The 70,605-nt window shown below is 35.6% G+C and overlaps 5 protein-coding genes and 2 non-coding genes across 32 annotated transcripts; 4 read left to right on the top strand and 3 right to left on the bottom strand.

The window, feature by feature from the left end:
* Positions 1-1,865: 1,865 nt before the first annotated feature.
* On the bottom strand, positions 1,866-1,972 carry LOC120072424. Its single transcript, XR_005480483.1, has one exon. It is a non-coding gene; the product is annotated as a small nucleolar RNA R71 (small nucleolar RNA).
* A 14,034-nt stretch (positions 1,973-16,006) lies between these two features.
* LOC120070675 (CRAL-TRIO domain-containing protein C3H8.02) lies at positions 16,007-20,217 on the top strand. 8 transcript variants are annotated; one of them, XR_005480011.1, is made up of 8 exons: positions 16,007-16,201; positions 16,584-16,736; positions 16,964-17,110; positions 17,465-17,617; positions 18,436-18,558; positions 18,742-18,845; positions 18,993-19,031; positions 19,392-20,217. XR_005480011.1 is itself a non-coding variant. In XM_039022514.1 (8 exons), the coding sequence occupies exons 1-6, from the start codon at positions 16,070-16,072 to the stop codon at positions 18,817-18,819; spliced, it is 786 nt and encodes a 261-aa protein (XP_038878442.1). In that variant the 5' UTR covers positions 16,007-16,069; the 3' UTR covers positions 18,820-18,845; positions 18,993-19,000; positions 19,392-20,217. The 8 variants fall into 8 exon arrangements, 2 of the variants coding, with proteins under 2 accessions (XP_038878442.1, XP_038878441.1); XR_005480009.1 differs by having other exon boundaries at positions 18,742-18,856; XR_005480010.1 differs by having other exon boundaries at positions 18,742-18,856; positions 18,993-19,094.
* Positions 20,218-23,770: 3,553 nt separating this feature from the next.
* LOC120071427 (protein MODIFIER OF SNC1 1) lies at positions 23,771-33,429 on the top strand. Of its 7 annotated transcripts, none has more exons than XR_005480254.1 (11): positions 23,771-24,093; positions 25,400-25,476; positions 26,453-26,533; positions 26,678-26,722; positions 26,884-27,259; positions 27,830-27,932; positions 28,535-28,591; positions 28,762-30,067; positions 30,141-30,399; positions 30,517-32,992; positions 33,136-33,429. XR_005480254.1 is itself a non-coding variant. In XM_039023705.1 (10 exons), the coding sequence occupies exons 2-10, from the start codon at positions 25,445-25,447 to the stop codon at positions 32,902-32,904; spliced, it is 4,647 nt and encodes a 1,548-aa protein (XP_038879633.1). In that variant the 5' UTR covers positions 23,771-24,093; positions 25,400-25,444; the 3' UTR covers positions 32,905-33,429. The 7 variants fall into 7 exon arrangements, 1 of the variants encoding a protein (XP_038879633.1); XR_005480251.1 differs by having other exon boundaries at positions 33,131-33,429; XR_005480253.1 differs by having other exon boundaries at positions 33,104-33,429.
* Positions 33,430-34,860: 1,431 nt separating this feature from the next.
* LOC120071260 lies at positions 34,861-38,415 on the top strand. Of its 4 annotated transcripts, none has more exons than XM_039023423.1 (4): positions 34,861-35,457; positions 36,528-36,658; positions 36,939-37,373; positions 37,646-38,415. In XM_039023423.1, the coding sequence occupies exons 1-4, from the start codon at positions 35,455-35,457 to the stop codon at positions 38,058-38,060; spliced, it is 984 nt and encodes a 327-aa protein (XP_038879351.1). In that variant the 5' UTR covers positions 34,861-35,454; the 3' UTR covers positions 38,061-38,415. The 4 variants fall into 4 exon arrangements, with proteins under 4 accessions (XP_038879351.1, XP_038879349.1, XP_038879348.1 ...); XM_039023421.1 differs by having other exon boundaries at positions 34,862-35,130; XM_039023420.1 differs by having other exon boundaries at positions 34,862-35,130; positions 35,918-36,658.
* An 884-nt stretch (positions 38,416-39,299) lies between these two features.
* LOC120071064 lies at positions 39,300-42,704 on the top strand. Of its 2 annotated transcripts, none has more exons than XM_039023084.1 (5): positions 39,300-39,714; positions 40,226-40,298; positions 40,612-40,998; positions 41,411-41,754; positions 41,960-42,704. In XM_039023084.1, exons 1-5 carry the CDS (start codon positions 39,637-39,639, stop codon positions 42,173-42,175), a joined length of 1,098 nt encoding a protein of 365 aa, XP_038879012.1. In that variant the 5' UTR covers positions 39,300-39,636; the 3' UTR covers positions 42,176-42,704. The 2 variants fall into 2 exon arrangements, with proteins under 2 accessions (XP_038879012.1, XP_038879013.1); XM_039023085.1 differs by having other exon boundaries at positions 39,698-39,714; positions 40,608-40,998.
* A 2,593-nt stretch (positions 42,705-45,297) lies between these two features.
* Positions 45,298-70,150, bottom strand: LOC120071063 (protein MICRORCHIDIA 6-like). Of its 9 annotated transcripts, none has more exons than XM_039023075.1 (25): positions 69,675-70,149; positions 69,501-69,597; positions 69,337-69,402; positions 69,195-69,252; positions 68,600-68,648; positions 62,870-62,947; positions 61,872-62,236; positions 61,603-61,677; positions 61,393-61,427; positions 60,915-60,993; positions 60,674-60,763; positions 60,514-60,589; positions 60,205-60,289; positions 56,895-57,023; positions 48,922-49,020; positions 48,726-48,827; positions 48,498-48,644; positions 47,903-47,995; positions 47,148-47,199; positions 46,959-47,070; positions 46,605-46,817; positions 46,473-46,522; positions 46,047-46,120; positions 45,865-45,907; positions 45,298-45,712 (listed from the first exon to the last, which is right to left on the bottom strand). In XM_039023075.1, the coding sequence occupies exons 7-22, from the start codon at positions 62,233-62,235 to the stop codon at positions 46,486-46,488; spliced, it is 1,788 nt and encodes a 595-aa protein (XP_038879003.1). In that variant the 5' UTR covers position 62,236; positions 62,870-62,947; positions 68,600-68,648; positions 69,195-69,252; positions 69,337-69,402; positions 69,501-69,597; positions 69,675-70,149; the 3' UTR covers positions 45,298-45,712; positions 45,865-45,907; positions 46,047-46,120; positions 46,473-46,485. The 9 variants fall into 9 exon arrangements, with proteins under 9 accessions (XP_038879003.1, XP_038879005.1, XP_038879010.1 ...); XM_039023077.1 differs by lacking the exon at positions 68,600-68,648 and adding an exon at positions 63,431-63,521; XM_039023081.1 differs by lacking the exon at positions 68,600-68,648 and having other exon boundaries at positions 45,302-45,571; positions 45,663-45,712; positions 62,870-63,521.
* On the bottom strand, positions 57,275-57,415 carry LOC120072402. The gene has a single exon (XR_005480462.1). It is a non-coding gene; the product is annotated as a small nucleolar RNA snoR2/U65 (small nucleolar RNA).
* Positions 70,151-70,605: the final 455 nt, after the last annotated feature.

Here is a 70,605-nt window from a genome sequence, read left to right as displayed (position 1 = left end):
CCAAAGGCCACCTTCGTTAAAGGAGTTCCGAGGGGAGTTCCGCTCCAGTTCAACAGTTAGAATTCTGGAGTTCTTTTTCGCCATATACATAGATAGTCGTAGTCCGTAAATTTTATACTTAAAAGGCGAAGGCGAGTGAAGGGAGAAGACGCCGAAAGATCGTCCTAGTTAGATCGGAAGAGTGCCATGAAGCATTGAGAACGGAGAGAAGGCCAACTCTTGTGGAAGCAAGAACATTCTTTTGGACAGAGTAGAGAAAAACAGTGTAACAGCCTTGGGAAGCAAGACATTGCTACCAGGCTCTCTATCCATATTTTTCATTGTCATTCTGTATTCTGATCTTATTTATAAAATGGAATTTGCATCTCTATATCTGTTCACTCTCTTGGCATTATGCATGAGTAACTAAATTGTCGAATGGGTTGAGAAGCACTTAGCTAGCATAACCTGAGATCTTCACTTTATGCGATCATCTTGTATTATGTATGCGTCGTTCGTCCTTTAGAGATGCTCGAGAGAGTGGTCTAAGGATAGAATATAGGCTTGGAAAAGTCAAATTAGGATCTAGGCTTGGGAGAGTCAGATTAGAATCACATAAGCAAGAGATAGAAACTTAGGAATAAGTTCTGTTTGCTATTAACGCATCGCATGCACCCTAGAGATAGGATATGATAGTATGCGGTCACCTTGTATATGGATGCATCATTCATCATTGCATAGACAAGAATAGAGACTTAGGAATAAGTCCTATCGACATCATCGTATACAAGGCATCCATCCTAGAAATAAGAGCTATGGTATTTGTATTGGAAGATTAATTGTTGTTGCGTGTGTGTAGCATGATCGCATAGCTTGAACGCAATCTCATGAAGCGCTAGCTAAATCCCTTCTTGACCCATTCCCTACATACTCATTATAACTTTCGTTGTTATTAACTCTTTTCTCAATTCCACCACATAGACTCTATACCTTAAACAAACATACCAACCAACTCATTGTTTTATTTGTCACGACAAAGAAAATCTAAAATCACCGTCGCATACTGTCTCCATAGTCCCTGTGTTCGACGCTAGGCTTACCAGGAAACTTAGTAGGATTTATACTTGGATTCTGCTAGAAAAAATTGTATGTACAACGCATACGCCACCATCGCAATATACACCATTATTTCATCATATTCACAATGCATCAAGTTTTTGGCACCGTTGCCGGGGACTACAGCAGTACATATTGTGTTAATTGTAACATTTTGATTTTCTTTGCAAACTTTTCATATCTGTGCACTGCCTCTCCTTAGGTAAGGGAAGAAGCGGGTATCGTATGAGCGAAGGAATAATTCCTGAGCCCACCTATGACCCAGAGATTGAAAGAACTTTCCGAAGAAGAAGAAGAAACAGTCGCCAACAACAACAAGAGAAAGATCCCAACATGGCGGAGCAACCAGAAGACAGAGAACCAAATGAAAATAATATCATGGCGAACCCCATTCTCTTGGCGAAAGACCGCTCCGGGACTATGCGTCGCCCAACCTTTATGATTTCTCACCAGGAATCATAAGGCCAGCCTTGGACGGATCGAGGTTCGAGATGAAACTGGTGATGCTGCAGATGATTCAAACTGCTGGATAGTTTGCCGGTAGGCATGATGAGGATCTGCACACTCACCTCCGGAGTTTTATTAAAATCTGCAATACGTTTAAGTTCCCAAACATCTCCGCTGAGGAGGTTCGACTAATGTTGTTCCCATTTTCGTTGTATGACCATGCACGGAAATGGGCTTATTCTTTCGAACCAGGGGAGATTACATCGTGGGAACAGGTAGTTGAAAAGTTCATGAAAAAGTACTTCCCCTTGACAGAGAACGCAAGACGAAGGAAGTTGATCACTAATTTTGAACAAGATATTGACGAATTGCTCAGTGATGCCTAGGTGAGGTTTAAGTGACTGGTGCAAGATTGTCCACACAATAGCTTACCCGATTGTCTCCAAATGAAAATTTTCTACCACGGATTGAACCCTGCATCGCAAACGGTTGCCAATGCAGCAGCAGCTGGAGGTTTGCTCGACAAGACTTATGACGAGGCTAAGAATATACTTAATCGCATTTCGAAGAATCACGAAGACTAGAGAGAAAACGATCAACCAATGAGAATTAAAGATAGCGACGTAAACAATGGGGCCATCGCATCTCTACAAAACCAAATGAATGCGATGATGAATTTAATATAAGGCATCACAATTAATAGCACGGGAACGCATAAAGGGCAGGTCAACACAATCGCTCAAACGACCACGAGTTGTGTCACCTGTGGAGAAGCACATCTGATTGAAGAATGCCCAAGGAATCCGCAGTCAGTATGCTTCATAAAGAGTAATCCTTGCTCTGATACGTACAACCCCGGGTGGAGAAACCACCCCCATTTCTCGTGGAAAAATCAACAACAAAGCTATCAACCTATGGCGCAAAAGGAAGGGCCGCCAAGATTTTTCTCGCGAATAAACGGTCAAACGCAAAATCAAGCCAGTAGTTCGCAGGCGCCGCAATCTTCATCCGAGAGCCTACTGAAGCAATATATTGAGAAAAATGAAACAGTACTCCAAAATCAAGCAACGTCTATCCACAATCTTGAAATTCAGATAGGACATATTGCGGCAAGCTCAAAAGTAGACCACAAGGGGCATTGTCGAGCTCCCTCGCAACTCTGGGGGTGCAGGAAAGGAAAAATGCCTAGTAATCTCCTTGCTGAGCGAAAAAACGACAGCGGAAGAAGGGGAAGAGCCCACCATGAACAACCCGAATGAGGTGAAAACAAGAACCCGTTGACATATGATGCAGAAGAGCCCGTGAAGATGAACCCAGAAGTTGCATCCACCTACAAGCCTCTAGAACACGAGATAGAAAAAGTACAGCCACCATCATTCTCGCAAAGATTGAAAAAGAAACAGAATGATGAAGAAAAGATCGCTACAGTGGCAGTAACGCGAAGGTTAAATACTATGATCCCACCAAAAGTGTGTGACCTAGGAAGCTTCACGATACCCTGCTCAATTGGAGGGGTCTACATTGGTCAAGCACTTTGAGATCTTGGGGCGAGTATAAATTTAATGTCGCTATCAAATCTAAAACAGAATGGGTGGTCGCTCTAGGACGACACATAGGCAAAGCATAAAAATCTAATGGTGCAACCTAATGGAGGAGACCGTAGGATGTGTTGACACACGTCCTTCTCCCACTTACTATAAACAACTTGCCCCATTCACCTTGATGTTGGCCCATGCAAACACTTTTCGAATGGAGCGGTCACCTAAAAAGGACATGAAGCTAAGCTTGAATCTCACGGTGTGAACTCTTAGGGACATGAAAGCTAAAAACAAATTTTCTCCCACTAAAGTGTTCTAGATGGTTTAGGTATATTTGTACTTAGGTATATTCCGACTAATTAAAACAACCTAAGTCTACATATGTATCTAAGTATAACTTTTATACTTGATTTAACCTATGATGTCTATGCGATAAAATTCTTTTAACACCTCACATCGCTCACGCATGCTCATAAAACCAACTTTAACATAACTCAAGAACCGGCTCGATCCCCAAGTAGCAGGTGTCCGTAAACCGTCAACTTACATACCTCCAACCTTAGGCAGGATCTTGCCGGGTGAGTTATCTTGTAACCTTAGTTTTATAATTCATCGACCTATTTTAACTATTAAAATAGGTTTTGGTTGTTAACCCTAGGTAAGCATGCAATTAATGGTTGTAAGAAAATATTGGAGTTCATAAGAAGAACACTGAATGATAGACAATGATAGCTACTATCATTGTCTATCATCATGTATATAGACAATGATATTTACTTTTTTTCTCATTTCTATGTTTTGATCTTTTTTCTCTTCTTTGGTTCTTTTCTTTGTCATCTTCTACTTCAGCTTCTTCTTTATCAATTTCAATATCTTCTTCAACTTCATCTTCTTCCTTTTTTGTTTCAGTTTCAGTGTCTTCTTCAACTTCATCTACCCGCAAGCATATGATAGAAAGTAAGAATCTTAAACAACTTTATATTCAGATAGAATGTGATATTATCAGTGTCTATTCATAATAGATACTGATAGTAGTCTATCTCCGTCTGTCAACTCTTGTATTTTAATAAAAACTAGCTTAAGAAAAGAATCAAATCTAAGACAACCGAGATAAACAGTTGAGATAAATAGTGATAGTCTTTGAACAAAAAATAGCTTAAGAAAGGAATCGAGCCTCAGACAACTCAGATAGACAACTCGTAAAGACAATGATAAAGAATTATCACTATCTATCCTAGATAGACACTGATAGAGGACTATCAGTGTCTGTCTCAAATAGACAGAGATAAACCTTTATCAAAGTCTATCTCAAATAGACATTGATAGTAGTCTATCTCTGTCTATCAACTCTTATATTTGAACAAAAAATAGCTTAAGAAAAGACTAACCTCAAATAACTTTTATATTTTGAGTGTTTAAATAACTTTTATGTTTTGGGTGTTTCCAAATCTACAGTTGCAGTCGGATCCAAATCATCTTGTGTTTAAAGTTGTTGTGTTTGCATCTCAGTTTCTTATAAGAAAACAATTTGTTATCATTTTCTATCTAAGAATCTATTGTTTTCTATCTAAGAAAGTAAGAAACTTTTTTTTAAAAAAAAAAATTAAAAAAAAAACATAATATTAAGATGTCTATGATAAAGGACTATCACTGTCTATCATACATACAAACCTCTTTTTCCCTTTGTCTCTCATTTTGATTCTCTTCTTTTTCAACTTCTTCTACTTCAACTTTTTTTTCTTTTTATAAATTTTAGCATCTTCTTCCTTTTCTGTTTCAGTTTCATCGTCTTCTTCAACTTCATCTACCAGCAAGCATATGCTAGAAAGTAAGAATCTTAAAAAACTCAATATTTAGATAGATTATGATAGAGGGGATATCACTGTCTATCCTAGATAGATAGTCATAGAGGACTATCATTGTTTATCTTAGATCGACAATGATGGAGGACTATCATTGACTATCCAGATAGACAGTGATAAACCTCTATCACAACCTTGTTGGGGTTGATGCCCTAAATCTTGTGGGTTCTGTAGATTGTAATTGTAATGTATGTACAATTTATTTTTTTTAATAAAATATGAGATGTTTTATTTGAAAATTAATAGCATTAACCCACAAAACCAATATACTAACATCCAAACTTATCATCTGTAGCTTAAATATGTATGTAGGAACATGCAGGTAGATCATGTTTAAGTGATAACTTAAATAGTCTGTAGTAGATGGATAAGGTTGAATAATTTATCCTAGTGATACTACAAATACGACCCGCTTTGTAGATCTTACAATTATTGTAAAGTGTCACAAATGATATGATTCTGATAATTCATATAAAGACATGTGAGTGAGAATGTTCTATACAAAGGAGTTTGTATAAGACTTGACCACGAAATGACTAGTCTCATTATATAACACCATTCATAATAGAGACTTACATTTCACCAGGATGACCATAGGTGACATGACCTGAATCCTGAGTGAGTTATGAACTCCTGCCTATGAAGGCGATCCTTTGATTTGTATGCAAGAGAGTGGCCAGATCGCCAACTCAATAAGCCTACTAATTTGGGGATTCGTCTGATTGGGGAGTTAGGAATACAGCTACACAAGGTGACATTCACTCATTCTCCAATGTTAGGGTAAGTAGATAAATTGCTCTCATAAAGGCTAATTTCGAGGCTTGAACAATGTGGTATCTAGCCTCTCTTGGCTCAAGAGGGGTTTGGTCATAGTTGGACTATGACTTATTGTTCATTAGAGGGATCAATAGTACTTAAGGAGTTATATATAATTACATAGGCAAAATTACCATTTTGGCCCAAATGTACTTACGAGAAATTTATAATGGGTCATCGCACTGTTGACTGGTTATATCAATGGACATAAAAATATATCTGTAGCGCGAAAAGTGCAGGTGTTGGTCTTTAATGGAGTGACCGACAATTAATGAATGTTGAGTAATTTAATTAAAGAAGTTTAATTAATTATTCAAATGCCATTGAAGCTTCAATGTATAGGTTCAAATGTCCCCTTGATAGCTCAATTGGGATAATTGGGAACCAAACTAATTTTTGGTTAATTTGAATTGTTCACATTAATTGAGGGAATCAATTATATATAATGTAATTAATTCAAATTAATTATATATGATATAATTAATATAATGTACTTGATGCATTATTATTTAAAGTTTATTTGAGAGAAATTAAATATTTGAATATGATTCAAATATTAATTATGTGAATTGGATTCATATAACTTAATTTAGTATAAATGCTATTATATTAGATACAAGATACAACACATTGATGAGAGAATTAAAAATTATAGGTTATATTGTATTTGATACAATATAAAAACTATAGGTTATGTGTTATATATGATATAATATATAGTTATATATATATATAATAAAGTAGTTATTATATATATATAATATATTTAATTAAAATTTTAATTTTAATTTAACTTTGATTGTAAAATTAAAGGGAGGGAAATAACTTCCTTCCTCTTAATTCTCTCTAAGTCTAATGTGGGAAGTAGGGTAGTCTTTGACGTGATCTTCTTCAACTCAGAAGATTTGATTACAGAGGCTCTGGCTGTGTAGTCTGAAGACAGATCTCCTTACAAAAGAAATTTTTTCCTTTAAAAAAAATCTCTCTCTCTCTTCCAAAAGTTAACACAGAACCTACAAAACTCCTGTGAATCCTAAACCAAAAGAGAATACCTTGGTAATCTTGTGGTGGTGTCCAACAAATTATTTTGTGTTGCTGCGTTTTTTTTTTTTTTTTTTTGGGTGTTTGTATTCATGACTGTTCATGACCGGAGGGAAGGAAATTAATGAAGGTTGTGAATTCTTCAAGGGTACGTATTTTTCCTAATCCTAATTTATTTTTTCTTCTTTTGCATGTTGTAAAGTTTCTGTAATTTGCATAATAATGTTCTGTAAAAATTTTGTTATGTGAAAATTAAAATTAGGAACGATCCCTGCTTCCACAATGGAACTTTACCATTCCTTCAAGCCTATCTCAGATAGACACTAATAGTAGTCTACCAATATCTATTTGAGATTTAAAAAAAAAAAAAAAAAAGGTGATAAAGGACTATCACTTCCTATCCCAAATAGACATTGATAGGCTATTTTTAATGTCTATTCACGATAGACACTACTAGTAGTCTATCTCTGTCTGCCAACTTTTGTGTTTGAACAAAAAGTAGCTTAAGAAAATAACCAAATCTCGTAACTCTTGTGTTGTGGGTGTTTCCAAATCTACAGTGGAATGGGATCGAAATCATCTTGTGTTTGAAGTTGCTATATTTGCATCTCAATTTCCTACAAGAAAACAATTTGTTGTTGTTTTCTATCTAAAATTTTATTTTTTTTCTATCTAAGAAAGTAAGAAACTTAAAAAAACATAATATTAAGATAGCCAGTGATAGAGGACTATCACTGTCTATCAAACATACTAACCTCTATTTCCCTCTGTCTCTCATTTTGAACTTGGATCTACAAGGAAAAGAAACTTTAGTTAGTAAATGTATGGTTACATTTATTTAACTGTAATAAGGAGAGAAAGTAAAAAAACTTAAAAAACATCATATTAAGATAGACAATAGAGGACTATCCTTGTCTATCACAAGACTATCGCTATCTATTTGGGATAGACATTAATAAGATTCTATCATTGTCTAACTTACATGTGTCTTGTTTTCAACTTAAATCTAAAAGGAAATCAATTTTAGTTAATAAATATATGGTTATATTCAAATAAAATAAAATACTATATAACAATGCAAATACTTACCACATATAAATATGTTGTTGCATAATCAACCATTGTATGAATATCATCATTTTCTTTCAACATTCGAAGTAGGATTGGCAAAATTCCCCGTGGGGCCCCGCCCCGATCGGGGCGGGGATGGGGTCAAACCAGAGAATTTTTTCGGGGTAACGTCCGGGGACGGGGCGGGGACGGGAATGGTATCCCCGCCCCGACCCCGACCCCGATTAATCCTCGATCCCGATTTTATATAGTTATATTTGTAATATTTTTAAATATATATTAATAATATATAATAACTTATTTATATGCATGTTTATAATGTATATATAGACTTATAGTGTTATGAGCCCAATATTGAATATCTAAGTTCTAAATTTAAGCCCAAAAGTCAAGCCCACACTTAAAAAATTAAAAGAAAAATGGGAAATCCCCGCGGGGATCTAATAGGGGATTTCCGCGAGAAATTAGTAGGAGAAATCCTCGGCGGAAAACGGGGAATAGGGACCCGCGGGGACCCGTTTCCCTGACGGAGATCCCCGCCCCATCCCCACCTTCAAATGGCGGGGACGGGGGCAGGGATTGGGGGAATTTCCCCACAGAGCCGGGGATGGGGGAAACCCTCCCCCCCAGCCCCCCAGCCCCATTGCCAACCCTAATTCGAAAGCTACAAAAAAAATGGGTTTTTTTTTTTCCACAACTTCTTCATGTTCTTTTTCTTTCTGTTGCTGTTGTTATGGAAGATTTCTAATGGAAGTCTACTATTCAGACTTTCCATAATTGACCTCAATATTCTTATGATTTCTTCTTGACCTTGTTTCAAAAGATTTTTTTCTTCTACTATTTTCTGTTGGTCATTTCTTAGTTTATTAATTTCTCTGATTATTCTGTTTCCTCATCTCTCTTCAATTTATTCATTTTTTTTCTTGGTTCATTTGCCTTTCTTTCTCCCTCTCTTTTTCCCTATCTTTCTCCTCTTCTGTCTCAAGTCCTATGAGATATTTGAAAGTTGATTGAGATTCTTCTTCTATTGGACACAGTGTTGTCATATAAAATTACAAGTAAAACAAATGTTAAATTAATAAAGAAAAAAACTACCACCATTAGTGATAGATAGTGGTAATAGTTTATCATTGTCTGTCAGTGATAGACAGAGATAGAACTCTATCACTGTCTATCTTTAAAGTGATACACAATGAAAATATTCTCATTTAAGGAATTACTTACATATTTTGTTTGAAATTGTTCTCATTTAGAGTCCTCCACTCATCTGACTCCAAGCACTCCCATGTGATGATTCTTGGACCTTTGATTCCAAGTTTCCTTCTAAATCCAACATCTAAATCGGAAAGTTTTGGGATTATATCAAAATCCCAATAGACTAATGCTAATGGGAATCCTTTAAGGTAGACAACATCCTTCTCAGTATATGATGCTCTCTTAAAGAACTGATATGTTAGGTGTAAGACAATCTTCCTCAAGGATAGTTTTTGAAGACTTGTTCATCATCCAAAATGTCTAAATGTTTTAAATTGACATGGTTGTGTTATTGCTTAGGGATTAAAAGAGCTTCTAAGATGTAGAGATTGGCTAATTTAACTTTCAATAAGTTTTCCTCGTTGTGTAGTACTTTGAAAGTTCTCTCTATACCTCTCCTAGTTATATGATCATCGTGAATAAAAAAAGCATTCCTAAGTTCAGATACTTTTCTTTCTCTTAAATCTAATTGAGGGAATTTGAGGCCTTTCAATTCAGTTATTAAACAAAATTCCTTCGATCCAAATTCTGTTATATGACCATTAAGTCGAATGCTAGGACATTCGGCTTCTTTGTATAGTATTGTCTTCTTACTGAGTAGTTGAGGAATTAATTGGGTATTTTTGCCATTTTAAGTGTCCAAATGGGTCATTTAAAACTTGAGGAAAAATTGTTTCATTTAATTTTGTTTTTATCAAATTTGACACCTCTATACTAAAGTAAGCAATAACTCTTAAGTTTCTATTCTCATTTTCCATAATAAATTCATGTTCCATCTATTGAAAATATATATTTAATAATATGTTAGAAACTGAAATTTGAATAACACTAACAACTAGCAATATAACTATTAATGAAATGCCTTGAATCTGTTTGCTGGCACTTCGAACAACTTAGTACGAGGGTTCTCTAACCCTAGAGGCGCTGTTTTGATGTAATTTTGAAAATGTTCTCTCAAATAATATTGTTCTCCCTCTGCCCGTGGACGTAGCTAACACACTGTTAGTGAACCACATATATCTGTGTGTCGATCTTTCCTATCTCTACGTTCCTTTTTGTGTTCTTTAATTGTCGATTTCGCAACAACTATCAAGAAATCATTACATATTATCTATTATCTATTGATAGACATTGATAGTGCTCTATCTCTGTCTATCTTAAATAGACAGTGATAGAAGTCTATCACAGCTTATCTGTGATAGATGGTGATAGATGTCTATGATTGTCTATCACACGATAGACAATTATAGCATATTATCACTGTTTATCCCAGATAGACAGTGATAGTGGTCCATCCTGAAGGAAATCTAACACGAGGATTTCCATGTGCAGCAGAAGGGATCGTTTCAAATTCCATCGAGTGAACACAATCAATTACAGTCTAAGAACGGAAACTCTAAGAACGAAAACTAACAGGTCATGTACAAATAGAAATTACAGCCTGCTTTAAGATGATACATGGGATAGATGATGCATATATTTGAAGAACCATTCTTCACGAATCCCTCGATCAGTCTCCAAGCATCCAAGAATAGCCCTCGAACACAACGAACAAAAATTCTAACAACATGACCACAAACACAACGAATGGCTAATAATTCCTTGAACCCAATCAAGTCTAACTCGATCCACAAACTGAGTGAGGACACCACCATAATGGTTACCTTGGTATTCTCGGTATGAGAATCCAGGAGATGTGGGCACTATATGATCTTGGCTTGAGGAAGAGACTAGAGGTCTAAGATGGAGCAAGTGGGAGATATGGAGTTGTCTATCGTATATACGATGTGCTCGATCGTTTAGTAAACGAAGCCTATCGTATAGACTTAGCCACTCAATCGTGTAGTAATGATCAGTTGAATGACTATCGTATAGTCAAAGCTGCACGATCGTTTAGTCTCTATCAGCTATCGCTTAGTGAATCTCTTTCACATGATAGCTTAACTCCGCGAGTTCTTTCCGAATGAAGTAACTTCTAAATTTAGGAAAATAATTTTCATTTTATCTCATGGTTACCATAAAACCACCAATAACCTCCCACTCAATTAGTTATTAGAGAAAAAGAAATTAGTTATCATATAATTAATATATTATAAATAAATATGATAATCAACTTACCATATTATATTTATAACCTATAGTTTTAATATTTCATCTCATGAAATATATAAACCATATTTCTTTTTCTAATTTATGATACTTAATGTAAATCATATTTACATTAATTCCTCCACTTGATGTATCTCATACATCATACCAATTATATCATATATAATTGAATTTTCTCTTGTTAATTTGAACACTTCAAATCAACCTTAAGAACTAATTCTCAACTTGAACCTATTGAGTTACCAAGGGAACTTTATGGACCTGTAGCTTGAAGCTCCAACTAACTAATTAAACTCTTTAGTCACAGGATCTACCATCCGTTAACTGTCAGACACTCCACTAAAGACCGACAACTGCACTCTTCTCAATTCAGATATATTTTTGTGTTCATATTAACCAATCAACAGTGCGATAACCCTTCACAGATCACTCGTAAGTACAATTGGGCCAACTTATTGTTTTGCCCCTGTAGTTACATATAACTCCTTAAGTACAATTGATTCCTCTAATGAACAATAAGTCATAGTCCTACTAGGTCCTCTCTTCCAAAGAGAGGATGTGGCCACTATGTTCAAGACCCGGAATCAGCCCTTAAGGGAGCAATCTATCTACTTACCCATACTTCAGGGAAGGAGTGAATTCCGTCTTGTGTAACTGAGTTCCTAGCTCCTCAATCAACAAATCCCCAGAAAGGTAGGCTTGCTGAGTTGGTAATCTGGCCACTCTCACCCATAATAATCAAAGAACCGTCCTCATAGGCAGGAGTTCCCAAAACACTCAGGATTAAGATCATGTCACCTATGGTCGTTTTAGTGAGATGTAAGTCTCAATTATCAACAACGTTATATAAAGAGACGAATCATCTCATAGTCCGGTCTTATACAAACTCTTTGTATAGGATACCCCCACTCGCATGTCTTTACATGAACGGTAAGGATCAGACCATCTGTAGTAGTTTACAACACTTGTAAACCTCTACAAAGCGGGCCGCATCTGTAGTGTCACCAAGATAAGGTATCCCTCCTTTATCCTTATACTACAAACCTTTTAGGTTATTACTTAAGGCATGATCCACTTGTATACTCATATACATGCTTAAGTTTACATATAATAACCACAGATCTTTGTTTACTGGATATGAGTAAATGCAAATAAAATAAATCTTATTTTATTAATAACAATATTTACAAACTTCTAGACTCCGGGATAATTAGGACACCAATCCCAACATATCCCATGTTATAGATCAGTTATATCCAGTTAGCATAATGAACAAAAAAATAGAGTACAAGTACAAATACTAGAACAAGTTCCAGATACTATAAAAAGAGTAAAGCAATGACAAGTATATTATATGACAAGTATATTTAAAAAACAATCACAATAACTAAGTACCAAAAACTAGAAAAATAGTCCAACAATAGCAATAACATTATAGAACAAGTATACTTCAACAATTACCACTACTAATGTCTCTCCCAGATAGATTCACACTTTCAAAATCTGAAAACACTATCACTAACATAGAGTGCAAAGCATTAACAAAATCACTATCTACCAACAACAATGATATAACTCTATCACTATCAATCTTAGATAGATATTGATAGTACTCTATCCTTGTGTATCTCAAATAGACAATGATAGAAGACTATCACTGTCTATCCTAGATAGACACTAAAAGTATTTTATCTCTATCTATCTGAATTCGAAGTAGACAAGTATGTATTGATGTTAAAGTTTTTATATAGTTGCTAAAGTTCCTAAGATAGATAGTGATATCACCATGTATCATTAGATAGACTTAGATAGACAACTATTACTAACAAGTACATTATTAAATGCACAACAAACATAATAGAAAACCCATTATTAAATAAGTCAAATAAAAACCTTAAGTACATTATTAAATAGGCTTGGAGTAGTGTTTGTCATCAATTTCACATATTATTTTCCTAATTGTACATCACTCATTTATTGCAACTATGTTCCCCCTCTTCTAAGTTAAATCTTTAAATAATAGAACTCTATCATTCATTGAAGTCACCCATCCTTTAAAAACTCATTTATTGAAGTCTATCACTCATTTATTGAAGTCTATCATTGTTTATCTCATATAGACAATGATAAAACTCTATCACTGTTTATTTGAGATAGACACTGATAGTATTCTATCGCTAATTATTTCATATAGACAATGATATAGTTCTATCATTATCTATCTGAGATAGACAATGATAGAATACTATTAGTGTCTATCTAAGATAGGTAGTGATAGTGCTCTGTATTTGTCTATCTCAATTCGAAATTATCAATCAATAATCAACAACCAATGACATTAACACTATCTTCCAATGACATTAACCAGTGACTAATGACATTAACCAGTGACTAATGACATTATTGATTTTACCTTATTCTTCTCTTTAGATTTTATTTTGTTTCTTCTTGCTTTACTTGTTAATGATTCGACTTTCATTATTTTCTTTCTTTTTTCTTTGCTTCCTTTTGTTGTTGATGATTCGACTTTGACCTTTTTTTTTACCATCTATTTATATAAAAATTAGGTTTAACAAGATTTGATAAGTATGATTAAATGAAAGAGTTGATGAAATGAAAATAGAAGAGAAGGATTATAATCTTGAAGTTGTAACATTGAAGAATCGATTTTTAGGACAATTGTACCAATTGTAGCAGTAGCGATAGTCGTAGCAGGAAGAAGAAGATGAAGAAGAACCACAACAACGAGAGAAAAAGATGAAGAAAAAGAAGGACAAGAAGAAGTAGTAGTAGTGGAAAAAGTCGTTGATGATGATGAAAAAGAAGAAGTTGTTGAGTCGTAGCAGAAACAGGAGGAGAATCATGTTTCTATTGTGCACTGTTCTTAAACAATTTGTTAGAAACGTGGGAAGATGATTAGTCAGGTTGGATCTTATATAAAAAGATAAAAAATAAAATAAAAAATCGGGCGTTTTTGTGTGGGTTGGGATATTTTTGGTATTTCACTGACGTATGGACAGAGCTTTTAGGCAATTTACCTTCATTATTTAATTATTTTGGGCAAATTTTGGGTAGGGTAGACTTTTTGCTATTGTTATAAATATTTTGGCTTTTTTTTAACATTTAAAAAGAGCCCAAAATAATAACCAACGATGATTTCAAATTCAACTTCAAATATTAAAAAAGATAATGGGAACAAGATCTAAATTAAAGAACTTTTTTAAAAACCTAACTCAGGAAGTGAGAGATTGTGAAAAAGTTTTAGTTGCATTTTTCGTAAAATGAGCGGGAATCCAACAAGTGTAAAGTGAGGAAAAAAATTATGCCAAAATTGGAGCAAAATCTTAATTTGGTCATATTTAAGCAAATTCAAAACATGGTCATCTTTCAAAACTGCACCTACGTTTTGCCCATCTACCACAAATTCTTGCTATTCGAATAAAGAGATTGTGAAAAGCCCAAACCCATTAATAGGCCCATTTGTTATTGGTCTTCTTTTTAGAAAACAATAATTATACAAAAAAAAAATTAACATAAAAAATAGGCAAGTTAATTATTAATGGTTAAACCTAATAGTTATCGATAACTACAACTAATTTTATGGTTTATAAATATATTACTGAATACATTTTAAATATTGATTACATTGGAATATAATTTATAAATATATAATCAAACACATGCTTGAAAGTTGAAATATGAAATACAACTATTTTCTTTAACTCCTGAACTAATGTGATATATATAATTTAATTCGTTAAGTAATACTCGTGTTAGAAAAAAAACATAAATAGTCATTTATGAGTCACGTTGGATTGTTTATTATAGTTTGTGGGGTTATAATAATTTGTGTTATGGGTCATACAATTTTAGTATGGAATGATTTTTTTTCCTACTATTTCTTTTATCATACGAGTAATTATATCTTAAATACCCTATTATGTAAATATAAATAAAAGTTTTTGTTCCACCAATTTTAAAAGGCTTGTTGTATAAGTTTTATCATCCGATTTCGAACAAACATTTAATGTATTTATTTGTTTCATAACTCGAGCTAAAGATGATACAACTCGAACTAGTAGAATACAATTGATAATTTTCAGATTTTTTTTTTTTTTTTTTTTACAACGAACCTAAAAAGAAATATTGTCTAGTGAGGGAAAGTCATTTAACCTAAATCTATATATTGATATTGAATTCCCCAACGTAATCAACTGGTTGACCTATAAATTTTTTATTTTTCAGTACAACAACAGTAGAGATGAAGAATCAAACTTTCAATCTTTAGGAAAGAAGACCATGTCAACTATCGTTTAACTAAGCTCACTTTGACGACGACCTATAAATTATGTTATATCTACGAATTATTCTATTTGTATCATTTATTAAATTGGACTTGATTGCTATATTTGTCATTCTTTTTAATTTGTTAGACACCATTTGTTAATTGTTTGATTTTTTTTGTTTTTTTTTTTGAAAATTAAACCTAATATATATTACTTTTACCCCAAGTTTCTTATTTAATTATTTACTTTTACGAATGGTCTAAGAAATCAAACAATCAAGCTAAAATTTAAAAACTAAAAAGAAAAATAGATTTTAAGAAGTTGTTTTTATTTTTTAAATTTAATTAAAAATTTAACCATATAAATCATTATGATAAAGAAGAAAATGAGTTTAATCTTTAAAAATTAAAAACAATGTTATGAAAAAAAGAAAAAAGAAAAAAGGAAAAAACACTTAAATTTCAGTATTCGTGTTTGCCGCAAGTGTTTCATCTCTATATTCACTTACCTGCTTCTTTGTCTACACTTCATCTTCTATCCTGCTTGAAAAATGGCGGTGCGTCTCAGCCTCACTCTACGCCACCCGCTTCTCCCCTCAAGTTATCCAATTCCAGTCAGAGCTACTCAATTCCGCAGATTCGCTGTTCAGAATTGCGTCTCCGACTCCGATCACTCGCGCAAGGTACTAAGCTTTCGCTCATTATCTACCACTTTTAGTTCGCGTTTGGTTCACATTATCTGCCGACATATACCCATTTTCCATGAGCATGCGATGTTGGAGTGTTGTATGTTGCCAAAGTCACTGAATGGGTAAGTCGCGAATCCTTAAAACGGAATATGTGGGATTGAAATTACGCTCTCAAACTTCTTTATGATTTTGTTTCTGTGATTTGTTTGTGTTTACTTTCTGTCAATCGAGCAATACGTGGCCATTATTGTGTTACGGGCAGCTAATTGAAGATCAAGCAGCTTTAAATCTGGTTGATCGCGTTTCCTGTATGTATAAATTTATATGATGATACACTGGATATATAGTTTATGGTTCGTGTTATGAAGTGTTGCAGCTTGTCTTGGAAGTGAAGGAGAAACTCGAAAGAGAACATTCTAATCTTCCTCTAGGTCGGAATGGAAGGGACGATGAAGAGATGATCCTCTGGTTTCTGAAGGACCGAAAGTTTTCTGTTGAAGATGCGGTTGCAAAATTAACGAAAGCTATTGTATACACTTGAAACCCCTCTATTTTTTTTATTTAATTTATAAACATTATGTTCTTGTTCAATTGGCGTCACGAAAACTGAATTTGCTGGAAGAGTTGTTTTTGAAATAAGATTAAGATAAAAGTTTTACATGATTTATATTGAAGTTTTAGTTAATGAGGAATGATAATGTCATAGCATTGGTTAGATAATTATATGCATTTCATTTTCCCTTCTATCTCAAACAGAACTGGCGTCAGGAATTTGGAGTAGATGAACTGTCTGAATATTCAGTAAAAGGAATGGCTGAAACTGGGAAGGCATACATCCACGAGTTTCTTGATGTCAATGACCGGCCAGTACTCATAGTTGTGGCTTCCAAGCATTTACCTGCAGTAAGTTCCCTGGTTACCTATTGATATTTGAAACCTTTTTTTGGTTTGACGTTTGAGTCAATTACCCAATGCCCATTATTATCCACGGGTCATTTTTAGTACAATTGTCTTCCTTTGTAATTGAAGATGCACTCCTTTGTTATTGTAACTTGAAAGCTTATGAGCTGTAACTTGTAACTGTTCATGAATTGATGATGCACCTACTCCTCCATGAATGGTGAAGTTTGACCTTAGGACGTGCACTATGCCCTATGTCCTTCCTCAGTGACACTTTTTCTTATTTTTAATAGTAAAATTATGTTTTCATCTACTCTCTTAACTTGAAATTTGACTTTGATAGTAACTTGACTGCAGGTCCATGATCCTGTTGAGGACGAGAAATTGTGTGTGTTCTATGTAGAGAAGGCACTGAACAAGCTTCCACCTGGAAAAGAAGAAATACTTGGAATAATTGATCTGCGAGGTTTTCGTACTGAGAATGCGGATCTTAGGTTCTTGACATTTTTGGTAATTTTACAAACTGAAATTATCATTTTCAATATATAGTGGGAACTCAGAAACACTGTTTGTAAGTTTGTGCTGTGATTCATTTGTTTACCACTTGGCACGAGCGGAACTATATGATCTGTATGCATTTTACGCTTTTTAACATCACAAGTTTTCTGCTTACTTTACTAGGAAGCAGCCATTTCTATAATGGTTGTTTAGGCAAATCATTGATTTTAAGCATGAAAATTATGTTCCATTTTCCTTTTCCACAAGACAACTAGTTAATAGACTTACCACTTACCAGAGTGCTAGGCTTGCAGCTGCAAGAATGATTCATTTAATAGCTAGCAGTATAACTCATTTCTTAGCGTGAAAAATGGGATTGAGTGGCTAGAGCACTCCTTTGGAATATTTGGTTGGAAAGGAATCTTCTTACTTTTGAAGACTGAGTCTTCCTGTTCTGAAAATTTTTGTAGAAATGTACAGCACACTGCTTTTTGGTGGTGTTATAATTACAGGAACTTTTGTTTTTGTAACTATAGTCTTGAAACACTCTCCTTTAGTATTTTTGTGGGTGGGGTTTCCTCTTCCCCCAGCGCTTAGATGGTTTTCTTCCCCTCTTTTGAATCTACTTATGTTTCTTGTCAAAGAAAAAAAAGGAAGGGAAGAAAAATGGGATTTTCTTTCCCTGTTTTTCTCTCTCCTGAGGGCTCTATGTTTCCGGTTTCTGATTGGTTAGGGGTTTGGATGGGTCAAGAGATTTTTTGCATTTTGATGGCTTCTTTGTCATTTGTTATTTGTTCTTTCTGATCTCTATATGCTCTTTTCCCTGGCAGTTTGATGTGTTCTACTTCTACTATCCAAAACGGCTAGGTCAAGTCCTCTTTGTGGAAGCTCCATCTGTGTTCAGACCATTATGGCAACTTACCAAGCCATTACTAAAATCATATGCCTCTCTGGTACGCACACTTCCATTTCTCAAGTTTGGTTATTCATCTAAAAAGAACTCAATCACGTAAATACTTGGTCTATTAAGTTTTATTAAGCTGTTTGGAATTGTTATTGTCTTCAAGCCCTATCCTACATCCTAAATTTGCTCCAAGTATTTTAATAGTTTCTGTAATTTTTTTTCATTTTTGAAGGTGAGGTTTTGTTCCGTAGATACAATCAGGAAGGAATATTTTACTGAAGCTACACTGCCTGCCATCTTTGAAGACTGAGGAGCGTTATCACTCTCGACCAACAGGTCCAAATTAGGTTGTATTAAGACAGGCGCGTACTGAAAAGATTATAAAATTCCACCTGTTCATATTTTGGGAAATAAAAAAGAAGTCTTTCAAGTACATTTGATATTTACTAACACTTCGCTAATTGTGGAGCTACATTTCTCCAGAGATGAAGGTCAGTTATCGCTAATAAGCCCATGCAACTCGTAAGTTTCTGCGTTCATTATCATTTCTTCACGATCTTCAGAAAGCTGACTGAAAACTCAAATGTGTGTTGGTATCTAAGTTGAGTTGGAGTTTTCATTTTTTATATGTTTATATTTATTTGGTCAAATTACAAACTTGGTCTTTATGGTTGGAAGGAAGTTAATCTTAGTCCTTATGGTTTTAAAAGTTAGAATTTTGTCTCTATGGTTTGATAAAACCTCATCAATAGTTTTTGTGGTTCAATAAAATCCCCATTAATAGTTCTTACAAAATCTTAGGAACTGGAATCCTAACTTTCTCCCAACTACCTGGACCAAATTTACAATTTAACCCATTTATTTTTATTTTGTTGACAACAGGAATTCTGCATATTCAGGTCTACTGCTGGCTGCTTCTACAATATGATGTGGACGCTCTGCTGAAGAAAATATTTCATACGAATAAAAAGGGTAGAATTCAATTTTCCCTCTCAAATTGTATGTGCTGATTCGATACACAATGAGGAATCCAGAGATTTTCAACTATGGGTTCAAACGTGGAGTGTGGAGGTAAGTGATTCCACCTAAAAGAAGTTTAATCACATGAATATTTATTCTTGTTTCATGTTAAATTATCACTAAGCGTATTTTTTTAATGTTTCTAAAATTATAAAAACATAACATTTTGCATAAATTCCTCAAATTATTGAGATCTGTCCATTTGCAATTGTGCAAGGCATCCATCCTTGTTAGGGAATACAAAAATCTCACGTTGACTAGATAAAATAAGTTGGACAAAAATCTTCATTGGTATGATGCTTTTTTTTTGTGAAACTAAAAGTAAAATCAAAAGCTCAAAGTGCATTCTGATTTTTGTTACCTTAAATATGGGCCCCAATCATAAAAATGGCAAAATCGGGATGGATAATTTCCAAAAATACATATAGTATGTAGGATATTAGAGTTAGACTTAGCGTTCATTGATTGATTGTACACATTTAGAAATAATTTTGGGAGGTTCAATTTTAGTGTACAAACATTGTGAAGACATGGGGATCTGTTATCTCTAACACTCATTTTTATGTTTTATGAAGATATATTTGTTTTTGTCCTAAAGGAAATGTGTTTGAATCTCCATCTTCACACCATTCAACTCTAAAAAAAAATTAAAGAGACGGTGGGAATCGCCACGAATTCCCATATTTGACCTCTCTTCCATTTGAGTCAATTGGTACTAAGATTAAAGATTTACCATATTTTTCCTTTTTAGTTTTGTTTATTGTCATTGATCGTGAACTTAAGTCTCAAATAAATACAATTTTGTAGTAGTTAGAGGTCATATGAGCAGGACATCCATCCAAACCAAAAACATCAAATAACAAGAAAACAACAGTATGAAAATAGACTCCCCAGCTTCAGCATTGCTTGTTTTTTAGATAACGCCTAAATGTTCACGGTACAATGGAGTGAAAAGTAACTAAAAAAAATTAACATGAACACAAGGGAAGTTCACGTACTAGAACTCTGGGTAATTGCAATAATATTTTGTTTTGTTTTTGCTTTGTTGTATTATTATTTTTTTTTAAGAAAGACGAGCGAAACATAACAACAACTTAGGTAAAAAACACCTATCAATGTTTAGAAAGGAATCCATTCATGGTGCGTAATCTTCCAGCCAAATTGACGTCAGACTATTTCTTTGAGCATGAGTAACAAATTCGTTCATATTTTGCTATATTCACTCCTTGTGTTGTTTTTTCATTTTGATTTATTGTTCTTAAATACCTTTGTTATTATTCGATTTGCAAACTCATTAGTAATATTAAGTGTGTGAGACCTATCCTTTAATAAAAACTTTAAATTGCCAAAGCGAGCATATGTCAATTGATATAGGAGTGCATTTACAACCAATAAGACTATGGTTCGAATTCTCCTTCCCCTGTTGTACTAAAAAATATTAAATTACAAACTGGTTTAACGAAAATTAAAATTTAGTCATTGTGGCTTTTAAAGTTAGAATGTAGTTTTTTCGGTTCGACAAAACCTCGTAAATGATATATGTGGTTTGATAAAAACCCTCATAAAGTGCCTGAGGGATTATTTATGAAAATTTTATAAAAAATATAGGGCAAATAGATTCATCGACTTTTTCTAAAATAAATGAGATGACACTAAACAATTAAGGGGAATTGAATGTTCTAACAAAAATTCGATAGTTGCCTATGGTTATTAAGTGTATGAACTTGTAATTTTTAATCTAACCATTTTTGTTCATGGAATCGGTAAACAAAGAAAATAGAAAACGTAAATAGTAGAGAATCGACATAACGATTTATGTGATTCACTAATAATTACATTCGTGGGTAGAAAGATAAGTTTATATAACATACATCTTTAAATTTTAGGGTGAAAATTGTAAATAATATAAATATGAATATAACTTTTTAAGTTTTGAAGCATTGTCTCTGAAGCAACGCTATAGCGAGCACGTCAAAATAACATATTCAATATATTCCGTTCAGTTTTCTAGTTGAATTATTCTACCTGAATTTTCTTACAAGCGTGGCCACAAGACACGGATAAAGACGAATAGGTTCTGTTCTATTAGTTCCCACTTTAGTAGAATAAATCACGGGTTGTTGGTGATTGTTCTCAAATTTAACATGATTTTATATTATTATTACAAGTGTCGGTCTAAATACTTGAAGTTACAAAAGACTCTATTAACAAATAGTAAGTTTACAAGTTGAATTTGCAAACACATTTTAATGCATAATGTTTGAGTGTAGTCTTGGCTATATCTGTCTCTTTACGGTCATTTCATTTATTGTATGGTAAAAAATAATAATAATTTAATTTAGAAAAATCAAATTTTTCTTGTTAGATGACAACTTTTGATTAAACAATTCTTAAGCTACACAAATATAGAAGTAGTTCGGATTATACCCAAATATTTTTCTTATTTCAATTGTTTAAGTTATGGTTTTGATACCTAGAGGTCTGAAAATTTTAAATTTTGAACTTCGAAAACGAAAGAAATTGTAAATATAAGCTTATTTTCAAATAATTTGTATGAGTGTGTTCTTTCTGAAATGAGCTTGTGCACGAATTTACAAGTTAGTATGGGCTATCAATTTTTCTTATTCAAATCTGAGCAACATAAAATATAGGTTATTCAACTTTTTTTTAATACAACAATTAGAGGTGAAGAAATTGAATCTCCGACCTCTAGAAATGGGGCATACGCTGAAATCAATGAGCCAAACTTACTTTGACAAACATTACAACATACATTTATTTTTTGAGTCAACCATTACCAAATAGATTACATTTATGCTACTTTAATTCATATATAACTACAAAAATTATTTAATTCATTTGGTGGACCCAAGTTCTCTAAGATATTAATGAGGTCATTAAAATTTAATATTTAATTTTCATATTACAATAGTAATCTATTGTTAACGATTATAAGAATTATTGTGAGTTTGGAGATTCAAATCTTCTAACAAGGATAAATATATTTTAACTATTGAACTATGATGGAGGGAGGTAAATTTGTTTTAACTATCGAGTTAGAATAAAGTTAGTTTGTTAGCAAATGATACAATTCTATCTCATTAGTTAATTTATATACTATTTTAGAACACTAGAAATGATTCATGCATAATGCACGTATTTATGAAATTTGTAGATAGTATATAATTCATTGTCTTATTTAGTACAAAGGTGCAGTGGGAATGTTGATTTTTTTAATTGTGAATCATGCTAATTTATTTTAACTATGTTCTCAATTAGTCACAAATTTTAAGTATATTAAAATGGCTTCTACTACTCGATGATTTATAAAGATATTGATACAATGAAATCTTTTCCTAAGAACAAAATTAATATTATCAAATTGGCAATGAATGCACCAATTCAATGTGTAATATCTTCTACATCTGAATAGTGGTATCTTGTCGACATAAATATACTTATTTGACATAAAATGATAATTTTAATAATATAAAGTGGAAATTTAAAGAACCACCTCCATTCCCCTAATACTTCATCAATCTCCTAAACTTAAGAAATCACATTTTTGTACACATATCGTATATATGCATGAATGAACACACCCATTCGATGTTAACCACCTACCTACAAATAGTTGTGTCCCATCGAGTCAAATTGCACGTCTATTATTCTAACATCTCCAAATGAACATCTACACTCGAAGAGTCGTGTCTCAAATATTGAAGGGTCTCCATGGTCACCTAAAACTCATATAATTACTTTTTTTTGTACCTGGATTGATATGAATGGATGCACCGATTCAAAATGTGTAAGTACCGACATCTCAAACAGTTGTGTCCCATCATACACATTGATACATAAGGTAGATTTGCTTTTCAAAAATTGACAAACAAATTAGTCATTTACTAAAAGTATAAGGATAATTATATAGATTATATATGTAATATTATTGGTGGGACATTGGGATTTAAACCTATAAACATATACTATTAACGAGTATTTTTTTTTTAAAAAAAACAATCATGGAGATTCGTTTTCACGATCATAAAATAAAAGAAACAAAAAATCTTACATGGTGACATTAACATTATCTGAAAGAAAACCGTGAATTACCGAAATAGGAGGATAATTTTTTTTTCACATTTTTATCATTTCATGAATTGGTAAAGATAAATTATATACATAAAAATTATTGATAAAGATAAATTATACGTATGATTAATATTTCTAATATTATCAATTAATCACAGGCACTGCAAAGGCAAAACAAAAACTCGTCGTCCATCCTCGAACTCCTCTGCTCTCTTCCCTTTCCGCCCGTTCATTCCATATATTATTATTGCTCCGATCGCAGGCCCATCACTCTGGACTTCTTGTTTTTCATTTGCCGAGATCTCCTCGCCGGAACCCTCATCGCGATCTTCCACCGATTCTGAGGTTCCGATTGCTTGTTTTCTTTCCCCCTCCGTTTCTCTCTTCCATTTCTGAAATATCGACCAGCTACTTCCGCCCCCATTTCTTCTCTAGGTTTTGCACGGAGCATTTGAACCCTATTTCATCTCAGGCAAGTTGTTCTCTGCAAATTTCATCATTAAATCGTCTACCAAATTTCGCGCGTTTGATTTTTGGGAAAAGGGAAAACTAGCGAGGCATAAGAAATAGATGAAGTATGGATGATAATGGAAAATTTTCATATTTGTATGTTTGGCTATTTGCCCTATCCTGGATTCTAATCACGTTTAATTAGTTAGCAAACTACTCGAGGCACTAGGGGTTTACATAGTTGTTTGAAGGGTCGGAGCCGGACTAGTATAGTTTCTATTACTTCGTATCTATCTGTTGAATTTTCTCCATCATTTATTTATTGTTTTGCACTTGTGTAGCCATAATTACATATATATTCTTTTCCATTCCATTTTGAGTTCACCGGAATGTTTGAATCGCGACGGTGAGATAGGTTTTGAACCGTCGTCAATAGAGCCGTGGGTGGGACTGACTCCTATGGGAACCGGGACATATGTAGTTTTAGACTGCAACAATGAATATAATTGGGGCAAAGAGAAGCTTCCAAATTTTTTATGTCTTGGAGAATAGGATTTTAACCAATCTATAGCTTAGAGCAATTGCTTGATTATGAAGAATGAGCTGGTTGCCCTGTTTTTCATTTATGTTTGATCACGCCCAATGAGAGTGTGTGTGTGTGTGTGTGTGTGAGAGAGAGAGAGAGAGAGAGAGAGAGAGAGAGAGCTAAAGAAGATGTTGCATGAACCTAAAAGAAGGATTGTTTAGTGAGGGAAAGTCCTTTAACGTGAATCTCCCTATGCATTGATCATGGAACCCCAAACATAATCAACTGAGCGACCAATTGCATAATGATTTCAGACCTAGAGTTCCTTTAACCTGAATCTCCTATGCATTGATCTTGGAACCCCAAACATAATCAACCGAGCGACCAATTGCATAATGATTTCAGACCTAGAGTTGAATTGTTCTAAAGAATCAAGCAATGGTGCATCAATAAGCAACTGATTGATTAGTTTGGAAATGTGAATACTCAATTTGGATATTGATTGAAATTTCAAGGTTTTAATTTTTTTAATAAAAGAATCTGTGATTGAAATAGATTATTATTTATTTATTTTAAATAAAAGAAGTAATAAATGATCCGTTATGGTTCTCCATTCTAAAGTGGATCAAAAAGCAGAATGGAAATGGATGCGTCCTTTTGGGCTAGCTGATTGATCTTAACAACTTGGATGATTTTATTGATGAATCCGGATGAAGAAAATATTAATGCTTATTTCCATTGCTATTTCCTATAATTAATGTTCATGATCATTTGAAAATGTAATGATGGCATTTTTTCTCAGGTTGTATTAAATTTGGTTGAATGACCTTGCTACAACTGTTCAATCATGACATCAAGTATGTTGAGTGGAGAAAGAAGGTACTGCATTACCCTCCATCTGTATTACTGCAACTTGCAGTGTTGATATTTAATTAACTGGGATTTGTGAAATTTGAGTTTTCATTCATTCTTTTTTGCTTTGATCACATGTATTAAGTAATTAGATTCTGTTTGGGCGAGCAACTGCATTAAGCATGGATGATAGATCGAGGTTTCTGAAATCACTCGAATTACCTGCTGTTTGCTGCAACTTGAATCAATGCTATGAATGAATTTGTAGTAATAGCACCAAACGTTGTTCCCATTCCCACAATTCTTGAGATATTTTTTCTTTGCAACTTTATTGATTATTTTTGAAAATAAATGAGATAGGAGATTATAATTTTCAACCTATTCATTGATAGGAGACTTACAAAGCTCCTTGAAATTTTATAAAGTGCACGTATGTGTTGGATAAAAGGCAATAGTATATCTTCCTTTTCATAAATGAACGAGGAGTTTATTTATTTATTTATTTTTTGTTTCTTGTTTAGAAAAAGAAAAGAAGAGGAAATAATATCAATGAAATATTATACAGGGAAGGAATGTCTAGGGGTTGAACTCTATCAATGCTAGGGGAACTACAAAAAGGTTTTCCAGCTAGCCAAAATAAATGAATAGGGATGTTGTTGTTGTTGTTAATAGCTCAAATAGAGGTCTTGATCCATCACTCCTGCATCGCTACAACCCTGAAAATAATACTTCCATTCTCTTAGGAAGTAAATGATAGAGCCTTTGCTGGCTTATTTAGGAAGAATACTCCACTGAACTCTGAAGGCAAACGTAAAGAAGCGTTTGTTCTTTTATTGCTCTTTTTGTAGGAAAATTATTGGTATTACATAATTTGTCCTAGAAATAAATATGGAATTGATATTGGACTTTTAAAAATATGTTTGTCTTATATTAAAAAGCTATTATTATCTGATGTATCCCAAAGTGAGTCCTTCAAACATCTTACTGTTTCCACACTTGGCAGGTGGACATCAGCCAGACGAGGCGGGATGACTGTTTTAGGAAAGGTTGCTGTTCCAAAACCTATAAACTTACCCAGTCAAAGGTATTTACTTAGTCGATCAATTATCATTGTTGTCATTTTTCATCTCAGGGTTGTTATCGGCTCGATGCTATTAGATATGAATATTCCTCTTTTACCTAGTAAGCTTCTTTCTTTTTGAATTATGTATTCTGCCTTCTATTTCAGGTTAGAAAACCATGGTTTGGATCCAAATGTGGAAATTGTACCCAAGTGAGTATGCAGCTATTTATGTGGTTATTACTTACTGTTTTTAGCACTTTCACATATTATTAATAAGTTTTAGCTAACTCATTCTATCACAAACCTTTTTATGTGTTTCCTGGTTGATTGCTTGTTTGATTGAATTGTGTCTATTTTTCTACACTTGATAGGGGTACCCTCAGTTGGGGCAATAAATCAACTTCATCTGCAACAAATGCATGGGGTTCCTCATCTGTTTCTCCAAATACAGATAGTGCTTCTGGTTCACCAAGCCATCTCTGTGGCCGCCCTTCATCTGCTGGAGGTGGCACTCGTCCATCAACAGCTGGCAGTGACAGGTCCCATGAACCTCATGCTAATGCATGGGGACCAAGTTCTAGACCATCATCTGCCTCTGGGCCTGTGACGTTAAGCGGCCATGCATCACTCACATCCCTGCGCCCTCACAGTGCCGAAACTAAATCCAGTAGCTCACAATTGTCACGTTTTGCAGAGACTTCAGAAAATCCAGGGGCTTGGAATTCTGCTTTGACTACAGAGAAAGTGGTATCATGCTTGTGACCCGTATATTTATCTTAATTGTGTACATTTTCCCAACTATATAACCTTTCCTTGAAAATATAAAAACCAACTCTTATTAAGATAAATGATACCTATGGTAAGACAAAAAAAAATCTACAACAGATCTTCTGCTGTTGGTAATTAAGAAAAAAAGGATATTTGTATTTTTTTCAAGGATCGACCCAATCAGAGATGTTAAATTGTGTTAAGTCACATTCCTTCTCCCAACTTTTCTAAACATGAGAAGTTTCTCATTTCTTCCTGATTATACCTCAAAAGGGTAAAGAAATCAGCTTGTCCTGATAAGTGGCCTTTATCTTGAGAGCAGATCCTAACTTATATATATATATATATATCAATGGTCTAGATGTATGCTATCAGAAATGGGTTGGGTTGGGTGGAGAACTGTTTTAGGTATGTGGTTTAGACGTTATCAAATGCAATCAAACTTTCGATTCTTGGAAGCAAGTTTGTTAGCTGCATTTCCTTCTCTAGTTTACTTCCCTCATTCAAGCTTGGTTTGAAATGTCTCATCCATAAATTATATGCATGTAGGGAATGATGCCATGTAAGAGTGATGGGTTTTCTTTGACATCTGGAGACTTTCCTACGCTGGGTTCAGAGAAAGAATGTGTAGGAAAGGATGCTGAGTCACAAGGTTTGTATTTATGTATTACTTGAACTCAGATTATTTTACTATTGAAGTATTATTTCTTGTATTTGAACATATTTAGTGCTCAATTTGGTGTGGTTCAGGTTAAATTAATGCTATCTCATTTAGATTTAAGTATTAAAGGGATGTATCTTTAATTCCTTTCACGCCACAAATTTCTTAATTTGTTACCTTTAAAACCAACTCTTATCAATTTGAGACAAACCTTAATTAATTTAGAGCGCTGAGGTATCCATTGCATAGAGTTTGATGCTTCTCTAATATCTTTATCTAATCAGCCTAATGTTATTTGAGTTACACCACGTGTGTGTGTGTCGATGGCTGTTCAACGTTATGTCACCTTATTGCGGAGAAGTTCATGATATGATGTCTATTGTAGCATTAGGGGATATTATTATGATTCTCTTGCTCTTTTCTGTGGCTAGCCATGATTAGTTTTCTGTTTGGTTCTCATCATGTCGACAAACATGCCATCTTTTTAGTTGCTTCTATGTTGATTTGTTAAATTGAAATAAGCACATTCCATCACCTACTTAAGGTGAAGAAGGGGAATCTCTTGAAAATAACTTGAACTTCCCGTTTCACAGATAATAGGTCTAATGGGGGAGCTACAATGAAAGAGGGGACTGGAACTTCGGCAATTGGTATGTGGTTTTTATTTTTATTTTTATTATTTTTTTTAAAATATAATAATTATCATTAATTTTTAAATCAGGCCGTTCACTGTTGGGTGCTTCATGCCAATTCCATTTGTAAATTCTGTCCTTTTATTATATAGTATAGCTGTTTATTTTGACCATCTTTAAAATTTCAGATGATCCTGAAAATGTGAATACAAGTGTTGCAAGTGCTAATTCCTGGAGAAATGATAATCTTCCACACAACGATGATGGATCTAGGCCAAATGTAGAGAAATGGTTGGGGCATCCCCAACCTTACCCTGGTGCAAATATTCCTCCCCCACATTATGATGCCTGGCATGGTAATCCAGTAAACAATCCTCAAGGGGGTGTATGGTATAGAGGTCCTCCACAAGGAGGTCCTCCATATAGGACGCCAGTTGCTCCTGGTAATTTTCCTATGGATCCATTTCTGTATTATCCTCCACAGATTCCCCCTGGTGGTCTTCCCAATCCCCAGCCTCCTCATGGAACTGGACCCAGGGGACTCCATCCTAAAACTGGAGATATATACAGACCTCCTATGCATGATGGTTTTATTCACCCAGGCATGTCAATTAGACCTGGATTTTACCCAGGTCCAGTCACCTATGACGGATATTATCGACCTCCCATGGGCTACTGCAATTCTAACGATAGAGATGCTCCATTTATGGGAATGCCTGCTGGGCCTGCTGGGCCTGCTGTTTACAACAGGTTCTTGGGCCAAGGCCAGAGTGCCTCTGACCCTGCAAGTTCCCACGGCTTATCTAGTGGAAAGGGTATGGTTCCTGAACAAGTAGAATCTAGTCTTCCTTGTGATAATCAAGGACCGTACAAGGTTCTTCTGAAGCAGCAGGGAAACATAAATGGTAAGAACGAAGAAAAAGATAGGATAAACTCAACAACCACTAATCAGTTGATTCTTGAGAAGGCTGACCAACAGAGGGTGTCTCCATTTGAGAATGACTGGGATCATAAAAAGGAAGTTGATTTGAGAAGGAGAAAATTGGGGGTGGAACCGTATTCTCAGTCTTCTGCCAACCAAGATGCTCAATCTTCTGAAAGTATGAAAACCAAGTCTCATGGAAACTCAAGGACTGGTGATGGTTTACTAGAAAAAGTGGATGCTCCTGCTTCTGGCTTCTCTGAAGTTCCCAAATCACTGGCTACTTCCACAAAAGATTCAAGTCTGATTCAGAAGATAGAAGGATTAAATGCAAAAGCACGGGCTTCTGACGTGCGACATGATGCTGCACCTATCTGTGGCAGGGAGGAGCCAGATGAGTTTCAATCTGATGATAAGCACTCTGATCATTTTGTTGCCCATGAAGTGGTTGTGAGTGCTGTTTTTCCTGAAAACAGAGATTTTAATGAAGTCCTAGACCCTGCCTCCAGTGAATTAACCATGTCAACTGTAGATAGGAACGTTAAGTTACACAGTGGAGCACCCACCCACAGGTTTGTCCAAGTCCTGCTTGATTAAAATTGTTGAAGATCTTGAGAACTTTTTAATCTTTCTTCAAATCTGCAGGAGGCCTAATCGTGGAATGCAAGGGAGAAGTGATCATCATGGCCGAGGAAAAGTCAATGCACAGGAGGTTGATGGGTGGCATAAAAGACCTCTGTTGGACTCCCCAGGCATGATGGCAACTCCCAACCAGGAAAGTTCGGTGCTTGCAAGAGATCGCAATGCTTTAGGAGCTATACATAAGGCCAAGCCATTTTCTTCAGATAGCCATGGAGATGGACCTGCCCCATCCATAGGTGATTCAAATGATAGCCAAGCTCAGGTATATGTTTGATTAATGTGGTCACTAGTTCTTTTTTCCCCCTGAGTTCTGGTTGCTAGTTCTTTTGTGCAAATTTTTTTTTTCCTTAAAGCAATTGTTCGATTTTATTTTAATCAGCGTACAAAGATGAGAGAGTTAGCAAAACAACGCACCAAACAATTGCAGGAGGAAGAGGAGGAAAGGACTAGAAAACAGAGGGCTAGGGCCTTGGCGAAACTTGAAGAGTTGAACAGACGTACAGTAGCTGGGGAGGGGCCAAATCAGTCGTTTGAAACTGATAATGATGCTATAAGAAATAAGATGGAAGAACCGAATTCGAGAACACTTGGTACCATATCTGGAGAGCACACCACAGTTTCTGATCTACATGTGGCTACTAATGATAGCGAGTCAACTTTGTGCACTAATAAAAATTCTCCCATTGTATCAGGAGATACATCATTGAAGAAACCAAATAGTGGCAATAAGGAACAGGTTGTGGCACATAATGAATTGAGATCTTTGGAGCAGGAGGTAAGTATTTCTGATGCAGCTCAAAGTAAGAATGCTTCTGAGGTGAATGGGGGTGGTGCATCCTTGAAGCACAAGCGTACAGGAAAACAAAAACCAAATATTCCATCTGAAAAGACTGAAAAGATTCCCCATTTAATTAAGGAATCGAAAGGTCAGATAGTCGTAGCTGAGATTCAAACAGTTGTAGAGGAGTCGAGCAATATCATTACAGATCCTGTTGCTGAATCTTCAACACATGCAAGAAAGAAAAATAACAAAAGTGGGAAGAACAGGCACAAAGTGGAAGAGGCCTTGTTATCTGCATCATCACCTCAGATTTCAAAAGAAGCAATGCTTACAACGGAATATGATAAACCAAGGGCTTCTCAATCTGTAATGGATCCTCCCTCAGATCCACAACCGCCAGATGAAAATCAGTTTAGAGAGCAGCAACCTCTGTTGCCAGTTGTAGAGACCCTTGGCAAAGGTAACGGTCAGTGGAAGTCTCAGCATTCTCGCAGGATGCCAAGAAATGCTCAAAATAGACCAGGAGAAAAGATCCATGGCAGTGATTCGGTTATCTGGGCCCCTGTGAGATCTCTCAACAAATGTGAGGTTACCGATGAAACTATTCAGAAGAACGAAGCAGAGTCTGTTGCTTCATCTGTGAAGATTGATAATCAAGTGCAGAATATTCCAAAAAATAAGCGAGCTGAAAGGGAGATATATGTACCGAAGCCAGTAGCCAAAGAATTGGCACAGCAAGGAACCATCCATCAAGATATTTCCCCTATGAACCAGGCACCAGATGATAATAAGGCAGATTCGAGTTCTCAAAGTTCTGATAATACTAGATCTGCTGGTGCTGTTTCTGGCAATGTGGGATTTTCCACAGATCATAGAAACGGGGATGGTAGGCACCATAAACAAAGCAAGGCACATGCATCGTGGCAGCAACGGGGGTCAACAGAATACGGGCAAGGCTTACAAGATCAGTCATCTTATGTTTCAAATGCCGGTAGTCATGTTCAAAAAACAGTTGAATATCAATTACCTGAGAAGGCCACTGGAAGCTCCACCAATGAGTTCGTGAGTCAGATTGATGAGTGGGATCCACCTGAAGGATGGAATGATCCCAACTACTCAGCCTCTATCCCACCTGTCACTGTGGCTGTTGGAAGAGACCAGGGAGTGACAGGCAGGGGAAAACGATCCCAATCGAAGGGGCACAAGGGTATCAGTAACAATTATGATCTCAATGAAAAGAAATTTAGAAGCGGGGACAATGAAAAAATTTCTTCCGACTCCGAAGTGCTCGAGGCAGATCAAAAAGATGTATCTGCTGCTGCCAAAGAGAATTGGGGTGTTGGGGAACGTTCAACATCTCATTGGCAACCCAAAGCACGGATGGTACAACAACCTCACAATTATCAAAATGTTGATGCTGAAGCTGCACAGACTAATAAAATGGGACCTAGACTAACCTCACATCGCATAAAAACGAGTGATGATGTGGCCCAAAACCAGTATGATACATCGACTGGTGCAAGAACCATCACAGAAGAGGGATCAAATGTTGGTCATCATGGGGCCAGGGGAGAGAAGAAAATTTCTTCCCGCAAGGAGCGTCCCTACTCCCCAAACCAAGGTCCTATCCGTACAGTGGATGTTGCTCCAGCAAATACAGATGTCAGACGGGAGCAACAGTTGCCTACATTTTACCATAAAGGCGGTGAGAACAATAACCGTTATGGAAGAGGGTCAGAATCTCGTCGGGAAAGGAATACCTCTCAACATCATAAGCAGCATCATCATCCACCTGCTAATAGAGACAGGCAAAGACAAAATCTGCAGTACGAATATCAACCAGTTGGGTCACACAATAGTAAACCAAACAACGATAGACCTAAGGATACGACTCAACATTCAAGCTCAAGGTACGTGGAGAGGGGCCAAGGTCAGTCCAGAAGAGATGGTGGGAACTTCTACAAACAACAAGGTGGACCAGTTTGATTAGATGCCTGTCATATTTAGCATAATTTGGAGATTTCAAATACATTTTCTTTATTTGGCCCGCGCCACCTCAGTTTATACATAGCAGGTCGATCTTCTATGGATCAGGTTCTTGAGAAATATTACTTTTCCAGTTCGTTTTTTTTTTTCCTTATCGATTTCCTTTTGGCGAAGTCTAATATTTTCTAAAGCTTAACAGCTGATGGTGTGGAACTGCTTTGAGCAGGGCAGTAGGATTAGGAACCAGATTTGACGTTGCAGGAGAAACTCTTTGGAGTTGGATGGAGGAGATTGCTCGGACTTGTTTATTTTGTAGGTTACTCTGAAGATATGAACAGTTTTAATTTGTGCTTACAAGTTTCATGCATGTTGGGACGGACCCTTCACATATTTGTTCTCTTTTTCTTTTTCCTTCGCCATCCCCACTCCTCTTTAGCTTTGTATGTATGACATTTCTTTATTTCCTTCACATGTTGAACCACTGAAGAAATGAATTAGAGAAGCATTCTGATTCTTCGCTACTAATATTCTATCTTTTTGACAGTTTGGCCATAAAAGAAACGTCCTGAAAAACACGAGAATATGATGCTACAAACGTGTTATTGTTTTGAACTACCCTGAATTTGGAACGGTTTTAATTTGGATATGCTTAAGGATGGCTCGCCATATGTCTGATTGTGAAATTAAATCGATTATAAGAGAGAAGGGTTTTATCTTGGAAATCACGAGAATTCAATATTACGAACATGATATTGTTTTGAACTACCCTACCCTTCAATTGGAATGTCTTAATTTGGATATACTTAAAGGATAGCTCGTCTTACGTCTGATTATGAAATTGAATTGATTTTAAGAAAGGTCTTCTCGTTTCTAATAGAAAAATATTTGTTTATACTAATTGTATTTTTAACTCATCTAAATGATCTAATTAAAAGAGGCGTCTTTCTATGTTATTAAATTTAGTCAAATTATTTGACAAAGCTTTGGCGTGAGCCATCTATCCTCAAGAGTCAAGAAGCCTTAAATACATATTATGTTTTTTTTTTTTTGTTCTCTGTAATAGGGAATCTAAAAATTAGGTGAATTATCTACATTAATGAACTATTGAATTACGTTTTGTTCAAGGAAAAAGTACAAAATATATACTAAAGAAATTTTATGGCTAATTTTTCAAATTTAGTTCACATAAATGAATGATTAACAATTGAAGTGAATGAACATTGATCTACATTCAAATATAGCTTGGATGGTTGTTTTAAATTATTCACTATAACAAAAGGGACAAAAGGGGAAAAAGGGGAAAAAAAGAAAAAACAAAAAAAAATGTGCATTATATTTGTAGTAGTACAACCACTGGAGCATGAGAATTTGATCTATGTCAATTATCAAAGAGTATAATTTAGCATTGATTGATATATATAATTCTTACTGAAGTTGGAAATTCAAATTCTCATTATCCCACGAGTTACACTAAAAAAAGAAAAAAAAATCAAGGTTAAGATACTATTTTGGTCCTCATATTTTGAACTTTGTTCAAAATTTAATTCTTATACTTTCAATTGTTCAATCTTAATCTTTATACTTTCAATAAATCTCAAATTTAGTCCCTCAACTTTTATCAAAATTGATTAAATAAAATAATTTGTATACAAGAGAATAAAATATGTGAAATATGTTTCCAAAATTTATAATAAAAATGCTATAGATAACAAAAAGCATATAAAAAATCAATAGAGATTAAAATTGGACAATTAAAAATATATGAACTAAAATTGGACAAAGTTAAAAAATATAAATATTAAAATAATATTTTATCCAAAAATCATATATACTTTGGAGTTGTTTCACAATATTCTTACTGTTTTATCACACTTGATCGCTAAATATTAAAAGAAAAATAGCATAATTTAATTAGTATAAAGTTCTTGGACCTTGTATGTTTTATAAAAGGGGAAAAAAATTTGTTTAAATGACAATGGGTGGCTTCCGCACCTCAAATTTTCATGGTTACATTTCATTCAGCAGATCGCTTCAGTTTAAGCAGTAGCTTTCTGAAGGAAGGGCGTCATCTTCAACCTTCATCCGCTTTCAGAAAGTCAATTACAGAAGTCTATCTACAACATGACCTGAATTCTCATTCCACACCTTCCTCTTCGTCTCCTCTTTCCACTTGGATTTATTACACTTGAGGGACTCGCTCTTTCTTCAATGGATTCCACTGCTCTGGTCGGTTCGGATTCTTTTGCTTTCCTATGCTTCTCTACTTCCCGCATTTATTAGTTACTTCCAGTATTTCTTTCTCTTTTTCCTTTTTGGTGCAGAGACTGTAATGACTTATTGCATTTTAGGTTCCCATTTTATGGGTTTTCGATGGTTTTTGGGGGTTCTTGGTAGTTTGAACTGAAGCTGACAGCGGAGTTTCTTTACTTAGTTACTTGTATTCTGTTAAAGTTTCAACATAGAAAAACCCCAATGATGCTGGACGTGAGAGAATTAGAGATAAGTCGATAATTGATCTCGGTATTCAAGTTCATTTATTACGGAACACTGATGGTAAATGTCTATCCATGACTTTCAAACCAAGTTACGATATAAAACCTAATTGGGGATAATTTTATCATAATTGAACTTCGGCAAATGTCCTTGATAATCGTTGTCCAAAATTCCCAAGAATTTTCTGCCAGCGGTAGTATCTCTGTGGTTAGCATTTGATGGAACTTTGGTAACGTTTTCATTCGGATTTGCATTTGTGGAGTTGATCACAACGGAATTGGATGCTTAGGGTTAGAATTTGATGGAAATGGTTGTGTGATATGTTGATTCTATTATCTACTATAACTTGCTCATAAGGATGCTCCGTTCTGCTTTACAACCTTATGGTAGCTTATTAATCCTTATACTCTTCTTTATTGGATAAATATTCATCTGGTCAACGTTTGATGAGTTAGGCCTTAATGAATGGTTTGATGCTTACGGTGGAGATTATATCACGTTGATTACTTATCAAATGCAGGTGTCTTAAAGAAACTTTGACCAGTCTCCAAATGTCATCCAATGCTACAATGCCTGGACTTGTTTTTCACCATCATACATGCACGAAATGTAGAGTATCCGTGTCATACGAGAACATAATGCCTTCCACTAAATTTTGGAGATGTAACTAGGCCATCTCATTTCATCTAGCCATTAGTAACATGTTTGATGTGTATAATGTTGATTAATACGTACAGATGAGCTTGTGTTCTATTTCCTTTAACATAATTAATATTCATCTCAATACCATATGTATTATTTTAATGGATGCTTCCAAGAGGGGGACCTGCCTCCAAACTTCAATTACTTGTGGCTTTAAATCTTTAAATTGGTAAAGCTCATTTCATTATTCTGCCATGAAAAGACTTTAAAGGCATAACAGACCATGATTGCCCTTGTAGTGTAGTCCTAGTGAACTTGTGGAGGAATCTTTAAGATTGAATGTATGTGAGTTATCCGTCAAGCTTCTATGTTATCATTTTTCATAAACACTGTGGAAATCTCTTCCATGCCATCTGATAAGTATCTTTAAAAAAAAAAAAATTCATTGATTCTTGTGAATGTCTATATTTCTTTTCTTGCGTTTCAAGGGTTCCATTACAACATCCTCGAGCCTTTTATCATGGAGCCAGGGAATGAAGTTGAAGCAATGTATAGAGACGTCAAAATTTTTTGGGAAAGCTGATAGGTGTGTACTGTTAAAGCAAAAGATCCAGTTAAGGTCAGTTCCCTTTAGTTCTGATATGAATATAAGTGGCTGGTAAACTCATGAAATCAACGTTTGACTTCACTTTGATTTAGATTTAGGCCACTGATTATAGAGAATAGCTAATGTAGTGTAACTAAAAGGAAAAAAAAGAAAGAATAGCTAATGTAGTTTACATCCTGATGTTCAGATAATAAATTAATTCTGTCTCATTTAAACTTTGTCCTTGCGCTTTGTGCTTGATTGAAGAACTCCCGAACCCCTTGTATGATGTACTTATAGATCTTAACTCCAGTGTAGGGACTCCGTCCAGATGTGGATCAAAATTTAAGCTTCTGAGAATATCAGCCTTCAAAAACAGCGTTCCAAACGGTGAACCCAGGGATGGAGAAAATCTGTCTGAAGTACCAAAGGATACAAGAGAAGATGGTGATGTTTCATCAAAAGTTAATTTGAAAGCAAATAATGTTGTACTATCTTATACATCTGGAATAGTCAATTGGATTGCACCGCGCCCTTCTATTAATAAATTATTCAGGAAATGGCCGACAATGTTATGCACTCAACAAGCAAGTGAAGAAGTGGATGGGATTTTGGGAAGGATGCCGTTGAGTGAGAATTCAGCAACTCTACAAGAGCCTCATGATATGAAAAGACGTGAGAGCTTAGAAGCATTTTGGTACTACGTTCTCAGTCTGGATCCCATGATTAAAATCCCTCTGTTAATGTTGTAAGTACTAAACTCTCGGTGCATTACTCTCTTTTTTCTTTGCCCTCACAAGAACACTGAGTGAAACGAAAAGGCTGGATGAATTGGCCAAAATCAAGATATGCTAATAATCATAGCATAAATAACTTCTTTTTATGCTTAACACAAAATGCAAAGAAGCAATCTCTTTCTGTCTTCATCATTGAAACTATCCTCTAGTTAGTGGTTATCTTACAGTAAAAAGTAATGCTACAACTAGAGGATTCTTTCTAATTATTCTTTGTAATCTGCAGTATTCCGTTGTATCTGACAATCAAAATCTTCCATGGAGCCCAAGTTTCAAAAGAACTGATGCCTTTGTGGGTGTTTGGGCCATTCATTGTAGCTTTCTACATCAAGATGTTTCACTGGTTGTGTTGTCTCTCAATCTTGAGCTTCAAGCAAACTGCATATTTGATGAAAAACTTTCCCTGTTATTACAAGCTAGCCTGTGACTATTTTTCCCATGGGAGACTTAAAGAGGTGATACGAGCTCGGGTCTGGCAACCTGTAGTGAATATTAGAAGTCTCCATTATAAAGAGTTGTCGAGAAGAAAGTTCGAAATTGTGCAAGAATGGATTATGGAGAGGTACCCGGACTTTCTAGAATTAGTATGGCCATATTATTGCAGAACGATAAGGTTCCTAAAGAGAGCTAACTTTGTTTAGATGGAACTTGATGGAAAGTCATTGATTATAAAGCAAACTGAGTTCGGTTAGCTAACATTTGTTGGAGGTCGACACGTTTATAAAGCCAGCTGACCAACTGCTTCTCTTCATGTGGGATGCGTTCTTCAGCTTGAGGTAGTTAAAAATGTAGTCAGAGCTGTTAAGTTCTATGATATACTTGTAAGGCTGCTTCACTATTTCCAAATGTTTGTATCAATTTCATTATCAATTTTGGCTCTCCTTTCTGTAGTCTGTTCATGAAATGGAAACATTCTCAATTCATCAACCTGGTTTAAACTAATTGGATTTGGTGACACTTAGCCTCATGCTCCATAAATCAAAGCTAGTTTGACAATTTTTCTGCTTGAATATTTGATACTCTAATTGCCTCATTGCCTCAGTTTTTCTAGAGTAATTTGTTATTTTTCTCAAATAGCAATACTTGGGTCCCATCTATATGTAAACCACTTTCATCACACACCTACATAAAAAAATATATATAAAAAAAATCTTTTTTTTTTTTTAAGAAGTAAGAAAAATTTATGACACGACACATTATGATTGGTCAATATGGTAGAATGTACAAAGATAGAAATGAGATATACCTAAGTATTTTTCTTTTTGAAATAGACAATGATGACAAAATCTATGAAAGGTTCAATCTAATATCATACGTACTTGATTAATCCATGAATAATAATGATAGTAATAATAGTCCCTCTAAAAATTAAGTGGATAGAAATTTTGAGTTTTTATTTCATAATTGACCTATTTCTTTTTTCTAAGTGTACTATCGACCGACTAAGTATCAAGTAGGTAAGTTTATTATTGGCTAATTTTTATATCACATTAATGGTAAATGATTAAATAGAAAGAATATTTTGTGTATAATACGTTTGTAAATTCTAAACAACGTCAAAGTCAATAACTTATTAGAATTGAAAATTAATTCAAAAACTTTGGATAAGATATCGAGAGTTTAGGAATTATTAGATACTTTTTCAAATATCAAATACATATAAATATAGATAATACTTTTTAAAATTTAGCAACTAGTCAGAGTATACCTCAATTAACATACAGATATATTTGCTAATAAGAGGTCGTGTGTAGAATAACTTATAATACTTAAAAAAAGGAAAAAACTATATAGACAGTTGAATAAAATTTAAACTTGTAATTTGACCTAATTTAAAGGGAAAAAAAAGAGAGAGAAATTTATCCACACAAAGGAAAGGGAATCAACCAGTCCTATAGAGGATAGGCGACAAGAGATGGAAACAAGACGGTCAAAATTACATATTCTTTCCTTCACCCGCCGTCTGAGGCTACCAATATCAATAGACACAGCGAAGGAGGCGGCTGCGGCTCTGTTGCTATATTCTTTTTCCCGTTTCCGAAACCCACTCTCTAAAATCATCGACTTCTTCTACTTTCCCTTCATTTTCCAGTGGATTTTCCTCGTGGGTATTGATGAAATGTACTTCAAATTCAATGAGCTCGCATTGGAGTGCATCAAAATGGATTAGTAGAGTCGATACTGGAGTTGGGTTTTGATTTTTTCTCTATCTCGGACATGTCTGTTAAATCTGCTTCTCTTTCTTGCTCGGTTCCTTCTCTATCTTCAACCTCTGACCGCCGGAGGAGCTTTCAGGTGTGTTTTGGTCCTATTCGCTTTCTCATATGTTACTGTTTTCTTTGAAAATTAATGTTTTTTATAAGTTGATGCTTCAACATTAGTGCTGTGGATAAGATTCTTGCTTTCTTGCTTTCTTTTTCTTCTTGGAGTGTGAAAACTTGTTGGTGGTGTGGGTTGAAATGTAATTCGAAGCAAACATAAACTAGGCTTTGACAGAAAAGCTATGGTAAATTTAATTACGTAGTAAGCGAACACAAAATAGGGTTTGGATTGGGAACAGGTGTCCTCTGCTGTATTGAATTAATTACATATTGAGAGTGTTTACAATGATTATTCTTCTTGATATCTTTATTGAGAGTCTTGCTAACTGTAGCCTTTTGCTTTGACGTTTACTGACTAGTAAGATGCTTCTAGTATGATAATCTTTTGATATTGAAATTGTTGTTGTCTCTTTGTAAATGTTCATTGTCTTCTAAAAGATATCATCTGATTTAATGGACTCTCTGTGTTTTATTTTGATTTCCAGCTGAGCTTTTCACGAGGATTATATGACATTGACAGCCAACAACGTAGTTTCCAGAGGTTAACGTTTGCTAAAGGTAGGATTTCTTATGTGTATCCTTCATTCATTAATTCCTGTCATAACTTGCAATTTAATATTTACTTTGACCCTCAGATAATTTGTTTATATATAAAATGGCTATAAAATGGATAATCTAGTTTCTATTTTCACAACTTCTCTTTTAGCCACCATTTCTATTATTAGTGATCTGTTCACACTGTGAGTTACCTGGTGAGATGCCTATTGTGACATTTCCAATATGTCTATTTCGTTCAAATCCAATGTCAATGTTTTTTTCCTCCAAACTACTAAATGTTATCTTTTTTGTTCACTTTTGGAATTGTGGATAGCTGAATCCTTCAAGTTAATGTATGGATTGCTGAGGTCTTGGAGAAGATTTCCAAGGCAAAACGTTCTGTCTGCTATTTCAGAAGACCAGTCTGAATGCAGGGAGCAAAGTGAGCTAGAGCAAGTAAATCAGCATCCTACTAATGAAGATATCTCCCTCGAAAATGATTCATTTTTACTCTATGAGGGTACTGGTGGGAAACCAGGTTTTATCTCTTTTTACAACCATTATAAAGAAGGAAATCGGATTCCTTTGTCTAGCGTGCAAAGCAATCAATACAAATTCTTATGGTTTGTTGGTCCGGCTGTCCTCGTAGCTTCTTTCATTTTCCCCTCTCTTTATCTGCGGAAACTACTTTCAAATATCTTTGAGGACTCTCTGTTGACAGGTCAGTGCAGTCTCTTACTTCTGTAGTCTCTTAACCTCATTAATATTTTTTTTATATATTATTATAAATTAAGTAATATTTCCTGTGTGTCAACATGCCTCTTATCAGCAAGGGCAATGAAGGCCAAAGGAGACATTTTAATTTATGGCTTTTTATTGAGTTTGTGTAAAAAAGTTCAGATGTTTTAAAAGCCATTCATTATTCAACATTTAAGGGAAAGGAGATTATAGTAGGCAGCATTGTTAGATCTCAAAGGAGTTTGATAATTTCCTTAAAAGTTTCACGTTCTGTTAAATATGAATTTTGTTCTCTCGTGTTAAATTTTTACTTTGAAGACTTAGATTCTGTTGGAAACTTTTAGTTGCTGTTTGAAATTCTCTATTGAAACTATGAATATCTTCTGAGATTGCAGACTTCCTAATATTGTTCTTCACGGAAGTGCTATTCTATTGTGGTGTTGCGGTGTTTCTTTTTCTAATAGACCGTTCAAGGAGGCCTACTGAACCTGATACTATGAAAACCAGTTATCAAACCCTGTCTAATCAATTTGGACAGAGGATCTCTTCTGTAGCTACCTTAGCACTCAGTTTAATAATACCAATGGTCACTATGGGATTAGTGTGGCCATGGACGGGCCCTGCAGCATCTGCAACACTTGCACCTTACCTTGTTGGCATTGTTGTCCAATTTGCATTTGAACAGTATGCACGGCGCAAGAAATCACCTTCATGGCCTGTTATTCCAATTGTCTTTCAAGTAAGAATATTCATAGATGATCATTCTCCCTCCACATCTTTTGTTGTCTTGCCCATCCATGGTGGATTTGCTTCGTTTTGATATTTTATGCAAAAAGTCATATATTAGTCTATCATTTCTGGTGATTATTTACATTTATGAATAATTTATATGGCCTTCTATTTTATTCAATATGTATTCAAATTGAAGAGATCTTGTTAAACAGGTTTATAGATTGCATCAACTTAATAGAGCAGCACAACTGGTGACAGCACTTTCATTTACCATAAAAGGAGCTGAAATGACTCCAAATAACTTGGCAATAAACAGCTCTCTGGGTACACTGTTGAATGTTCTTCAATGTCTCGGGATTATCTGTATCTGGTCTCTCTCAAGCTTCCTTATGAGGTTTTTCCCGTCAAATGTTGCAACAGTGCATTAAAGTGCAAAACAAGTTCTAAAGGGCCAAAGTGCAGTGAACTAAATAAATTATGGACCTGATTTTTTGTGTTTGTCTTCTGCTACATTGCAGTTGATCAATAGAACGTCCATTGGAACGTATTGCTATCTAACAGCAAGTTGAAATGGTTATATGGGAATTTGTGGATGATGACATGATGAAGGCAGAATGAAGTATTGAAGAAGATGGTGATTGTTCCTGTAACTTTTTATTTTTTTTTTTTCGTTTGAATGAATTTCTTAGAAGAGGGAAGTCATTTACTACTCTCTTCTCTTCTTCATTCAAGCTGCTGTTGGAACAGCTCACAAGACTTCATATTTCTGTAACTGTTTTAGGAAATTTTTGGAACAGACGATAGTGACTATCTGAATTACATTCAGGCATCTAATAGATTGAAAGCTGCCTCTGTTACTTGTAAATGCAGCAAGTTTGCTGGGTTCTCACTCCCTTTTTTTAAATGGAGCTGAGTTAACTTGTCATTGCCATATAATTGTGAACTTTGATTTGTTTACATGCTCCTTAATCTTTGAGAGGTAAGTTCAAAGTAAGACCACTATGGTATCTTTGCCCTACAAATAAATTTGTAGGGCACAAAAATTATGTTTTTTCAGAATTACTTTTAAATTAGTCACGTCTGTTATTTCCCTCTTCACGTTGTTTTCCAATATTTGAACAATGCTGGATATTTTAAAGGTCAAATTATAAATTTGGTCCAAAGGATTTGGAGAAGATGAGAGTTTTAGGTTGTAGTTTTAAAAGTTATAATTTAGTTTTTATGGTTTGATAAATTTTTGCAAATAATTCTAACCATGAAGATTTTGTCAAATTATAGGGATTAAATTTGCAATGTAGCTATTTAAAAAAATGATGGGAAGATATCTATTCAAAATCTTGTGTAAGCTGTTTGTGGAAGACCTTAAAAATGTCATTTTCGTTGATGTGGAGTCTGCTGCTTCTGGCATTGGTTGCTTTTTTAGCTCATCAAATGAATGCAGGGGTGGAGATAATAAGCACTTCACTTTATATCTTCATTTTGGTTTATATAATACTATGGTCCCCATATTTTTTGTTTTTGTTCATTTTAATTTTTGTATTTTTAAAATTTTCATTTCGGTCTCTATACTTTTAATTTTGGTTCATTATGGCTCCTATACTTTCAAAATATTCATTTTGATCCTTTTACTCTCAACTTTAGTTCATTTTTGTTCTTATACTAAAAAAACGATAATTTTACTCCCTTTGTTTTCATTTTTATTTCATTTTTAAAGGATTAAAATGATCAATTTTTTAAAGTTCAAGTATCAAAATGAATCAAAGTTGAAAGTACAATAACCAAAATGAACATTTTATAAGTACAGAACCAAAATGACCAAAGTTAAAAGTATGAGGATTAAAATGAACATTTTGAAAGTACGGAGATTAGAATGGACTAAAAACAAAATTATAGGGACCAAAATAGTATTTAAAACCCATTGGGTTGTATGTCCTAAAACTCAGTTTGTAAATAGTAAACTTACATGAAGTTTATTCAAACAAATGTTGTTGAATGAAAATGAATTGATAACTCTAAATCCAATAAACTACGAGCCCTTGGCTATTATTATGAATACTGGACTTTATGTGGAGATATAACTCTAAATCCAACTTGCAATTTCGTTTTTTGAGAGACAATAATCTATTCCAAATTAAGGAGGAAAAAACTTAGGTGCATCTGGGCATCACCCATCTTTGTGCATCACATCAAGTTATCTAATCATAATTTGTCATATGAAAAATTTTGTTTTTCTTTTTTTTTTTTTAATAAATATTTTAATATTTTTTATATGTGAGTGGTGAAAAGTGAAGCATAAAGATGAGTGATGTAGTATTACCCATTAAAGAGGATCTCTTTCCAAATTTGAGTAACCAAAATCAACAAATGGAGTTTTTTTTATTCTCCCCCTTTTTAAAGTCTTGGGGTTTTTTTTTATCTACATTCAATACTTCTTTCTATGACTTCATTTAAATAAAAATTAAAAATAAAATCCTTATAAAAATATTATAATCATATTTTTTTATTATTTAAAAAATTAATAAGATAGGACTTGACGACATGAAACTTTATAATTTAATATTTTTATTATTTAAAGTATATGTGGTACAAGTATACATGTAGTATTTGAAACAAAAAAAAAAAATCAATTATTTACTTATTTCTTAGTGTAAAAAATACGATATAGGAGTCTTCCATAATTTCACAATCACGAGGTGATTCTTTTACTTTTCATATATATGAAAATAGAAACAAATGGACTAGAAACGATATCTCTTATATCAATGATACCACAAGAATATTAAATTACATCCACTTTGAGGTATTCTATGAAAAGAGGTATAGAATGGAGCCACTACGAAGAAGTTCCAGGAGTTATGAAAGACACATCGAACTCATATTGGTCATGGGTTAAGAACAAAATTGAAGTCTCTGAAATCTTATTTACTATTATTTCTCTGCAATTTTATCGTTAACCGAAATCCTATTTAAATAGGGTTCACTTTGACCATTGAGAATAGAACCCGTCCCCCGTTTCTTTTCTTTTTTTTTTTTTTTTTTGAAGAATTGTCTTATTAATTTTATTTAGTGCATTCTTTTTTCATTTCTTCCGTCATCAATTCTATTTCCTTCTCCATCCAATTTCGTTTTTGCACTTTTCCCTACACATAATTGTCCTCTTCCTCCATGATTTTATCCTTTACGTAATTGCATTCATTAATTATAATTCTTTTTTTTCCTCATTGGGTTTCACTTTTTCAATTGCTACGTTTTCCTTTTTATAAACCGTGTCTTAAAACTACCACGATAGTTTTATTCACATACATCAGTATTGGGTTTTTAAAAAAATACGGAGGTTCAAATTAAAAAAAGATGAGATTTTAATTCTCAATTATTCTCTCAACTATCAAAGTGACATGTTATGTTATGTCAATTGACCTATGCTCATGTTAACTATGATGTATTGACATGCTTTATATGACATTCAATCAAAATTATTGGTGCACATCGCTAAAAAAATAGAAATAGAAATCTAATACATAGTTTTCATATAGAAAAAAAATCAACACCATGAATTTAAAAAAATGCACAATTTATATACGAATAACACTGATAACTAACATGAATTTAGACATTTTGGGTAAGTTACAAGGTGGGTTTCATTTCTGTACAATTGGTAAATTTTCCCGCCAAGGAAACCAACACACGAGAGCTGAAAATCCGAATCCCAGGCAACTATTATCAATGTTTTGAGGGCAAAAATCAAAGGGTCGTCATACTGCTGACCGTGTCGAACTCGTACCGAAACTGATATCCATTTTTCTGGTTTTAAGCTACAGGGTGGGCTAAAAGATTGAGAAAGAACAAAATGAATATACAATTTATAAAATGCCTTCAACCTTAACTGCTTCTAAAGATTTTAACTCATCCAACAACCTCAGGATCTTGAGTTGGACTTCCTGTATGTCGTTCCTAAGCCGCGTTGCCTGTACATGTGACATTACAGAAATTTACTAATGAGTGAGATGAAACTATTTAATTTTCAATGTCTAATTCATGAGTAACATCAGAAAGTGGAGAAATGCCACAATGTCCAAACGAAACAAATGTTTCACTTAAAAACGGTTCCAGTTTATACCTTGAGATTAAGTTCTTCCTCCCGCTTTTCATACTCTGAACATCTACACAGAAAAACGAAGAAAAATTAGTGCGTAATAACTTATAAAACTTAACATAACAGCTCATTTCCTGCTGATCTGAGGTTTTGGATTAGATAAAGTTAATTTCTAACCATCAAATATACACTTCCTATTAACTTACTTTGCATGAAGCTTCGTATTTTCTTCCAACAAAACAATGGCCTGTTGATTGTTCTGTTGATAAGCACGGGCAGCCTGCACAAGGACAGAAAAATAAGTTAATTTGTTTGTCATATAAAAGTTGAAAAAATAGCCATGCTCAAATTATGTGCATTTAAAATATCAGGGGCCAAAAAATACCAAACTTGTTAGGAAGTGATTAACAATTTGGTTGACTAAATAAAGATGGAAAAAGAATCGAAGAACAGAACCAGCTGGATGGATTTGATATAGAGGAAAAGGAAGGTCAACTAATACTGGGTAAAACACAATAATCTCTGGTGATTTGCATGAATTTATATAGAGACAACTGGATTAACATAACAGAAGCAACCATGAGCTGAAAAAACAATAAACAATGCAGAATAATTGTCCTAAGCCCTTTCACCTGTCCATCTCTATCAAAACATCTGCCTTTCTCTCTTCATACATACTCCTGCACCAAAAAAAAAAAGCTTTAGAACTATGGAAAGAGGACATTAAAGAATGTGATAAACTGATGTTCAACTAATTAGGTACCTCTCTAGATTTTCCCGGTATTTCCAGTGTAAATTGTTCAGGTCTCCCATGTGCTGTTTCTTTAGCCTCTGTGACCGTAGCTGGAAAGCATTGTTTCAACATGTGAGGATGTTCCGTACCAGCAGATACTGTGATGTTGGATGGTGTTTTGGAGGCTGCTGTCACACGGAGTTGTTTCTTAACTTGATACCCAACGAGTCCACAATGGTAATCCCTGCCAGATAGACAGGCAAAATGATGGGATGAAACAAGTAAAAACAACCGAAGCCAAGTAACTCGTGCCTCCCTTAATCAAAATAGAAAAAAGGGGAAAAAATGATCATCATCGCCTAATAATTTTAGCAAAATAGCTCACCAGTATTCCCAAGTCATATCTTTCAAACGAGCTTCAAGCTTCTGGAAAATAGAAGTTCTCTCAAAGTCTTGTTTATTATGTGTAGGCTCAATAAAATTTGCTTCGAGAACACCTTCAGATATAGAAGAATATCAATGACCATCAGCTGACATGATAAAACAAAGGAAATTCTGAAAGCAAATGGCCTACCGACAACACCTCTTCCTCTACTGTCTGAATAGCTCACAACCCTCCAAAATGGCTGCAAATTACATAAAAAGGAATTAGTCTGTTCACTGAATCATTGTGTTAATGTGGGACCAAATATGAAAGAATAAACCATATTACTCTATTCACTAAAATTAAACATACAAAGGCATTATTAGGAACCTCAAACTAACAACGAAAAACTATTCCTTTACATATATACTATAACAATTCCCCACGCGTGGGAGCATATATGGAGCCTGAACGCTGATGTAAGATTGTTAAAGACCAAAAAGGTAACTATGAAATATTTTCACAAAAGCTTTAATAGAGCCGAAATAGATTACCTTCACAATGGGCATGATTAATATATATTTTAAACGAAGCATCTATTTTCTTAAAAGAAAATTGGTATAATATACATAGGAAGAACCAGGATCCAATCTTTCACCAATCCAATCGGACAAATAGACAAATAACGAGAAATAGTAAGAGATCTGAAACTGAGAAAGAAATGGGCGTGTGCTCGATCATGAAGAAAACTTCAGCTTGAATATTGATTAAGAAATACCATACTCATTTTTCAACATAGAAAAATATATTAATAAGAAAAAAAAAAAAAAAAAGGACTACCACAGGCCAGAAACACATAAAATGGAGAAAGAAAAGAGCTCTATAATGGTTAAAAATGAGGAAGGGAAGGAACGATGCTATGCTATGGGTTAGAAAATGGTCAACAAAAAGTGAGAAAAACTTACCAGAATCAAACGATTTTTGTGGTAAACATTAAAACCGTGTATATTGACATCTGGGGCCTCCTTCAGGAACCCAATTGTAGTAACAACCACACCCTGAATAGTAAGAAAAGAGTTAAATAAGATCATCGTCATGTTTATCTTTAGGACTTAAATAAGATCTTGAGTAAGAAATATGCTTCCATCTTCTTCATCACCTTTTATTCTTTGTTTCGCTCATTCGTTCTTCCTTTCTTTCTTTTTTCTTTTCATTTAGTTTAATTCTTACAAGATACACGATATATTAGATAGATAATTGATATATAATAAAAGGAGAGGGAAGTACATCAGTAACTCCAGAAAACAGAGACCAAAAATAAATTAAAAAAATTTAGCATCTCCTCAAAGTGTTTTAACCAAATAATAATAATATCAACAAAGAGCTATAAGATCCTTATTGCTAATCCTGTTGACAACAAACGACAAGTTTCCATTCTTAGGACGATTTATCTACTAAGTCAAACAACAAATTTATAAAATATAGACAATTATGGACATGGAAAATCACCCCAAAAAAATTAAAGAAAGAAAAAAGAATGACTGAAAAGATAAATGCTACCTCCACATGTCCACCAATTTGAGGCTTATACAAAATGTATTCAAGATATTTGAGATCATCGGCAAGATTACGATGCAGAACAACCGTCCCACGCAATACTATTTTGAAATTTTCAGACATCCGCAAATACAAGATTGATAAATATTCCTGAGAAGAATGAAGTGTAAGTACAAAACTTGAGTCCTGATAAAATGAAGCTGTAGCATTCTTTTTGCAATTCAAGCTTACACGGAGAGAATATTGCAATCGATTAGCAATGTGCTGCTCGTTGATTGCCTTTGATGCAGGGAGAGCGACAATTTTTTTTACATCTCCGTCAATGCAAATGTCCTGTGTTACAACTTACCACAGAATCAATAGAAAAATCCTCCCAAATAATTAAACAGGCAATTAAAAGAAGAAAAACAAACAGTAATGTCTGAACCTCCGGATCTTTATCGAAGTCAAGCTCCATTCTGCCGTCTCCATTATACCAGAAATTATAGATGATTACTTTTGTGCCATGAGATCCAATATCATCAAACTGCCATCAGAGTCGAATAGCTTAAAAAATGGTCATCAAAATTGGTTTGCACAAGAACTGTTAAAATATGTTTAATTAAAGATATTCAATCGCAGGGTAATTCAGCATGCCTTGCACTTAACTTACAAATTTTTAGAACTTATGCAAATACGACTATAATAATTTTTAATAATTTTAAAATTCCACATCTTCACATGACATGATTTCTTAACCTTAAAAAAGGAGAGGTAGTGAAAGTAAATGACTCTAGATCTATCAGTCTAATCAATGGTGTAAGATACTATTCCTGAGTACTACTCAGAGATTGGAACATGGGTGTTGTCATCACAGCAATACTGTTTCATGGGAAGTAATGAAAAATTAAAGAAACATGCTGCAGGTTACGATTCTGATGTAGATTCAAAAGTTAGTGCAAGGAGTGAAGATATTATGGACTTTCTAGCAAAAGATGATTTTGTTGAGGAGATTTCAGAGGTTTACTTTAAAGATGGTTTTGATACCTTGTTTCAGTATGGTGAAAACGTTCAAACAGAATAGTCACCCATAATTCTTGCCAAAATTTCTCCTTTGATTGAAAAATGTGAATTGCAACTGAAATCAATTCCACCTCATTCTCCTTCCTTTAAAGCTTAGCTTGGTGGTTTACTCTAGCAATTGAACTATTATTAGGGAATTCTCGTGTCTATGCAACTCTTACTGTTTTGCCCTAAAGAAGTTGCGTTTTCTTTTCCTAGTAGTTGCAAAATTGGAAGTGACAGTTTTGAAGTCTGTTTGTTTTGTGGTTTGATCCTCATACTTCTGATATTATTGGACTTATTACCTTGTATTGAAAAATAAGGGGTAGAAGAAAGAAGACAAGATTTATGTGGAAAACCGTAGATCAGGGAGAAAAAACCACGATGGAGAATTTTTATTAATTTTGTTAAACACTTACAAAGCACCCAAACCCAGATATAAAAAGATCTGGCAGAAACCTAAAAATAGTAAAAGCACGTAAAAGACTAAAATGCCCTTAGGACACACACTCCTTATTTCAACACTCCCCCTCAAGTTGGGGCATAAATATCAATCAAACCCAACTTGCTAACACAATTGTCAAAGCTCTGCTTTAGTAACCTTTTGGTAAGAAGGTCAGCAACCTGTTGACTTGATAGGAGGTAGGGCATACAAATGTTGCTACTGTCTAGTTTCTCTTTAATAAAGTGTCTGTCAATCTCAACATGTTTTGTTCTATCATGTTGCACTGGATTGTTGGCGATACTGATAGTTGCCTTATTATCACACTGTCCTGGTGGAGATCAGATAAGACTTTCTTCAACCATATTTTTTCGCATATCCCTAGACTCATAGCCCTGTATTCTGCCTCACCGCTACTTCGAGCAACCACAACTTGTTTCTTACTCCCTCAGGTAACAAGGTTACCCCACACAAAGGTACAATATCTTGACATTGATTTTCTATCTATAATGGATCCTGCACAATCTGAATCAGTATAAGCTTCAATGCATCTATTGTCGTGTTTTCGGAACATTAAGCCCTTTCTAGGAGTACACTTTAAATACCTTAGAATCCGAGTAACAACCTGCATATGTTTCTTGCATAGAGCCTGCATGAACTGACTAACCATGCTAACAACATAGGATATATCTGGTCTAGTATGAGACAGGTAAATCAATCTCCCCACGAGACACTGGTACCTTTCTTTATTCACTGGAACCCCTTCTCAACAGAATCTCCCAGTTTAGTATTGACTTCAATGGGAGTATCAACAGGTTTACACCCTGTCATCTCGGTTTCCCTCAACAGGTCCAGAGTGTATTTCCGTTGAGACATGGATATTCCGTTCTTCGATCTTGCTACCTCCATACCAAGAAAGTATCTCAGACTACTAAGGGCTTTGATCTCGAATTCATCTGTCATACTCTGCTTTAATCTGTCAATCTCTGTTGTATCGTCTCCTGACAAAACTATATCTTCAACGTATACAATCAGAACAACAATCTTCTCAGATTCGGATCTCTTTGTGAATAGAGTATGATCATAATGTCCCTGAACAAAACCTTGGGACTTAACGAAGGTAGTGAATTTGTCGAACCACGCTCTTGGAGACTATTTCAAGCCATATAAGGACTTCTTGAGTTTGCAGACCCGATTGTCAAATTTTGCTTCAAACCCGGGGGCTCATATAGACCTCTTCTTCTAACTCACCATTCAAGAAAGAATTCTTTACATCAAGTTGATGGAAGGGCCAATCTCTGTTAACTGCAACTGAGAAGGACCCGAATTATGTTCAGCTTCGCTACTGCAGAGAAGGTTTCTGAGTAATCAATCCCATATGTCTGTGTGAATCCTTTAGCAACCAGCCTGGCCTTGTATCTATCAAAAGTCCCATCAGATTTGTATTTCACCGTGAACACCTACTTATATCCGACAGTTTTATGGCCTTTTAGGGAGCACAACCAAATCCCAGGTTTTATTCATTTCAAGCGCTCGCATTTCTTCCATAACCGTAGCTCTCCATTCGGGAACTTCCATGGCCTTATGCATATTGCTTGGTATCATCACAATATCCAGGTTGGTAGTAAAGGCCTTAAATCTTGAAGATAAATTACTGTAGGACAAGAAACTCTGCGTAGAATGTCTGGTACATGATCTAGTTCCTTTCCATAGAGCAATTGGCAAATCAAGAGTAGCATCATACTCACCAGGTTTGTCTACCTGTTTATCAGTGCTTGGTTGAGAGTAAGAATCACACTCACCCTTCTGTTGCAAGCTTTCAGTTCCCTGTGTATCACCTGATAACTTATCACCATCGCCAATCTCGACATTGTCAGAGTTCATCATATTAATTGCCTCACCCTCAACCACATCACCCCCAACACACTCATTATCCTCAAGAACAGAGTTACCTTGAGCTGGTTCCAGTTCTCACTCTTGGACAACTTCTGGAGGAGCAACAGGGAGAACTATTTCCTTTCTAAGATTCTTCCTGTAGTAGGTTCTCCAAGACACTTGTTTCGTAGGAAGGACAGGGTCACTTGTTTCAGGGATCGGCTCAGGAAGAAGGTTTAAAGGAACAGAATAGGTGGTTGTGTTAGTCTCTTCACTAGCGGTCTCCCCCTGAAGAGGACTAACGGGAAAAAAAGGGTTTATCCTCAAGAAAAGTAGCGTCCATGGTGATAAAGTACTTTCAGGAGGAAGGCTGAAAGCACTTGTAGCCCCATTGGTGAAGTGGATACCCAACGAACACACACTTTTGGGCACAACCACTCAAGAGGTGTTTGGAATTTAAGCACACAGGAGGGCATTCGATTGATGAGATGAGTTGCAGTAAGTACAACATACCCCCATAGGTATGACGATAAGGACGCATGAATTATGAGAGATCAAGCCACCTCCATAAGGTGGCGATTTTTCCGCTCAACTACCCCATTCTGTTGAGACGTATAAGCACAGGAATTCTGATGGACGATACCCTTCGAAGTTAAAAACTCGTGAAGGGTTTGATTAACAAACTCCCGTCCATTGTCAATTCAAAGAATGACGATTTCAACATTAAATTAAGTTTCGACGGTGGTGTAAAACTGTTGGAACACAGACGTTACTTCAGATTTGTCAGTAAGGAGAAACACCCAGGTAAGACAGGTGTGATCGTCAATAAAGGTGACAAACCACCGTTTACCGGACACCATCGTGACGTTGGACGGACCCCAAACATCACTATGTATTAAGTGGAAGGGCTGGGAAGGTTTATAAGGTTGAGAAGTAAAAGAGACTCTAGGCTGTTAAGCACGAATACAGACATCACAAGACAGAGAGGAAACATTCACATTTCGAAATAAATGGGAAAACAAGTACTTCATATATTGAAAGCTTGGATGTCCGAGACGAAAGTGCCACAACAAATAATCCGTTTCAGAAATAGTAAAAGAAGATAACAAGCTAGTCCTAGTCAAACTCCTAGAGGGAGTATCATCGAAAAGGAAATATAACCCCCTGTCATGCCGGACAGTGCCAATTGTCGCCAACGAGCTCAGGTCCTGAAACGAAACATCATCGAGTGAGAAACGACTATGCAGTTTAAATCTCTGGTGATTTTACTCATAGACAACAAGTTGTAAGAAATCTTTGGCACATGCAAAACATTCTGTAAAACCAACCCTTGAAACGGAGACAAGTGACCTTTCCCGACAACGGGAACAAAGGACCCATCTGCAATTCTAATTCTCTCATTTCCAGCACTTGGATAATAGGAGATGAATTGATCAAATGATCCAGTTAAGTGATCGATTGCTCCTGAGTCAAGTATCCAGGATTCATTTCCCTCAATAAAGAAACTAAAGGACTGAGGAGTACTTGATTGGACAATATTTTCGGTCCCAACAGTACTTAAATCAGCAGAATTCTTCACCTGAGAGTCAGCATCAATAGTCTCACTAACGAAGGCTCTGCTGGTCTTAGACTTGTCGTTTGGAGGCCGACGTTTTCCGTTTGGAGGTCGACCAACAGAATCTATAGGAGAAGTACCGGGACCATTCAAATTCATAGCGCTTGTTCTGTCTTCCTCTAAACGAACTTCAGAGCACACCTCCATAAGGGACGGCATCGGTCTTTGTCCCAGAATCTGACTCCGGACAGTGTCAAATCTCGAATTTAAGCCTACCAGAAAATCATAGATACGGTCAGCTTCCTCAATCTTCAAATACTGGACTCCGTCAACAGGACAATTCTAGACAACTCCACAACATAGATCCATCTCTTGTCATAACAGAGACAATTTGTTGAAGTAGGACGTCACGTCCATGTTTCCTTGCTTGCACTCATGCACTTGTCCGCAACGTATAAAGTCGTGAAGCATTCTGCCTTTTCAAATACAGTTTCTGGACAGCTTCCTAAATATCCCTAGTAGACGCTGAATAGAGAAAAGTCTTTCCAATCTGAGGCTCCATGTTGTTTAATAGAATTGAGCGGAGGAAGGAATCCAACCCTTCCATATACACTCCTAAGGGTCCCCAGGGTTCGGTCTTGGTATCTCCCCAGTCAGATACCCAAACTTATGCTGTCCCTCGAGGACCATTTTAACAGATTGCGACCAGGAGAAATAATTCTGGCCGTTAAGTTTTTCTCCGATGATTATCCCTATAGAGTTTCCCACAGAACCAGACATGATATTCGTAATAGGTAAAGTAGGATAAGCAATTACCGGGTTTTTGAACATAACGAAATGCCAAAATACGAATCTGGATGGGAAGCCACAAGTGCGAAAATCTGTTGCTGCAACCTCGTCAATTGTTGTTGGAATCCAACGGCGCCGCCATAACCCATTGACTCAACTTGAAGAGAATTAAAAGGAGTAGGCATAGGATGCTTCTACCCATAGGCCCCTGAACAAGATGTCTCGGCAAACATGGATGAGGAAGTATGAACCGGCTGGACATAAGGGTGGACCGACGGTTGGCTTAATGAACCAGGCAGAGGCGCTAACCCTGGAAACCACCGGGGATTGCTGCAGCATTGGCGGCTAGTCCCAGCGTTAGCGTTGCTTGGTCGACCGGTTAATAAGGAGAACAAACCCAGCTCGGCTGTTGCACGAACGAAGGGATGAAGGCTAAGGCTAGTGCTACGCGATGGGGCCGATCAAAGGCTGGTGTTGCGCGTTCGTGTGGCTGAGCGACTAGTGCTATGCGAACGAAGGGTTGCCGACCTGCTGGTGCTGCGCGATTGAAGGGTCGCCTGGCTGGATTTGCTGCGCGGTTGAGGCCGAACTAGGGATAGGCAGCTGGACGGCAACTTCTGCTCAGACGGCTGCGGATGAAGCTACATTGGGCCAAGAAGGGACCGGAGGTAACAATCAACCGTAGTCCTAATTTCTGCATTCTGTGAATTTTCCGCCAGAATCCCATCACCCGTTTAGGTTGATGATTAAATTTTTTCTATCCCAACTAAGGTTTCACCTTGCTCTGATACCATATTGCACGAGACCCGTCTAAAGGATTAGAGCTCCAAACTCTCACATCTCTCCTCCCAAGATGAAAGAGGTGACTCTCAAAAAGAGAAAGAAGAGTCACTACATCCATCGTTTCCCTATCAAAAAGAGCACGAGGAACCCAAAGGAAAACGTACAAGAGCTCCCTATCCACACAAGAAAATCTATCACAAAATGATTTTTAAAAGAAGAAAAATGATAGAACGTTCTCCTTGATCTCCCTATCGTTTATCGTTTCCAGTATGCTCCCTATTATCCAAGAACAAAGGACCAATGCAATTCGTGTCCCTCCTACCACTAGCCACCCTATGAAAAAAAAAATGTTACAATCCCCTTCCTTAGCCATTTCCCTTTTAGCCTTTTGACCCCAACTAATACTCTTTTTTCTAATCAAATCAGCAAACTCCCTTTTTTAAAGCTTCCCTCTCCCGCTTTCAAACAGAATACAAGGGACTCCTTCGCTCCTTTTAATCAATTTGGTTAATTCTTTTGAAGACCTTTTGCTTTTTAATCTTTAAAAAAACCTTACTGTTCCAAGATCAAAGAACCCTTCCAGAGCTCTCAGCTTCCACATAAAACGATAGCCAGCCCAATTTCCTGATGAAGACCTCTTGGCCTTGAAAGAAGCCACATATTTTCAAAAGGAAAGGATTTGAAACCCAACTCCAATTTCCCGAAACTAAAACAATAGGCTAATGACCTAAACTGACTCTTGACCCCTCGTCTGCCTAGGGCTGCCAAACCTCTCGATCCATCTTCTGAAGGTAAAAACCTATGAATCCTAGTAGCCACAATTAGACCAAGTAAGCTTTCCACCTAACAAGGGAAGTTCAAACAAGTTACAGTCTTCAATGAAACGATTGGAAACCCTCATAGCGCTAGTAATCTTGCCACCGAAAGCCTTCTTCCCAAGAGGGCGAATAACATTAATATCACCAGCCATACACCATCTAGAACCAGTGACCAAAGAGCTTCCCTAGTTCCCCCCACAAGTCTTTCCTCTCTCATGACTTCAAAGGGCCATAAACTCCCGAAACCCAAAAATCTTCACCTTCAGCATCATAAAAAGAAATACTAAGGGAAAAGTTGCCTCTTACCACTTCCCATGTGATACAAGCGCTAGTTTTCCACAACATTCATGATTCCGAACATGTGTTTTATGAAAATATAGTATAGAGTCCCTCTCTCCCCTCTTCTATTGTAAGATAAGTAGTAACAGAATTTGGGATTTTTTTTTGGAAATCTATTTGGACTAAGATTGTACAAACACAACCTCGTTGCTCAGAAGATTGGCTAGCGGATTCCCCAAATGGAGGCTCAATGTAAGGCTAAGATATTATGGTCAAATGAAGTAAAGGCTATTTTGCAGTTTTTTCCCGTGGACCATGTTTCACGGAGGATCAAATACTAAAAAAAAGAAATAAATAAGAAAAGCCCTATTATTTTATATAACCAAACTGGTCTTTTATGCCATGGAAATTATGGAACCAAGGAAAATTTTAGGAATTCTTATTTGAACAACTTTACAACCAATGAGTTCTTTGGTAAAGCAACCAATGAGTTCTTTGGAAAAGCAACCAATGTGTTCTTTGAAAAAACACAAAGGACATTATTCATCTATTATGCGGACATAATATGAGTAGGAAAGCAAGAATCTTGCATATGTATGCTGTAAATGAAAATCTACGGACGGGAGTTTGGATCAAATAAAATTCTAGATTTTTCAACAAAAAGGGAAAGAATGGGTATAAAACTAAGTTACGTTCCTTTCCAAGGCTAATTTTGGTCGGGCAGCAACTAGAACACAATTAATGTAGTCCATGGTCAAAACAAGCTTAAAATCCCAAACTACATGAGGGGAAAAAACAGGAGGTCGAACATATCTTACTTGCTTAAGAAGTTCAGACTCCGATGAGTACGGAGACCACTGTATAAGTGTGGAAAGGTTAGACATAAACCGTTCCCTCCCATGCAATATTTCCATTTTGCCACTTGATGTGTTATATTTATAATCTACCTGCAGTACAAACATGAAACATCAATTCTCCATTACATTAAAAAAGTGATAGAACCAACAAAACCACAACCAGATTTGAAGTTGAAGTGCATAGGGCGAGAAATGTCCACACGTAGTAAAATAATTCTGAGGAAGTATCTTAAAAAGAAGAAAAGAAAAAAACCAATATGCACAATCTAGACACTAGACAATAACAAGTTTAAATCAAAAAGCAAGACCATGTAAGGTAAAAATTTTTAAAAGAGAAGAAAAAATGTCACACAAAACGGATTTGTAAATCTAGAAAAGAAAGATGAACAGATTCCAATCAAGATGTGAAAAAACTTGTTTTTGGTTCAATCACAGCATCGCCAGTCACCACCCTTGAACTATCGATGGCGTGGCATCAAACTGAAAAAATAAATAAGATAGCAGAATGTAATTGCAATATACAACCAGCTTGAGAATAAGGTAATTTTCCATTTAGCTTGGGTTCTCCAAGTTGGTTCCTTGAAACAGAATGGTGAAGACAATGGCCTACGGTAAACGGCATCTTTTTATCTTTTAATTTTATCAATACCATTTCCTTTTAAAATTAGTTTCTTTGCTGAACTTCTTTTATACTTCATATTTACCATGATTGAGTCTTTGGAGAATAAAAAATAATAATTTATCCTAGAAATAACACGGTATCACAGCTAAACTCTAGTCACCAAAAATTCTACAAGCCACCAATTATCACCATCTTATTTCGACAAGTTTTCCAACGTCAGCACCCATTCTTGCATCCCATCTTCATGTTGCGGGTCGCAAGTCATTCACAACAATGGGTTTCAAGTTGTGGGGAACATTCATTCATCTTCCAACACTGCAAACCTTCACAATGGACCCCTTTCGGAGACATGTGAACGTTGACCATGTGTCCTCCAACATCTTCCTACGGAGTTCGATCATGGTTTGTTTAGCTTGTGTTCACGCCCTTTCGTGCTAAACATTATCTATTGTCACAGACAATATCCACGGCTTGACTCATGCTGCCACCATTCCTTTCAAACCAAATACCCCAAGAAATAGCAAAGGAACTCACATGCCACAATACTTTTCCATTAAAGATAGGATGCAGAAGCACCTTCTCCAACAGAGATCACTCACCTCTATTACGAGCCCACTAACACCAAATGGCATCCACCAACAATCCAAAAGAAAATTCACGAACAACAACCACCACAACAAATGATTCAGATCCTCCTACAAAGAATGCACCATTATGGTAGCAAGATGAAGGAAGAACATCTTTGGACATGATTCAAGGTATTGATTCTCCCCAGTAAAACCTGCCATACAAAAACCTTTAACCTGTTTGTTTACCTTCCATAAAGAAAAAGGTTGAAGCCTTAGAAGAAGTTGTTGAAGCAGGAATGGCAAGAGAAACGGCCATATTAATTGCCTTAGGACAGGGAGAGCCCAAAGAGATTGAAGAAGAACGATTGAAAGAGACACCACCATGGTCACATAATCTACCCTCTTCTTTGAAAGAAAGTAAAAATGAGGAAATAATGCACACCAACACTTGTCTCCCACCCAACGGTCCTCCCAAAACTAAATACTATGGTCAACTCAAGAAAGAAACTAATCAATTGAGAAAAAGAGGGAAGAGCCTAAGAGATAGCTTTCCACATGGTTTAAATGAGGCCCATTGACTCCCCACTTGAAGTCCACTCAAAAGTATGAGGATCACACCTACTCTCAACTACTCTATACCACAACGTGTAAGTCTCAGTTTAGAGACCGCCACAACCATTTGGCCAAAAGAGCCGCATTGTGTGATCTCAAACTACCATTGTATGATGCCCAGTCAAATTTAGGTCCTTGAAACAATGTCCAAAACTATTTCAGTTCAATTCTTGAATCATTTCTTTCATCTTATGGTGTTGTTCATACAGGTTCGAGTGATTGCAAACAAACCACTACAAAATGGGATTGTAGACAGAAAAAATAAACATCTTCTTAAAATAGCTTCTTGTCATTTTTTTGTCAATCATGATCCTAAACGATTTTGGGGGAAGAACTATTCTCACTTCAACCTTTCTTAAACTAAATGTCTAGTTGGATTCTCAATTTTGAATCTCATATGTTTTTCTCAAAACTTAACCCAACTCCAAAATTTTTTCTCAAATTTACCTCCTAAAGTATTTGGTTGTTTTTCCTTTGTTTGATCCAATATTTGATAAATTTGAATCTCATATTTGGTTGTTTTTCCTTTGTTTGATCCAACTCTAATCATTCTCCTTACTCGTTTAAATTTGATCCAACATTCATGAAGTGCATTTTCCTAGGTTATTCAACACACCAAAAGTGGTACAAATGAAATGCATTCTCCCATCAGCAAAAAAAATGTACACATCTAAGGATGTTATCTTCTTTGAAAATCAATAGGTGAATATGAAGGAATTTGAGGCACAAGAAGTTGAATCTACTTGTGTCACAACTTTAATCCTCATTATGACCCTCTACTACATGAGCTACCTATTTCTATTTCAACCATTAAATTGGCGACATGCTAACTAAAGCGTTACCAAGGACAACTTTTGATGAATTCAACTCCAAGTTGGCTTACATTCTATACAACACACCCACGAGAGTGTAGAATTGCATATAGTATACATGTGTTCTTTATCTTTTAGTTATTTTTCATTATCATTTCCTTTTACAATTAGATTTCTAAATTAAAACTTCTCTGATGTTGTATATTTAACCATTGTTGGTCCGTGGTGAATAAGAAATAAATCTCCCTCCCCCACCACAAAGAAAAACAACACTTGCATCCATTGCCCTTTCTCTCATCTTGTTTCCAAGCTCTTTCTTAAACATTAACGATTCATGGATCTTACTAACCCCAGCAAAAATTCCCTATATTAGATTTTATAGGGTCACTCGTACAGAAACAAAGCTAAGTTCTTATGATTTATCCCAACTAAGACTAGCTTCTTTATGATGCTAGGATGTCATACCCTCAAAAGGATATCAGTTTCCATGGTTCATCTTTTTCCTTGACCATGCAAAACATCACATTTTGCAATAGTAACACAACATTTAAGCAGACTTAAATTTTTCTTCAGCACATAGCCAAACATAATGGCGAAACATTAACAAGAAAAAGATCTAAGCTATTTAAAACTATTTAACGAGAAAGTGGAATTACCATAGGCACTACAATTCTGTTGTAGCCTGAACGGGTCAAAAACGTATAGGATAGAAGACCAATACTCTGCGTTGATACCCTGGACCTGGAACATTGAAAGCGAACCTCAGGGAATAAGGGAAAATATCTTGAATGTGCACCATATAGAGCCAAAAAAGTCTAGTGTTAATCCCATTTTATCAAATAAGTTTCACAAAGGAAAACATAGGTAACTTGTTCACAATCATTTGTCAAATCAATAAGACAGGCATTCAAAACTAAGATATTCATACGTATAAGTTGTAGACTATGTCAAATTTTGAGCCAGACCTATTATTCACGTGTCGACTGAAGACAATAACATCTGCACCAAGTCTCATCGTGCTGGTCTTGAAACCATTTCCATCTGGAAGGCTACAAGTGAACCAATAAATGCAACAGGGAAGGAGCTTAAAATGTAACATTAAAAAATGATTACAAATTTCCATACATTGTCCAATGGCTGATTTTGACGATTTATCTGAAAATCCAAAGCTCATACACCTCCTCATTGCTTCAGGATCCATTCCACCTCCATCGTCTAGAGAAAAGTGGTCAAATTTTGAAAGCATAATTATAATACAGCTTAATCTACATGTATAGCAAGGTTGAATAGATTAAATGATACGGGTAACCTAATGGAAAATATAAAATTGATATCAAAAGGCATTGGGACAAATAAATGACAGTACCTTGAATTAACAAAGCAGGACTTCCATCTCTAGCATTCAAGATTTTATCCACATTGACAAAGGTAGCTCCGTTGGGGATCTATCCATTACAAAAAAGAAAAGTAACACAAAATCAGACAGAAGAATATACCAAGACCTCAACTTACAAAGACTAAAAACTGAAAGTACTTCATTTGATTTTACAATTCTTAAGTGATCATCATCATGCACTTGGAATATAGAGAAAATATGTCTAATCAAAGTTTTATTTCAGAAAGGTGGGGTTAGAGGGAGGAGAAGAGCATCCGGAAAGATGGTTAACCTAGAGAAACAAGGTTTTTTTTCCTTTTTTTTTTTTAATGGAAACAATCCTCTTTATTGATATAATGAAATGAGACAAATAGAGAAACAAGGAATACCCACAGTAAAAACCTCATCTCATAAATTTTAATCAAAATTAAACGACTATTCTGCTAAAATAAATAGATGAGAAAATCACCTCATCAACAGCGTTATCTAGCAGCTCTGCAACAGCTGGAAACAGAACGAAGAAAGAATATTATGGCTTTTTATTTATAAGAAACAAATGAATAGAAAGGACAATTGATGTAAAGAAACAATTGGGAGATTGTTTGCCTTGAACATTCAAATAAAAGACATGAAAATATAAACAAAGATGCGTGCGCGCGCACACACTTGAGTTCAATACCTCCAAAGGCCCATTTGTGTGAAGTAGCATTTGAATGAAGGAACATAGGGTGGACATGAAGATGACCTTTGGAACCTGCCATCAGGAGAAAAAAACATCAGAAACAGAGCTCCGGAATCCAATAGCTCTTCACAAAGCCATCTATATCAAAAGTTCAATCCTGCATTACTTTGATAGGACAACAATTTTTCTGACCATAATAAAACCGTGAAATATCACATGTTAATTAAAACAATGGCAAATCTGAAATGGGTAAAATGGCATAATACTTTGAACGGTGACATTAGAAGCAACTTCATCATTATAGTTGCCAGCTTTCCAGAATTGTCGACAAACTGGTGCAGGACACAAGGGAGATGGGGATGTAAGGCCAGAATCATCAGCTGGAGATGGCACCTGATCCAATATACTAGAGCTACTCTGACCAGCACTCCAAACATTCGGGCTCCTATTTTCATCAAATCCTTGACTAGCAAATTCAGTATTTGGTTTTTCAAGTTTGATGATATTCTTCTTTGTGTGCTCTTTTGGTAGAACCACAGCCCTATCAACTCCTGGCTCCAACTTCACGGCTTTCAAGTTTGATCCTTCTTCATCATCACTTGACAAGTCCACAATGTCAGCGGATATCATCCTGAGCAAGACACAGAAGGGTTGTTCTCTTCAAGTCAAAAGTAATACCACAAATGTGATATCCTATTAAAAATTAACATCATATTAGTTCGCAGTTGTGCGTTAGAGGACTCAAATAAGAAAAAAAAGCACTAGGCTATAAAGAACTTCTCCACAAGTAAATTAACCAAAAGCTTGAAACCTGTTTGGTAGGCAACCTGACAAACTAAATTTGAAAATTAAGGGATTCAATGTAACATAGTTGTAATTTCATATTTTCATATGTTTAGTAGAAGTTTCAGAAATTGGTTTAAAGGTCTGTGAATTTTTTTAAATAATGTTATTTTAATATTTATTGACAAAAATAGGGTTGTGAAATTGTGGACCAGGATCACGAGTATCAAGTCAGCAGATAAATCGTGTACCCGATCCACGATTTAAGGCTAAATCGTAGTCAGAGTCCACGATTTCCTAGCCACATGTCAGTTTCTTTCTCCTCTCAACTCTCCTTTTTTATTTGAGCAGCCACGATGGTCTTGTTCAAGTTTATTTCTTTCGTTTCTTGTTAAGAATGGCCACAATTCCAAAGGAAAGAAGAAATTTATAAGTCAATGAAGTACCTCTTGCATCCTTTTCAAAAAAAAAAATGAAGTACCTCTTGGGACGACACAAGGGTTATGGCGACCACAGGCAATCAGTTCAACCTCTTTCTTATCTCTGGTCACTGAAGTTTCTGAAGCAATGTGGGATTCACTTGTTATTTTCACCAAAAGTGAACTAAATAACGGTGGGCGAGGTTAAAGAAAAGAAAATTGGCATACTGGTGGAGATTGCAATATTTATTTTATCAGATGTGCAAGCCTAGGTCATGATGGAGATTGCAATATTTATTTATTAGATGTGCAAGTCCAGGTTTTTAGTAATTAGAACAAAATCACAAAAGGAAAAGGCACCATGTTCTGTTTGTAATGACCCAACTTTCTAATATACTTCAAGGACGCCACTACATGCATGCATAAGCTTGAAAACATACTTCTATAAGAAAAATCCAATAAAAGAAATAAAACTTTTTCATTAAATAAAGCTCTAAAATAATAAAATAAAATAAAAACACTGTTTGGGGTATCCCTAATCCACTTCAAAATAAATTAAATAAAATAATTGACTAAAACAATCGAATAATTTAAATATTTGACTCTAAAACAAAACATAGCACTTTGAGAAAATCATGTGTGAAAGCGATGTCAAGTCCCAGTGGCTCTGTCACGGATTCCTCTTGTCATTCGCCGGTCTATCTTTACCTCTCCCTGGAAAAAAAAATGTAGAGAAAAGATTGAGTATAAAAATACTCAGTAAGCGACCCACTACTGGGCCCACTAGGTCTACAGATTAGTCTCGATAAATGTGTGCATCCTGACATAGGCATAAGCATAAGGGTGAACCCGAAGGCACGCTTTCATAGGTAGTGGCTCCGAAGAGTAAAAAAAAAAATCATAAATATAGGTGGCGATCCCATAAAGGCGCAAAAACATACACAAAGATGTACACAGCTTGTTAGGAATTCTAACAGTCACCATCAGTCTAACATAGTCATAAGCATATAATCATAATCTTATAACATACTTCACTCAAGAGTTTCCAGAATAGTCTCAACAGTTCATCATTCAAACGTAGCAAATCATTCACATAATATCATATTTCCCGTAAAATAAACACAAGTTTCCAAAACACCCTCAATAGTCCAACCATAGCAAGTCATAGCAATTCAACCCATCAAAATAGAATCATGCTTTCAGTGCAATCACAGTCTTAACATCAACTTGGGTTCGAGTGTGAACCAGTAGTAAATCACTTACCTTAGAGTAAATCCAAAAGATTTTGTCCCTTTGTTAATCAAACTTCTTAATCCAATGCCTATAACATAAACAATAATCAGTTTCATCCCATAAAGAATAAATTTCCAACACACTTTACCTCAACTATCCTTAAACCACTTGCCCAAATGGAGGTCAAAACAAGATCAATCCAAGATTTGACGTCACCAAGTAGTCCAGCCTATACACAAATCACCAGTAAGACAATGACTAAATTCCCGATAATTAAACTTAAGATAACCTACAAAAACCCAATGGCTTCTAAACAGTGCCTCAAAGTCCTTCAAAGCTCCAATCTAACACAAGCATTGTGAGTAACAAACTTAAACCAACGCAAAGCTTAATGGGTAATCAACCATTAAACAAGAACCCAACAAAACTCACCGATTGTAGACCCAATGGAAATTTCTTCAAAATTCTTCGAATTCTTCTAGAACATTAAATATATGATCAAGGCGGCATGAGAAAACTGAAATTAGACCAACCAACCATGGCCACACTTGAAACTCAATTAAACTAACCACATACTAGCAGATCGGAAACTACCCAACAAAATCTCATCAACTCACCAGAACCCATGGAACTCTAAAAATCTGGCAATGTAAAGCGAAGACTCAGTGGCAGTGACCAATGGTCGGCAGTGAATGAGTGCAACGGACCAAACACCGGATGTTGCAGCGAACGGACGACCCGACGAAAACCCACACGAACGGCCATGCTGAGCACTAGCTACGGACGACTGTGGACAGCGGCGCAACATCAGATCTAGCAACTAGACTCCACTGACGGTGCTAGTAGGCAAGTAAGGCGGCTGAGATCATGGCTGGAGATCAGGTAGGCTGCAGCTGGATCACGACGCGATCTGAAACTCGGAGCAGCGCTGGGTCATAGCTAAGCAAACCCGCGGCTGGTGTGGTCGGAGCGATGCGGGACGAGAGATTTGGAGCTTCTCGTGTGGGCAACGAATCTGGGGGCTGAGGGTTGCGCACGATTGCGAATGGAAGAGAAGAAAAAGTTGTGGATTGTAGGGGGGACTCACGGCTGCAAGCGTGGAGAAGAGGGAAAAACTAAATTTTTTTATTTATTTTTTTAACCTTTAATATATATATATATATATATATATTATATATTAAGATTAAATCAAACCCTAATTTGACCGGTCAACACCCAATATATATATATAATATATATATATATATATATATTCCTTTTCCTTTTCCCCTTTAAGCTTTCAATCTCCCACAAAAATAATCCACAAATCCAAATCACTAAATATAAACTTAATTATCTCATCACATTTATTTCAATGTCGAACTCCAAAAATAAAAAATATAATTCCAAATAGTTCGAGATAATTAATTTCAAAAGCCAAAAATTCGGGATGTCACATTCTTCCCTCCTTAAGAACTTTTGTCCTTGAAAGTTCAAATCTCGAAAAGGCTCTGGATACTTTATTCTCATCTCGTTCTCACATTCTCAGATTACTTCTTCAGATTGATGATTCTACTAAAAACTTTTACTAGCGTTATCTCCCTATTATGCAAAGTCTTAGCTTCTTTAGCAAGAATTTTTCTTAGGCTTCACCTCATACATGAAATTAATCTAGCACGTACCTCCTTGATATAGAAACATATAGAAAACATTGTAAACTATAGAAAGTGACACTAAACGACATACCATAAAGTCCAGTTGCTCTAATGTTTCAACTAACTCGATGAAAACATAAGCTTAGCTCCCCTTTCTTTCCAACCCTAAAACACCCTTCATAAGTACTACTTCCAGAAACACTTTATCACCCCTCTCAAATCCAAGTCTTTACGCCTAATGTCGGCGTAACTTTTCTGTCTACTCTGAGTTGTCTGCATTCGTGCTCTAATCTTCTTCATTGCTTCGCTTCTAATCCATACTAGCTCAATTCCCAACAACTTTTGCTCACCGACCTCTCCCCAACAAACGGGAGATCTGCAACTCTTTCCATTCAGGGATTCAAATGACGACGTACCAATAATAGCCTGATAATTGTTATTGTATGCAAACTCCATCAAATGCAGGTGAGAGCCCCCACTCCCTGAAAATTTCAATGCAAAGGTCATATTAGATACCACATAATCTCAAGCTACGTAGCAAAGAAAGTCTAATCAACTGAAAATTGCTTCTATATGGGGAGCGCCAACTGTGATGTCTTTCTTAGTAGCTACGTGTCTGAGAAACAACTTTGTCCAATTAAGTCTCATACTCATTAGAGTCTTAGCATAAGGTCGTCTACTACCAAGGGCTATAAAGCTTACTCGCCAATCCTCATGCTACTCTTTAGTCTTAAAACAATCGCATATAACTATTTAAACCCCGCTACGAATGAGTTTGAAAATCTCTTTCATAATGAGATTCTTGAAGTCCCTGGATATAGCTTTTAAGAAAAGAACCTACCTGATTCACACATCCACCTCAAGAATATTCATTTTCATGGAGTTGGTTAACTTATTGTCCATGCAAAAGAAAACATACAATTTGCAGTGTCCCAACCCATAATTCAGAATCCAAATTCGACACCTAACAACTCTGACATTCCTTTGTGACCTGACTATGCAACCACAATTAACTCTTAATAATTGACACATACACGCGGGAATATCATCAGTCCTTAACAAACATAACTAGTGTGCTCCAAAGTGAAACATTAGGGCATATGAAAAACTTTGCTTAATAGTTCATATTTCCGTGACCTGAGCTACTTCATCCCATTTGTAGCAACTTCCTGCTATCAACTCAATTTTATTAACAAGTATATCTCTTATGCCAATAGTGATCTTGGAGATCTAACCTACTTAGCCTTAACACTTGTATAACATGTTCCTTACTTGAAGCTAGATCACTTTCAATCAAATTGATGACTTTATTGATTCCTTGTCCTAATATCCATGTCCCCAATCAAAATCTCTAAAACTTGCTAATATCTTTCAGTGATTTTCCCCTTCTTTAACAATGTCTTACCACTTCCATTTTCGTAGTTTTTGGCAACTATAGCTACTAAACCTCTTCACATGAAACATTATTTTCTCTGACTTCACTATAATTTGAAGAAGCTTACGAAGCACTCTACCAACGCTTTATTGTCTCTGTTTAACCTTCTATTTTAAGAATACGATTTTCAGGCTAACACCAAGTTCTACAACCACAACCCAAGTAAGCTATCGTTTCAACCAACAAACACTGAGATCCAAAGTCCCAAAGGGTAACAAGAGATTATTCTTTTACACCGAAGCCTGCACTTGGTAACCACTCAATTCATGTCTTAAAATCCAAACCATACTCCAATACTGGGAGTCTTTAACACATTAATTTCATTTTTTTTTTTTTTACCTATCCAAAATAATAAAGTTTTTCCGTATAACTTTTAAATTACTCACAAGTTGACATTGCCTTAAAACTCCAAATACTTTTCTTTTCTCTTGACATGGTTAATTAAACTTAGTCTTTTCATCACAACAATACATGAAGACAAAATCAAAGTACCTTGAGATCAATAATTCAATCCAACAACTTGATTTTCTCCAATTTAAGCCAACTTTATTTCCAACCATCTTGGCTTCCTTGCCAAAATCATCTTATGAAAGTCCTATAAGGAGTTCTTCATATTATCACCTATATACCTCTTAGGATTTTTTTTTTCTTTTTAGACACGTAACATGAAGAAGCACAAGCCAACACCTTACTTAATCCACCAAACCCTAATACCACTAGAGTGATTATGACTTTTTAATCCGTTCAAAATTCTTCTTAAGGCATATGACTTTAATATGTAGCAACCTTTAAAAAAACGTAGTCTCTTATTCTTCCCTTTCTTATCCCTAAAGCAACTTCAATCTTGTACCTATGTACATGCCTTGTGAAAAAATTGTTGTAACACCACCACCCTCTACCATTGCAAAACATAACACTGTTCCTTAAAATCATCTCGTAAGACAACTTATTCAATGGCTTAAACATATACTTCCTCTCATATTGTCACATCACATAGTTTTATCAAACCTCAAGATCTCTAAACTGGAATATCTACTCTTTCTTAGTGGTCCATTCATAAGATAAAATAGTGTCAAGTAATTTTTAACATCCATCGATTTCTTATCAAATCATAATTGATTAACCACCTCGTACTAACTTCCATAAAGATATTAAACAAGAAGTAGAACATAACTTGTGCTATTAAATTAAACAAATACTTTTATATAAAACTTTTCGTAATACTTTTACTGATCGGACGTACCTGACGATGACAAGGAATCCAATGATGGGCCATAAGGAATATTTTGGACTTACAATGTAAGTCAATCTACAGAACCAAAAAACTTAAGCTCTGATACCAACTGTAACGACTCAACTTTCTAATATACTTCAAGGACGCCACTACGTACATGCATAAGCTTGAAAACATATTTCTAGAAGAAAAATCCAATAAAAGAAATAAAACTTTTCATTAAATAAAGCTCTAAAATAATATAATAAAATAAAACCACTGTCACGGATTCCTCTTGTCATTCGCCGGTCTATCTTTACCTCTACCTGGAAAAAAAAACATGTAGAGAAAAGAATGAGTATAAAAATACTCAGATTGGGTCCACTAGGTGTACATGTTAGTCTTCCTAACAAGAAAAATGTGTGCATCCTGGCATACGCATAAGCATAGGCATAAGGGGCGAACCCGAGGGCACGCTTTCATAGGTAGTGGTTCCGAAGAGTAAAAAAATCATGAATATAGGTGGCGATCCATAAGGATGCCAAAACATACACAAGGGATGTACACAGCTCGTTAGAAATGCTAATAGTCAGTCTAATATAGTCATAAGCATATAATCATAATCTTAGAACATACTCACTCAAGAGTTTCCAAAATAGTCTCAACAGTCCATCCATCATTCAAATGTAGCAAATCATTCAGATAATATCATATTTCTTATAACATAAACACAAGTTTCCAGAACACCCTCAATAGTCCAACCATAGCAAGTCATAGCAATTCAACCTATCAAAATAGAATCATGTTTTCAATGCAATCACAGTCTTAACATCAACTTGGGTTCGAGCGCGAATCAGTAGTAAATCACTTACCTTAGAGTAAATCCAAACGATTTTGTCCCTTTATTTGTCAAACTTCTCAATCCAAAGCCTAAAACATAAATCATAATCAGTTTCAACCCATAAAGCATAAATTTCCAACACACTTTACTTCAACTACCCTTAAACCACTTACCCAAATGGAGGTCAAAACAAGATCAATCCAAGATTTCACTCAAAGACGTCCACCAAGTAGTCCAACCTATGTACAAATCATCCATAAGACCATGACTAAATTCCCAATAATTAAACTTAAGATAACTTACAAAAACCGAACGGCTTGAACCTAACAAAACTCACCTATTGTAGACCCAACCTCGTTGGAAATTTCTTCGAATTCTTCTAAAACATTAAATCTATGATCAAGGCGACGTGAGAAAACTGAAATTAGACCAACCTGCCATGGACACACTTGAAACACAATTAAACTAACCACTAGATAAGAAACAACCCAACGAAATCTCATCAACTCACCAGAACATATCGAACTCTAAAAATCTGGCAATGTAAAGTGATGACTCAGTGGCAGTGACCAGCGGCCAGCGGTGGATGAGTGCGGCGGACCAAATGGCGGACGTTGCAGTGAACGGACGGCCCGACGAAAACCCACACGAACGGCCACGCTGAGCACCGTCTACGGACGACTGAGGACAGCGGCGCGGCTTCAGATCTGGCGGCTAGACTCCAGCGGCGCTAGCAGGCGAGCGGCTGGAGATCAGGTGGGCTGCGGTTGGATCACGATGCGATCTGAAACTCCGGCGGAACGAGCGGCGTTGGATCGAACCCGCGGCTGACGTGGTCGGAGCGGCGCGAGACGTACAGATTTGTAGCTTCTCGTGTGGGCGGCGGATCTGGGACTGTGGGTTGCGCACGATTGCGAATGGAAGAGAAGAAAAATTCACCTCACGGCTGCAGGCGTGGAAGGGAAAAACTGTTTTTGTTTTCTTTTTTAACCTTTTTTATATATATATATAGATTAAGGGGTATTTGATAAATGGGTATGAGTTGTTGGGTTAGGTGGGTATTTATTACTTGTGTTTGTTAAGCCCATAAAGAAAAGTTTTTAAAACTACACTAACCCTAAAAAACAAGTGATATTTTTATTTCTTTCTCTCTTCCCTCATCTTTGCCGCTTGGATTCTTCCCATATCTGATTTTTTTTTTTATCGTCAAAAGAATGATAACTTTTGTATATGTCATGACATGTAATTTTTGTATTTGTATTATGACATGGATATTATAAGTATCGAAAAGAACCTATATTTTGTAAAAAAAAATTTGGAAACGGCTACATGTTCGGTCGGTTCATAATATTTTTGTGATCTTATGAAAAATGTTATTGTACTACATCACATTCTCACCATCATAATCAAATGAAAGGTAATTATCCTATGTTGTGACGCCA

The sequence above is a fragment of the Benincasa hispida genome, chromosome 2, assembly GCF_009727055.1.
Source record: "Benincasa hispida cultivar B227 chromosome 2, ASM972705v1, whole genome shotgun sequence".
Taxonomy (NCBI): Eukaryota; Viridiplantae; Streptophyta; class Magnoliopsida; order Cucurbitales; family Cucurbitaceae; genus Benincasa; species Benincasa hispida.
This window is presented reverse-complemented; position numbering and strand designations above follow the sequence as displayed.

What these genes read in the sequence shown, in the direction of transcription:
- LOC120070675 (XM_039022514.1), top strand. Translation starts at nt 16,070, where the DNA reads ATGGCGGTGCGTCTCAGCCTCACTCTACGCCACCCGCTTCTCCCCTCA. An exon ending in CTTCCAAGCATTTACCTGCA is followed by an intron (nt 17,111 to 17,464) that starts GTAAGTTCCCTG and finishes ACTTGACTGCAG; the next exon opens with GTCCATGATCCTGTTGAGGA. An exon ending in TTAGGTTCTTGACATTTTTG is followed by an intron (nt 17,618 to 18,435) that starts GTAATTTTACAA and finishes TTTCCCTGGCAG; the next exon opens with TTTGATGTGTTCTACTTCTA.
- LOC120071427 (XM_039023705.1), top strand. Translation starts at nt 25,445, where the DNA reads ATGACATCAAGTATGTTGAGTGGAGAAAGAAG. An exon ending in AATGTGGAAATTGTACCCAA is followed by an intron (nt 26,723 to 26,883) that starts GTGAGTATGCAG and finishes TACACTTGATAG; the next exon opens with GGGTACCCTCAGTTGGGGCA. An exon ending in AGTGGAGCACCCACCCACAG is followed by an intron (nt 30,068 to 30,140) that starts GTTTGTCCAAGT and finishes TCAAATCTGCAG; the next exon opens with GAGGCCTAATCGTGGAATGC.
- LOC120071260 (XM_039023420.1), top strand. Translation starts at nt 36,498, where the DNA reads ATGTCTATATTTCTTTTCTTGCGTTTCAAGGGTTCCATTACAACATCC. An exon ending in AAGCAAAAGATCCAGTTAAG is followed by an intron (nt 36,659 to 36,938) that starts GTCAGTTCCCTT and finishes TCTTAACTCCAG; the next exon opens with TGTAGGGACTCCGTCCAGAT. An exon ending in AAAATCCCTCTGTTAATGTT is followed by an intron (nt 37,374 to 37,645) that starts GTAAGTACTAAA and finishes TGTAATCTGCAG; the next exon opens with TATTCCGTTGTATCTGACAA.
- LOC120071064 (XM_039023084.1), top strand. Translation starts at nt 39,637, where the DNA reads ATGTCTGTTAAATCTGCTTCTCTTTCTTGCTCGGTTCCTTCTCTATCT. An exon ending in TGAGGACTCTCTGTTGACAG is followed by an intron (nt 40,999 to 41,410) that starts GTCAGTGCAGTC and finishes CTGAGATTGCAG; the next exon opens with ACTTCCTAATATTGTTCTTC. An exon ending in TTATTCCAATTGTCTTTCAA is followed by an intron (nt 41,755 to 41,959) that starts GTAAGAATATTC and finishes CTTGTTAAACAG; the next exon opens with GTTTATAGATTGCATCAACT.
- LOC120071063 (XM_039023079.1), bottom strand. Translation starts at nt 62,235, where the DNA reads ATGATATCCGCTGACATTGTGGACTTGTCAAGTGATGATGAAGAAGGA. An exon ending in TAGATAACGCTGTTGATGAG is followed by an intron (nt 60,994 to 61,392) that starts GTGATTTTCTCA and finishes TGTAATGGATAG; the next exon opens with ATCCCCAACGGAGCTACCTT. An exon ending in ACAGAATTGTAGTGCCTATG is followed by an intron (nt 57,024 to 60,204) that starts GTAATTCCACTT and finishes TTTGTACTGCAG; the next exon opens with GTAGATTATAAATATAACAC.